Below are 53345 nucleotides of genomic sequence, written 5' to 3'. Positions count from 1 at the left end.
TTCGGATTTGTTCCCAGTGTCCTAGAGCCTACTTGTATTTTTCACAATTTAGATTTTGTCAATCTGAGCAATAATAAAAAGTTATAAAGCTAAAAACAGCCCAAACTGTTGTAAGAATGAAGATATATGCTCCTTAAACTGTCATTAAGGCTCATCGGATAGAAAGCACAGATTACACTGATTATTCTGCACAGCAGATGACATGCAGATCAATTCATGGTGCTCTGGGATTATAAAAAATAAAGATTTGAATCCCTTTAAATACCACCACTGTTATGTCCTATAACGTACTAAAACAATTAAAAATACTAAGAGTAATTTTACTTATTTGACATTTATAGAAAACTGTGGCATTTTTGGCCCTTAATAATTCAGGTGGGCAATTTTTCAACTGTCAAAATTTGTGGTTTAAATCCAAAAACACCAAAAACGCCGTTCGTTCTTCTTTCTTATCTGGGTGAATCAGACTAGAAGTTGATTCATGTAACGCTCTGAAACGCCTTCCACACGGCGTCTTCAACATTAGGGATGAGCTTTACTATTGTGCTACATACAGTACTGACCACTTACGACGGACACGAAGGTAAAATACAACTCGGCTAGTAGTGTGCGTCTTTATAAAAACTAAATTTAACGAGTTAATCTAGAAATCGTGTTTGCTGTTTACACTTTAGTGTGTGAAAAAAATAATAATAATAATAATAAAACAATAACCAGAGAGACCGGGGGCCACACACACACACACACACACACCAAAACAAACAGAAAATAAAACAAAAATTCTCTTTTACACAAGAGGTTTAACTCCCTAAGCTAGCTTAAAGATAAACACTGACACTAACTAGAGTGACATGCCTATGGTACACAAAAATCACATCAGCTCTAACTTCCTCATTTCCCCCCAATACAGAAACACACACACAAAAAAATATATATATATTTATAGGTTACACTGATGGCTCTTGAGCACTACCCTGCTGCAGACAGCAGTCATCTACGCTATCAAAACATGCAGCTCGTGGTGAGAGTATACAGTACGATTCAGTCGCTTTTTGTTGGTGGTAAACAGTTGTGAAGAAAACCCAGAGTTTGCAGCTTTATTACTATTATCGCCAGGAGAGAATGACTTTCATCATGGCTCTGTATGTTCCATTTAAGCCTCTCGCGCTCGATTGATGAAGACCCGCTCGTTACTAAAGATAACATTTTTTAAAAAATCATCACGTCGTACGGAAACATCTGGTTATTGCACGCTAGCGCTGAAATTGCGAATGTCCATGCAGAATGACAAGAGAACGCACTACGATCCAGTCAGTGGAGGAGGTCACTGGAAGACTAAATTACATCGCCTGGGAGACGTACGACTACGAGGTGGGGGGTTATGACGCCATCAGACGGTACAGAAAGTTCTGCGGTTGACGACCGGCGGAGCGCTTCGGTGGGAATTCTTGTGTCGGCGGGTAAAAATATTACATCCATGTCAAACATTCAACGATTTTGTTAAAAAAACACAAAAGAAGATGTTTGATGTGAGAGAGTTTGTGTGAAGATCTACCTCACACTAAAGACACTACAGACTGCACACGAGAGACGGCGGCAAGATGGATTAAAGGGGACAGGTGGGGGGGTGAGGAGGGGCCCTGCTGTGATTGGACATTGGCGTTTGGCGGACAGTAGAGGGTCCTCTCGCCGGCTTACGGGGACTGAGAACCTGACCTGTAGCTCTTAAAGGTGCCCAGCAGACTCTGAACACCTTTCTTAACTCGGCGGGCCACGGAGTCAGCGGGAGGGGTGGGCAGGCAGGAGGCCAGGCTGGGGGGGCGGGCATCCAAACACTTCTGGTAGCGAAGCTGAAAAGCAAACAAACAAACAAAAAAAACTCCAGAGGGTTAGTGGTGTTAAATAGGGATGTTTTCATACCTGATAGAACGGTAGACTCGGTTCGATTGGGGAGCAAAGTTGCAACGTTTCAGCTGGTGCAGTTTGCTTTCACACTGCAATGTGTCAAACAAACCAAAAACTATGAAAAACCTGTTCCCCCAATCTCCTGGGGTGGCGCTGCACCAACAACTACTGAAGGAAACGACACAAAAACCTCTGAAGAAGACGCCGAGCGCAACTTCTTTCTGCACAGTTTTCTGTAAACAAAACTGAAGTGTCAGATTTTAGCGGTTGTTGGATTTCTCTTTTGTCTTTGGCTAAAGACCATGAGCCATTTCTAGCTAGCACTAGACTAGGCTTGTTTGTTTTGGCTCCATTTATTCAAACTGCCTTGCGCTACAGTCTGCTTCCTGCTTTTAGAGCAGCTTACGGTCTGCTTGGCGTTCACATATGCGTTCAAACTGCACCAGAGTTCACTTGACCCAAACAGAGAACTAGATTTTCAGGTGCATCAGAGTTTGATTACGCAGTCACACCTTCCCAAGCGAACCGGACAACAACTATAGTTCGATTAAAGAGGGCTATAAAACTAACTTTAGCAATGAACATTCAATGTATCAGCCTTGCTGCAATATGGAGGTGTGCACTCTTCTCAAATCTTACATAGTGAGTTCCAGCTATTCTTTTATTCTTTCAAGGCCCAAATATCCGTAGGAAGTAGAACTGGTCCTTTCCTACAGACTCTCATTCTTGCGTGACCAGTTTATTGACTAAAACTAGAACTAAACTCTGCATGTGCAATTCAGTCCGATCCAATTTTTATGAACCGTTCCATCTGCAACATGTTTGCCATGGCATTCCTTCTTCTGAGACTCACCATGCAAGCAGCCTGAACGGCCTCGCTCAGACTGGCAGCGTTGGGCTCACACCAGAACATGTGGCAGGTGAACTCCTGCGGGCCTTCGGCCATGATGAAAGCAAAGGTGCGGACGTCCTTCCCCACGCCCATGAACGACAGGAAGCGCACCCTGCACTCCGACAGGACCTCGTCATCCTGGGGGGGAGAGGCGTCGGCAGGACGAAATCATTCAGTCACATCACCAGGAATTAAATCGCTAATACAAGATGTCTACCCAATTAGGCCTGTCGAGATGAGACATTCTGCCGGATGATAAGTTTTTATTGAGATAAATGATAATATTGTTTTCAAGTAATATATTGATGATGGGATAATAATGCTAATTTGTCCTCTCAAGACTAATGGACTGGTATTTTAAATATCCAGAATAAAATGACATCCAAGAACAATAAATAAAACTGAAATAAAAACCATTTACAACAAAAACCATAAATAAAATGGATTATTATGTTTTTGTAAAGAAAACTGCCCTTCAGAACATATTAATGATCAGAGAGGAAGTTGTGGAGCTCATTTTAATTTACAATGCGATTTATTGATTTATTGTGACAGGCTTAAATACTTAAAAAAAAAAACAAAAAAAACACATCAATTTTGAAACATACAGCAGACAAATATTACGATCAATAAATTAAATCTGTTGTGGTATTAAGCAATTAACCAAATGACAAATTGAAATGAGCTCTAATACAGAGTTGGTTTCTCTTACTTATTGTTTTTATTCTGGATTTTTAAAGTGTCTTCCAGTTCCAGCATTAAGAGCATTTCTTACTAAATTAAAAGCTTAACTTAATTCTTATGTCAATATCGATCTATTACTTGAAAATGATTTCAAGACAACAATATTATTTATCTCAACAATTACTGGGACAATTTATCATCCAGTAAAACGTGTTACCGTGACAGGCCTGGTTGCCATGGTGAAGTTTGCACCTGTTTTGAGAGTATAGTGAGGGTGGCTGGTGCCACGTTGACAGAAACAGGAGTCCAGTCGTTTTTATCCCTGCCAGCCATCGCAAACTCCAACGCTTCATTCAGTATCTCCATTCCTGTCAGAAACGCACAAAGAAATATTCAGTCAAATTCGATAAAAATTGTATTAATAATGCGGATGAAATCTCTGACTTTGCTCACCGACTGGTCTGGCCACTGGTATACAACCAAGGTAATAAACATGGAAGCGCTGGAAGAGCTCGTTTTTTGGAGCAGGAAACTCTGTTGAGGCAGAAAATATTTTTATTACTCGATTGTCTGGATTAATAATAGGCCTGTCACAATAGCAAATTTTGCTGAGCGATTAATTGTCTCAAAAATTATTGCGATAAACGATAATATTGTTTGAAGACCTTTTTACACTGATTTAATGGAAATAACGTAATAATGCAGGTGATTTCCTGCCAAAGATAAATACACTTTATTTTCAAAAGAATATTTAACACTGGAACTGATAAAAAAAAATAAACAAAACAACCAAAAAACAAAAATAAAATGGATTCTCAGTCTCCATTAACAAAAAATGTACTTGAATAAAAACTAAACAACATAAAGCCAAAGTGGAAATAAATACTGCATTCAACCAAAAGAGTGCAGATTATGAAGTCTGTATATTATGTTGCCCTTCAGTAATAATTAGATTTAAATAGAGAAGATGGGCACATCGACTACCTGATGCAATAGTTCACACTACATGATTTTTTTGCCCCGATTTTCCCCTTACAACAATCTTAGAACGTTGGCAGTTCTTAGATTGTTGTTTACGATTTCATAACCGATCATCCTGTAGTGTGTGGTGTGTTATGGTAGATCGTTGTTGCCCTCCAATCCAAATCAGGGGTTTTCCCCGACTGGGTGCTTTAAAGCAGCCTGTTGAATGTGACAGGTAGCCAATCAGAAAGCACGGATTCTCCTCCTGCTTTCTGAGGGAAAATTACAGAGGGGAATCCCAAACAGCTGCAACCCGAAGTCCAGCGGACATTGGAGGTGATATGTGGAAACAACATTAATGTTTATTCAACATTTTGTGCAAAGTATACAGAAATGACAAGGGGAGGAGTTGGAGTGAAATTGCTACCACAGTTGATAAACCCGGTAACTTTTCAGCTGTTCTTCGTTAACGTGACGTAAATAGGTTACAATGATTTTCATTCGGTCAGGACTTTACTCTGACACTAGCCACATGCATTGCAGGTAGATTGTAGTAAAGCATTGATTAATGCCTGAGTTTAAAATTAGTTAACTGAACTTGTAGCCATTATTTTGTGCCCATTGTTGGACACCACACGGCAGGACCGAACCCGATCGAACCGTTATACCTAGGATTTCTGTCGGCTAATGTGTGGTCTGTCAGGTTTTGAAAATGGGCCGACAGCTCTAAGATCGTGTCGTGTGCGCTGGGCTTTACACTAAGGAAATGAGGAAGGGGGGGTCAGTGGAGAGCACCGGAGTTGAGCCTTTTTTTCGTTCAGTGTCATTAACAGAAAGAGAAAAAGACCGGAAGAGATGATAATGCCGATAATTAAAATGAAGTCAGTAGTTTTAATTTATCGTATGATTAATTGATTTATCGCGACAGGCCTAGTTAATAAAACAGAAAAATGTTCAAATGTTGAAATGTTTCCATTTTACCTTCAACAGGGATGCCAAACGGTTTACTTGGGTCAGAGTTGAGTCTGCGCACGCCTGGCTTGTTTGCCTTTCTCTCCGTCATGATCTAAAGAGAAATAGTAACATCGTATATTATTTTCAGGGGGAAAATAACCTGAATACGTTAAAATGAAATCGGAGGAAAAACCGACCTTTGAGCACATCTCGTGCAGGCTGGTGGCGATGTTCTTGGCGGGCGAATCGCAGCGGAAAACGTGACACTTCAGCACCTGGGTGAGGTTGTCCCGAGCAACATAAGCAAAATCCCTACAGGGGAAAACCAAAAGCACATTTTTCCCCCCTGTTTTTAGTTCTACTTTTATTAACGTAAAACATGCAGAATCACATATAATACATTTTCCAAAGAGTAATTGTTAAAATATACCTTTCCCTGTTAAGGATGGATAGAGCAGCATGAAAGACAAAAAAAAAACAACAACAAACAAACAAGACAGCTGTTAGAATCCAGATGGCAGAAAGGATTAGTGGGATATTTCAGTTGAAGTTGTAGAAAACATCCAGCAGAGGGCAGCAGAAGCCACATATACAGAGTTCCTTGTTTTTAATGACTAGCTAAATGGAGACAAACCAACATAACAGAATCCGCCAGTCAGGAAGATCACCTGCACTTCAACTGAGTATATTACATTTTATATTACTTAATATAAATATCCAATATTAATATTTCATATTAACCAATTGTTGGCTTTTTTTTTTTATAGATGCTAATTTTGTTTTTCTGATGAAATTTTTAAAAATAATTGTTAATAATTGTACTGCACGTTTTAACATTATATAATTTATAAATAATCAATTTCCACTATTTAGTTTAGCTAAAATGAAATAGATACTATATCGATGAGATAACTATTAAATATAGGTTTTGTTACATGGACTGTACATGTACTCTAAAAATGTTAATATTTTTAAAGTACAAAAATCCACACTGGCGTTAGCAGGTTTTCTGGGGGAAACCCTGAATCCATTAAATACGACATCAGAAACTAAAATATGACATGTCAGAGCGGAAAACTACACGCCGCTTTCATGCCAGGTCTGACCTTCCGTTGTCTCTGCCGACGCCCCACACACGGATGCTTCCGATTGGCTGAGAGTGAAGCAGAGTCTGGCCCAGAGGGTCGATCAGGTTCATGGTGTCGTTCTCCAGGACCATCAGCATGTCCTTACCCTGCAGGGGGCGCACACGCTCAGCATGAGGAACAACACGCAACATTTGAATTTTTTTCATTATAGAGCGTAAAGGAATTCAACTTGTCATGTTGATGATTATAGTCTATAGATAATGAAAACCACAAATGAAGTCCTAGAAAATCAGCAACTTGTATATTTAGAAAAATGCACTCCGAAAGTTGAGTGGAAGGAAAAAGTGCAGAAGCAAAAGGGATAACGTCAGACTTAATAGGATTGTTAAGCAAAGCCCATTCAAGAATTTGTGGGAGCTTCACAAGAACAGGCTGGACTCGGCGCATGAATCCTCAACATTTTCAAGGAGTGCAAGTTCTCGCGCGGGGCGTGTTGCTGTGGCGACAGAGGAGTCAGGTGACGACTCTCACCTCCCCCCAGATCCCAGCGGTGTCGTGGAGGTTGTGTTTGTGGTAGGAGAGCTGCCGGATGCAGTTGTTGACGGCCACGCTGCTCTTTCCGGGCGCCAGGTCCTCCTCGGACATCTCCACCCAGCCCAGAGAGCGCACGGCGAAACACTGACAGCGACAGAGACAACATGATGAACTCATACGCTCGGGCGCCTGGGGATTCTTAAATTCAGTTTCTGATTAAAGACTGTGGAACAGCGAACCTCTACATGTTTATGCGGCTTTAAATGTCAGCTAAGAACTCGTCTCTTTTCTCCAGTCTATGACTGATTCTGTATCAGAGGCTAAATAGTCATTTGAAATCCTAACTGTGGTTTATTTACTTTTGTTACTGTTTTACTATTTTTCACCATTTCATGATTATGTATTTTAACAATGGATCAACTGATGTTTTAAAATGTGCCATAAAAAATCCCAAAAACCTGATCTTGACATTTTTTCTCTTGCTCATAATCATGGTTTTGCTTTTTTTTAGGCCCCAGATTAAAGAGATCTAGCTGGCAAGAAAAGTTAAAAAAACTAATTAATGATAATAATCCCCTTCAGGCCAGAATAACTTCTGTTCCTTTTTTATGCATCTACAAAGAAGCAAAGCATTTGCCACATTTGTCCTAAGGGTTTTTCCCCAAACTGATTCCTGATTCACCTTGGTTTCTAGATCTGTGCACCGTGGAGCGATCTTTTCCTCCTCCTCTGACTGGGAGCAGTTGTAGCTGCAAAAACAAAAGAATAAAGAATACATTTAAAAGAAGGTTAAGACTGGCAGCATTTAGACCGTAAATATAAAATCCTGCTGCTTACTTTAAGTTGATAGATGCATAGCGTAGAGTTGCTCCTTCAAACTCTTTCAGACTCTGGTCAGATGCAGCTTCTCCCTCCTCCTGAGGACAAACATGGCAGTTTATGTTAGTAAGTTTTGCCAAAGAGCGTAAATGACGATGACAACTCGACACAACGCTACAGCTCACAGAGGAGGATTAGGGCCACGGAAAAAAAGAACGACTGTTTCTCAGAATTCTGACTTTAATCTTCTGAGATCAAGTCAGCATTCTGTGACGGCACACACTACTGACAGAAGAAAAGAAGAGGAGGACATTTCTGACAAAAACTCAGAAAATTTGGCTAGAATTCTCCAAAATGTTCTAAAAAATGTTTTGTTTTTTTAATTTCCGACTTTCAAACATCACATTTAAGCTAGAAAGAAATGGGGTATTTTTTGTGAAAAAAAAACAAAAAACATTTTCAACGTTTGAATCTTCCAAGATTGTTTTCTAGAAAATTTCTGAGATATTTTGGTGGAAATTTACTATTATTTTATTTTCAACAAGGCATTAAAGCCAGAATTGGTTTTTCCCCCCCCAGTGAACCTAAATCCTCTTCCGTATAATTTCATAGGAAGACCATAAGAGGCAGATAGTGACCCAGTTAAATGGCATCGTTTCCAACATACAGCCTTTCACTAGCTCCAGTATCTGTATGGACAATGACAGATCACTGTAGAATTAAACACCATTTACAGGCAGAGAGGTGGAACATGAAATAACACCAAGTATCTATCAATCCCTCCAGGAAGTTCAAATCACAAATTCATTCATCAATTGCAAATTTTGTGCAAACTTGCAACTTTCACCCCCAAATCTGACCAATTGCATGAACGTTTTCCATATTTCCTTCTTTTCCGACCAATCGCTGCAATTCGGCGGAATTTTGACCAATCCTGAGCCTCCATCTAGCTTAAGTTCCTGTTTCATGACGTCTCTTGAAAACCAGCCAAAAGGCAAGCAAACAGTGTGAGTGGGGTAAAGCTGCTGCATTCAGATAATGTTAGCTAAATAGTGAATCCATGCCAGTTTATCATGTTAAGCTCGTTGACAAGAATACTAATGCTGTTGTTACATACTGCACATCCCTTACTATGCCAGGAATAACCTCAATCCTCTTTCATTTATGGACAAAAATTGTTACTTTTCACATATTTAAAAGAAATCATTTTTCCCGCAATAGAACAAGCAAAGAATCAGGGAGGAAACCAGGTTTTGACAAAAATAAAAAATAAATTGCAACTTTGATTACAACTCTTTGAAGAAAGGTGCCACAAAGTGAGTCATTTTAGTCATCAGCAATCCCAAAAAACACTGCAAACATCCTGGTACTGAGGGACTGAACTCCACATCTGCTTCCACAGCAATTAAAAAGTGAAAAAATATAAACACATAAGATGCTGTTTCTCCAGGAAATAAAGTAGTTAAGAGTAGTGAGTGTGACATTATCTAACCTTCCACAGTTCCCCTTCATCGCCACCATCATCTGTGCTGGAAAGCTGAGCCCAGGTTTCCTACAGAACAGAGTTTTTTCTATGAAATGTCTGATTCCGTTTCTGAGCCACCCGTCACTAAGCCAGGCGTTCAGCTGCCCTCACCTCCGGCTCCTCGCAGGGCGTGGTCTCCAGAGACATGGTGGAGGACATCATGGAGTCGCCGACCTTCCCCAGAGGTGACGGAGGCTCCCACTGGGTGGTGCCTGTGGGAATATGCCAGTAATACGTGCCTGACGTGTCGCGCACTCTCATCCACCCGGAAGGCAGGTCCGTGTCCGTCTCAAACGCGCTGGAGTCCCAGAAAGATTCTATGGTTTCAACAAAATAAATACAAATAGAAATATGAACAAAACAAACAAAAAAAGGGGCCTGGGGTTAAGAAGGCTCAGAACCAACAGGAACCTATTAAAATCTTTCAACACATTTTTGAATAAATATGACAAGAAAAATAACAAAAAAACTTTGGATGAACCAGTAAGGAAGAAGATTCCAATGAGCAGTTTATGATGTAGATCTTAGTTTATAACGATTTCTTCACATTAAGTGCTAAATGCAAATATTTTTGAGACCAATTAAACCGTGGGGTGATGACATCATTTCCTGGTCAGTACAGAGCCATGGTTCTGCTTGGGTGGCGTTGACTCAGAATAACATCACGTAGGAAGAAAGCCTGTCCTGTCAGTGCTAGTGTGTTCAACAGATTCAGGCTTCGTTCACAAAGCAGGACAATGTAACCAAATCGGAGGTTTTATCCTTTTGCTCATATGCAAAATATATCCGAGTTATCTACTGCAGTCTGAATGGCTCAGTTCCGATCTTTTCACCTCAAGAAAAATAAAAAATTAAAATCTGAATTGTGCCGCTTCCATATATTTCATATGTAGTACGAAATCGGAGACAAATCCAACGGTTTTCTGTGTTTTATCAGTCTTTCGCCTCATTAATGTGACGTGTGTTGGAATTCTGTATCGGAAAAATCCAGACGCAGGACATCTGTCTGTAAATAATTACTCTGGACTTCTTAAAGGAGCCAATGTCAGAAAAGCACTACACAGTCCCACCACTCATCAAAGCACCAACTACACATCCATCTTCTCTACAGAAGTTGCAGTAAATGCACCACAAAGGGCCGCTGCTATCAGCTGTCTTGTTCTGATTTTGTGACGATACTGTTGGCTCTCGTTTGAAATCGATCCACTATCACTTCTGCGAACAATGCGCTGATGTGTGACGGCTACGTTCTGCTTCTGTGCATGTGGCTCACTCTGGAAACCCAAACCGTTCATAGGCAAGTCTGATTGCAGTTGGGTTTAGTTAGTAGCATAAGAAAAAAAACAAACAAAAACAAATCCGATTTCAGCAAAAGAAAAGAAAAGACCTGCTGTGTGAACATAGCATCATCAATGCTTCGGATTACCTCTGTTCCCATTTGGAGAATTGTCAGAGTTGTCCTGAGGCAGCGAAGGCCAGCTGGGGTCTTCGTCACTCGGGGTGCCGTTCATGTTGGAGAAGAGGAGGCAGGCGTTTCTCCCCACGCCGCTGCCTTCCTTGTGAGACTCAACATCACTCCGCTCTGCGAGTTTCTCTCCTCCGCCGCCATCTGAAGCCTCCTCCTGCCCCTCGCAGTCGTTGTTTTTCTCCTTGTCGTCCTCCTCCCGCTCCTTCTCTTTCTCCTCTTCAGACCCCAGCGCGTGGATGACCAGCGGCTCGTTGAGGATGTTCTTGGACTCCTCCTGGCTGAGGCCGGGCGTCATGGCCGCTTTGGGGGACTTGGTCTGCTCCTCGTTTCCCTGCTGCTCTTCCTGAGTGGTGTTCTGCAGAGGGAAGTCGTCCTTGTTGCCATTCTGGTTGATGTTGCAGTTGTGGTCCTGGTCCTGCTGGTTCTCAGTGACTTTGCGCAGCTGGTTCTGGCCCTCTTTGACCCGCTTGGCGTTGTTGCAGTGGCTGCCTTCGTTCAGCTTGTTCTTCAGCTCTTCGTCCTGTTTTTGTTTGTTTACGACGTACGAGCCGTCGTCGTCGTGACCGCCCATGGTGGCTTCCCTTCCTAATGGTCTGCGGGGAAACGACGCAGAGATTTCATTTACTGACAGACATCAGGGTTTGTTCTGCAGGGAATTGATGGTGGCGCACCGCAACGGCAAAATAAAAGCTGCCACGCCTTCAGAATTAAGTATTATATATATATATTTATATATATATATGCTAAAACAATGTAAAGCATATGAGGTATATACACAGCTCTGGAAAAAATGAAGAGCCCACTGCACTGAATCTCACTGAAAACCTCCTGGTTATTCCTCCAAATATTGATTTCTGAACTCTTCCTGAGTTCAAACATTAGCATCGATGTTCCTAAATGAATATGAACTTGTTTTCTTTGCATTATTTGAGGTCTGAAAGCACTGTGTCTTTTTCATGATTTTGACCTTTTCTCATTTTTTTGCAAATAAATACTAACATTTTTGCTTGAAATTTTGGAGACATGTCAGTAGTTCATAGAATAAAAGAACAATGTTCATTTTACTCTTAACACAGATTAATAAAAAGTCAAATCAGAGAAACTGATCATTTTGTGGTGGTCTCTTAATTTTTCCAGAACTGTATATAGCCTAAAAGTAAGTCGAGAATCTCTTGGATTAAGAAAATGTTTTAGCTACAGTTTTCCCTCCGCGCCACAATATTTTTATTTTTAAGCCATTATGAGGCACGGTGGCGAAACCTTAAACAAGTTGCTCAACATGCAGTTGCTAGGTAACTAAAGAGTGAGTTGGTTTGTTGATGCCGCCCACCTTTCTGAGCCAGGAAAGACTGAGCAGCTACAGCCTTTCCTTTGCCTACATCCCCCAGAATGCTGTGCGGTTCTGGATTGGAGTTCAGTGAAACTATTGAACACTCTTTCAGACATTATCTGTTGCTATTGATCATGTGTCTATCACCATACATTTTATTATTGATTTATTGTGCAGCCCTATGTTAGCTATGCTTATTGCCAAAGACTGTAAAAACTGCAATGAATTATTTTATTTCTGGCACATGAAAAATTATTATATCTGTGCAGTAGTACTTAAATCTTGCACCGAACAGCAATTTTTCTTATTCACTGAATTTGTTTGTGTGTGCAGACAGTTTACAGATCTATGGGCATAGACTGTGACATACAGATAATAGATCTAATATCAAATCTACAGTGAGCTTGTTTAGGAAGCAGTTTCCTTATTCAGAGATGAACGTTGAGGCTGTAAATCTGCTGGTCAGAGACGCAACGACAACTACAGACACACAGAAGGTTTGTGCTCCATGATCTGTGTACCATCACAGTTTCTCACACAGCTAATCCCACCCACATCAGGGAGAAAGGACAGAGTCAAAACAAAACAGATACAAGCAGCGTCTGATTGGTTTAGGTCATCTGATTGGTACCTCACAATGGAAAAATAAGTAAACTGAGGGCCAAACATCAAGAGACATCAAAAGGAGGGTGTGTAATCTATCAAATATATTTTCTCACATAGTTTCATTTTACGTAACTAGGACAGCTGTGCTACTAATTGACAATAAGAAAGTTAGCTGTTGAAAATATTTTATGCAGTTCTGTCTTTAGATGTATTTTTTTTTTTAAAAAACTAAGTAATTCTGTATTATTGTCTTTCAAATGTTTATCTTTATTTCAAACATAAATATATTTTTAAGGCGTTTTTTTTCTTTTTTTAGCTCTAGTTGCCTTTATTAGAAAGTGCCAAAGGCAGGAAAGTAGGTAAAGAAAGAGAGGCCGGGAATCGAACCTGCGATAGCCGTCGAGGACTAAAGCCTCCTCATGTAGCTTGTGCTTAGCTGCTGCTCCACCGCAACACCAACCAAACAGACAATATGTTTAGTTCTTGTCCATTTCCATTTTGATCTGAATACCTTTACTTTACACTGGGACACTTGGTGTGTAAAATATTTCTTATGCTATGCATAAAATATTGCATAGCATAGCATAGCTCCACCTCCACTTTCTCTCATCTCTTGCCTGGAATGTAATTCCGAGAAATGGAAGAAAACTCCCACTTCTCACTTCATTTACAAAACAATCTTAATATTTGTGTCCTGGAAAGCCACAAATGTCAGTATTCAAACAGGTGTCGTTAATACTACTGTTTACTTTTGTTCACTTTTAAGAAATATGAAGTTTAAAGTTTGCTATATTCAATTTATGTATCCAAAAATTCCATAGTCTTTTCTTTTTAACTGCATGCTTGTTCTTCTAACATTTATAAAATCTCCTGATTAACTTTTGAATAAATGACAAGGGCTTTACAAACATAAACAAATTCATTTGAACATTACTAACACCTGATTAAAGTGCACTCGGAAAACAGGCCTTGCGGTCTTTGTGCAGGCCGGATGAAGGAATCCTGATAAAGGATTTTCTATCCTTTATATAACCGTGTTGTGATTATTATATACGAACCCTGCCACAGTCACTGTTAAAATAGTACAACTGGGAGCGTCTCAATTTTTGCTTTGAAGTCTGAGTCTTGTTGATATATTAGGGTTGGCGTTGACTGTGGTTACTTTCACTGCTGGCGTGGCTAGTCAAATCACAAACGTACTTCAGCAGCTTCACCTTCCATTTGCCAAGACGACCCTTTATGGAAGACAATACGACCGAAGTAGTCAGTGACAATCCACGAAAACTCATTTTACATTCAATCTTTATGCCCTGAATGCTATATTTAGAATATATTCATGCTACTCCGATGCAAGCAACTCAGCTGGAAGTAACGGGCATCATCCGCCATCATCGCCGTTTTCTTTGCTAGGCAAATGCTAGCTTCCCATTTAGCTAGCTGGCTAACGTTCGCAGAAATACGCTATTAAAATGGCTGCGGCTGGACTCATTAGTCAAACCCGGTTTTAAGAACGTCAACTTACCGACTCCACCAAACCCTCCTGCTATCGCAATGTGGTAAACCGTGCGAGTTAACTACATATTGCCATTGGTCGTGATGGCTCGCTCGGATTCTGGGTGTTTTCAGCCTGTGGGCACTGCTAGTGATGGAGGACGAAGCTGCGTCACGGATAATCGTCACGGCCCGAGCCCACCGCCGCCCCTCGGTTCCCAGAGAGGAGGAGGGAAGTTAGGGAAAAGGCGACGCTGCTGTTCGCTGCTTTTGGACATGACATCCGCTGAATCTGTTCTCAGTGCGATAAATCTGCCATGCATAGTTTTCCGGGAAAACATGAACATTGGACACATACAGCACATGAGGGAGAAATATTAATGTGTGAACGTTATCAAATATATTGTAAACACTCAAGTTTTGTTTTGTCTTCAGGTTTCTTATCCTTGTTCTTCAAAATGTTCCCCATCTCTATCAAAAATCTGTTTCCATCCACCCATTCGAGTGTCTTTCTGTTTTGGACTCCCGTTTTTCAGATCTGTTAAACTTTGACACTTAAGTTTTTATTTTTTAAATTCCCAGTTACGAAATGGGCAAAAAGGCTGAGAAAATGTAAGCATTGAAAGTGAAAAAAATGTGTTGGAATCTTGTAGCTATCAAGGTGTAGTCTACTGCAGTAAAAAAAATTAAACCTCAACTTGGCTGTTTTTTTATTACATTTTTTACTTCATGTTAGGCAATTATTAACTCTAATTATGGAGCGATTGAAAATTTCCACTCTTCTAGAACGCTTCATAGAAAAAGGCCTTGTGAGATGATTATACATTTCTAGCACACATAATCTGCATCATGTTTTTGTGCTCTGTCAGGGTAACCTCAATCATAAATGACACATTCCATTTGTTGATACATCTCATTTTTAATATACTTATATATAAATACATACATTTGTCTTACTCGTTCTTGATTTTGGCTTCAACCACGTGATTCGGTGCAGGAAGCAAGCAGGCAGAGGCACGGGAACGATGCAGGTAAAGGCAACAACCCATGAATTTAGGAAAAACTAGCTCCAGATAAACAAACACCTACAAGTCTCAGTAATTCCACATAGAAAGACAAACTCTGCCCTTTAACATCCCTGTGGTAGCAGTACTTTCTAAAGACAGTCAGGAAAATTCTAGTGTTTGTGACGCCAACAAACGGCGTCACAAACACGGCAAGTGTTGGCATTTTAGGAGAGTAAAAATATTTCTGTATTCAAAAAAAAAAACAACTTGAAATAAGCTGTTGGCATGTTGTCATTGACTGACTGCTTTTTGCTTAACTGTTCAGATAAAATTGAGGGATAGGTACTGAGATTACATGAATATAATAAAATTTAAACCCAACACAAACAATCAAGTTAAAAGCTGATCTCATAATTTAAAAACTGTGACTCATTATTAAACGTCTTCTCCCAGTGTTGGCAAAGAGGTTCGTCTGCTGAGCTTTAAACCGTTTGTCGTCAAGAAGCACCGGCCGACAGAGGTGATTTGTGTTCATGAACGCACCACACTGCCTACACTGAAACGCAACCTTTCAGGTTCAACCAGCTGAAATGTTTCAATACTAACCTCTGACATTTGGCATGCTTGTTCATTGCATATAGTTTCTTGACACCGCAAAAACAACCGACATTCAACTTCTCCCCTCATATGTGATGTTTTGGGTTAATCCGTTATTTCTTTAATCAGAAGCGTTGGTGATAAAAGAAAGCCTTTAAATCCACCCGTCTGACGGATCACCATGCTGATCTCCACAGGTTATTTAGTGACGAGGAAAAGATTGGACTCGATCCGCATGATTACAGTTTAGAAGATGCAAAGACATACGAGGCAAACACAGTAACATAATTATTACACTGGGAAAAAAAATACAAAAGAAGGGATTCCTGCTCCAGTCATCTCAGAAAGCGGAGGCTACAGTGGAGAGGAGTGTAGCGGTAAGAGTTTAAGGCAATACTGGTAAGCACCAAAACACCGTTTCTAGACTCAGAGTCTCATCCGGTTTTAAGGTTATCCAGGGACTGAAACTGTTTGACGAAGGAGAGCGGTAGCAGTTTTTTTTTTTTTTTTTTTTTTCACTTGTCCTGCATTTTATCCAAAATTGGCACAATCATGTCAAATTTGGGCCTTTTAGCCGGGTCTTCGTTCATGCAGATCTTCATGAGTTTGCATATGTGTGGAGAGATGCCAGGAGGGATGGTGGGCCTCAAACCTTCCAAGGCGATCTGAGGTTTAACAAAACATAAAAGGTGTTTATGTTGCATTAATCAATAATAAAAAAAAAAGGTTGATTTCTGACTGCTGCTGACCTTCATGCCGATCTCCATGTTGGACAAATCAGCGAATGGAACTTCTCTGGTCACCAGCTCCCACAGCAGGATGGCGAAGCTCCACATGTCAGCAGAACGACGGTTAATCTCTTCGGGCTTCTTCTGCAGGGCTGGCAACCGCAAAGAAAACAAAAACAAACAAACATACAAAAACAGTCAAAGTTAACTCATAATATTTCATTTACTAATAATGGATATTAAAGTGAATCTATTAGGATATACATAAAAGCCAGGAAGGTGTTTGAGATTTTTGCGTTTGTAAATCAAAAGATAATTGTGGTGTTTTCTTAATTTGTAGTTGTGCTTAGTTAGTGTTGTATTTTTCAATGTGCAGTTGTGTTTAGATTTGCACTTTAGGGCCACCGTAGTTGTATGACATGATGCATTTCCATGTCTGCTGTAAACATGCCCTGCTTGTTGTCACTATTCTCTAATAGCTTTATGTCTGCAAGTTGCTCATATTTCTCTGTATCTGAACGGGGAAATCAGCTCCAGATGACATTAGGCTCTGAGTCAGAGTGTAGCTTCCTGCGTCCATCGTTTCCCCCTGGTCTGGTGTGGCTTCGGCTGTCGGTTTGGATTGGTCTCGTTAGAAGTGATGCCTACCCTCAGGGGCGACCCATGCAGGCGAGTACATCCTGCCGGGACACTGGAAGGAGAACTTGACATCGGCCATGCTGATCCTCGCCGTCAAGTCTTCATCTATCTGCAAGGAAATGGAAGAAAATAAACCAAATAGCTCTGTGATAGGATGCTGCAACCTACAAGAGGCTATAAACCTTTGATAGAAAACATTATTATTACCATTAGGGCTGATGCTTATGATTATTTTAGTCATAGATTATTCTATGGAATATTCTGCCGATAGGGAGAAAAAAAATAAAATCGACACATTCTGCAGATTTATGCAATATTAGACATTCACATGAAAATGCTGATTAATAAATGATTCAATTTTTTAAATTATATTAAATAATAAAATAAATATTTGATTGATCATTTACAGCAAAAGATGCAGCAAAGGTAGTTCTAACATCAATACGGTGCATGGGTAGTCTGTTGACTCTTCATTTCTATTAACCGATTATTAGTGATAGTAAAAGTTGCTGTAATAGAAGATTTATTTACAGAATTTGAAGCAGGTGAAGCTAAAACTGCTACTTGAGGAGTTCTGGGTGAACATAGTGACGGACAAAGAAGGATTTTCATCTTAAATGTAAAATGTTTATATTTTTTGTAAAGTTTTGGAGTAGAGACTCTAAAATATGCTATTTGCTGACTTAATAACACACTCAGTAATTAAACCAGTTAAAGATGAACTGGTTAGTAAATTAGTTGATGATTACCTTAATAATCATTAAGGTGAATCACTTCCGCGCTACTCACCATGATACTTTTGCTGTTGAGGTGATGACGAGGGATCATGGGCTCCAGTGTGTGTAAGAAGGCCATTCCGGATGCAATGTCCAGAGCAAACTTGACCGCCTGCGTCTGGTCCACCACGAAGTCTGGGAGCAGGAGGAGGAACGAGAAATTAAAGCTTTGGACGCCGTCGCTGTCTTTAGTCAAGTAGCAGAATGACAGGAAAAGGGCGGGTTGAAAACAAAAGGGACGACAACATAATGACAACGAAAGTAGATGCAAAACTCCTGCAAATGACTTACAGTGCTTTGCAAAATATCCCTACCGCCTAAAACATTTACCTTTTTTTCCAGGTTGCAAGGGATTTTACGTGACAGACCAAATACCTCATAATGGTGAAGGATAATTACAGCTTATTACAGCTAGAAACTAGTGATCAGAGCCAGAATGTGGGTGGAGTGATGAACTCAGACCTGAACCTTCAGACACACAAAGGCAGTAACAAAGTCGGTCTTCTATCACCTAGAGAACATTTCCAGGATTAAAGGACTGAAGTCCCAGCCAAATCAAGACAAAAATCTATGTGTTTATCTTTAGTTGCATTGATTAACAGAAATCTACTTTTCAAACAGAAAAGTAGTGGTAAACAAATATTTTTGCTCTTGGTTATGTATGCACATGCTTTTCTCTGTTTCTCTGCCCCACTGATTGCTTGTTCTCTTGTCTTTTAAAACCTGTTTGAAATAAATAAATAAAATGAATGCAATCGTATCTTCACAGCTCTGCCTTAAGGAAAAAAAAAAAGAAGAGGAAAAACTACAATCAATCCACAATGCTCCTACTCATGTTCTCAATAAAATTAGGAAGATGGAGCACATCACCCCACTAAACTTTGGTAGTTTATAAATCACTGAATGGCTCCAAAACACGTCACAGATCTGCTGTTGTTGTATCAACCCTCCAAACCTCTCAGGTCTGCAGGTTCTGCTCCGAGTCCCCAGAACCAGAACCAAACATGGAGAAGCAGCATTCAGCTTCTATTAACCACTAATCTGGAACCAACTTCCAGAAAACTGCAAAACAGCCGAAACACTGAGTTCTTCTAAACCACCACTAAAAACACACCTGTTTAAAGTTGCCTTTTGATTCATAATTACTGGAATATTGATCAACATATTTGCTTGACGATCTTGATGATGACATTTGACAAAATGTAATGTTTCATAAAAGCTGACTGTATTGTGTTTTTGTGGTATAAAGCACTTTGAACTGCCTTGTTGATAAAACCTGACTTTAATATGCAATTTTTTCCATTTACGTCCAAAAGATGCATAACTTTATTCCGCTCTGTCCCTTCAACGTGTGGTCAAATGAGTGGTTGTAAATAGAGTTCATAGTGGAAATGTGAGCCACTGTAGAGTGAATACACGTATGGAACCTGATCAGAGTGGAAATACTCACTGGTGCCTTCATGGAGCACTTTGTAGAGGGAGCCACAAGGCATCCAGTGTGTAATGATGATGGGGTGAGGGGCGGGAGGAGACGGACATGCTCCCAACATAGGCAGGACGTTTGGGTGGGAAAAAATCCTGGGTGAAGCCAGGGTTGGGTGGGGGTGAGGGGAGACAGACACGGGGTGAACGGACAAACATTTTCACATCAATATTTCTTCGAAAATGAAATCGGACACATGAGTGAGCACAGAGAAGAAATGACAGAAGTCGAAAAAATTTTTTAGCGCAGTAGAAACCTGAGTTTGGGATATTCCTCGTTAAAGTCTCTGCTCTTCCTCGGAGTCCAGTCGCGAATCTTTAGCACCTTAACAGCGATTTCGTTACCTTGCCAACGCCCCTGCCACAGCTGGGCGCGAGAAACAAACGGAGAGAAACATGTGGGTTTAAATATCGTCATCGGCGGAGCGAGACATAAATAAAGCGGGAGTGAAAGACACGATGATGTGAAACACCTCTCCAGAATGGTTTTCATTTCTTTTTTCGGTGAAGGAAAGCTGTCTGTGGTCGATGCCCGCCAGCTTGTTTAAAGTACCGTTGCCTAAAAACACAAGATGAGAATTTTTTTTTTTATAGAAGTGATAGCACAGACAAAAAAAAAAAAAGTCACTAAAGTTAAAATGTAGGAAGAAAAAAAAGCCACAGTGTACTTAAAAAAAAAAAAAAAAAAAGGAAGATGGAGGCTGAAGTGGAACGCGTCTTCCTTCATTCAGCACTTTTGCCAATTTAAAGGGTGGAGGAAGCTGGTCAGCTAATAATTGGGTTGTGTGTTCCTGGGACTCACGCGGTCGGGTTCGGGTGGTGCCTTTCCAGAACGAGTCCTTGAAGGGTATTTTAGCTAGGCTCTGCCCCATTTTCTCTGCCTTTTCTGGAAGGAGCAGAAGCAGAAATGTCATCTTAAACCAAGAAATCTATCTTTTTAAAGCTTGTGACAATCCAACAAGTGTCATCACCTCTGAGGAGTTCCCTCAGCTCAGGTTTCGCTTTATCCATAGGCGTTTCTCCATATTTGTTACAGATGCTCACCAGAGCGCTGCTATTCACAAGATCCTGAGCAAAAAAAAAACAACAAAAAACCAACACATTATGGTGAGCAACATTTTTAAAGCCATTTTTGATTCATCACCACTAGGGGGAGCACCTACATCAGCCACTTGGTTTTGTCCCCAGAAGCAGGCGTAATGCAGAGGTGTGTTGCCGTGCTCGTTGACTGCATTGGTGTCCGCTTTGCACTGGATCAGCTGAAAGAAGAAGAAACAACAGATTATAACCGAAGGCAGGCGACTCAGATCATGTTTGGGCTTTATACAAACATGAACCTGTAGGGCGCCAAGGGGGAATAAAAAGAAGACAGGGAAGGTTGTTGTTTTTTTTGCCTGTGGACACATACCAACAGTATTGAAACAGATCTAATATTAAACTCTTGGGATGCTTAGCAGCTATTCTAAAAGGAGACGCCTTCAATGATGCCACTTGAATCATAAACCAGCAAAGATATTTACTAAGTGGGGATTTTAATCCCTCTCTGTGGTGCAGGAACTTGGCAGATGCAAGAAAGGAATGAAGTTATACGATATCATCCGTATAACTTCGGATTATATGGAGTTATAATCCGATATAACGCTCTAAAAAACAGTAAAGTAGTTTTTTATATGCATCTTAGAAGGTTGTGATAAAACGATTCAAATAAATTTGCTAGTTTTTCCTGTACTAGAAATTTAACTGTTAGCCAGTCATGTTGTTATAGATGCACCAAAAAATTGACAGTTTACCAGAATTAAACTATTTGTTTTTAATAGACCCTCTTTGAGTGGTTGCTGGTTAGAAACGCCACAATCCTTTTTGTTTTCTAATGCCTGAACACATTATATGAGGTGTTACGTTGCCCTGACAACAACATTCTTTTATGTTGGACTTTGTTATGTAGAATTTAAATGTAATAATTTATCTACAAGGAAAGATGTTAAGAAATGAGAGAAAGGGGTAAACTTTAAAAAGATAGCAGTAAGGAAGAGCGACATTAAGTGAAAGTTTTCTTCATTTCTTTTTTTTTTTTACGCGGGTTGTTCATTCCCAGTCATAGATTATTAAGGATTAGGAAATGCTGGTAAATCTGTTAATCTCAGGATTTTCTTTTCTTGATTATAAAGAGACTGAGGTTTCTGTAATGCTATCCAAGATCATCTCTAATACAGGATGCTAAAGCTAATTTAAAAAGTCAACTCTGTAATCATTTTGCATTTGTTTTAAAAATAATAAACTGTTGACAGAATCTGCCCTCTGTCACACAGCAGTCTAGAAAAGCTAGAAGATAATAAATATTTTTCAAACAGGACTGGAGGGAACAGCTGAGGTGGGTTTATAGCGATCGGCTGGGGATGCGAATGCAAGACCTGCACTCTCATGTTATAAATATCTGGTTCCTAAAGCTGGAGTATGCAACTTTCATATATATAAAAAAAAAATTTATTCTAATTTGTTCAAACTGTAACTATGTAGTGACAGATAAGACATAATCTGAAGAAAAAAGAAAAAAAAAGTCACGTTCCTCTGCCTCCTTGTTGTTCTACTGCCATCTGCAGAAACACACTACTCCTGGTCAGAAACAACCAATCAGAGGCAGGAGGAGGGTCTTACAGCTGTCAATCACACCTGTGTACATGCTTCAGCTGTGCTAATGGCAGAGCAACAACTTAACGTTACAGAAAAACCATTTAGGTAGTTGGTGGCTAACTAGCTTTAGCATTCATGGCAGACTAAGGTTTGTAGCCTAGCAGAGAACAAGGGAGTAGGGTAAACAGCGCGTACACAGGCAAGATTTTTCACAGATTATCTGTCTCATATTATATTGTCAGGCCACAGAGAAGTTTGAATAAAAGTTCTTAAGTTAAATGTGTAGATTTTTCACTAAAGTGCATTATAATTTGGATTATTTTACCAACTGTGTGGTGGCTGTGCCGCCTTAGCAGTAGCTTACCAGTGTCCTCTAGAACCAGATGAAAACTACAGCCTTATACTAAAACATGCTTGTTCTAGCTGCAGTGTGGTAATAAGTTCTTCAACAACACTGTTGTGGTTTCAGCTGTTAATGGATGCGGCACAAGAATAGGCAAGCGCCACTGAATTTATGACTGTTTAGATTACATCATTTAGGATTTCACAATATCCTGGGTTGAAGCAGCAAGACTTGTTCAGACAGTGCTTCATCTCAGGTTTGGTTTTGAGAAACTCTTGTTAGTCATAATGCTCGTTCAAGCATCTAGTTCTTACATCAAATTTAGCCAGACTTCAGGATATGACTAACTGAGTTCACTACGCCTTTTAAATCTCTGTGCTAAAGAGAATATGACCATATTCAGAAATGTTTGACCAGATATGTAATCATAAAAGTATCTCTTTGTGTTTACATGAACCCCCACCTTCCCCACGATGTCCCGATGACCATGACTGGCGGCCAGGTGCAGGGGTGTGTCGTCTCCACGGTTCATGACGTTGATGCGCGCTCCTCTCATGATGAGCATGTCCACCACGTTTGAGCGTCCTTCCCTGCATGCCCAGTGGAGGGGACTGAAACCATGGTCGTCTCTGCAACAACAGACGGACAAACGGCTGAAGTAACTCCACAGGGGGGATAGCTGTTAGTCGTGAACTCCACAAATCTGGTCCTAATGGAAGCGTGGGGGAAAAGGGAGCCATTACTGAGCCGAGTGTAAACTGGGTCAATGCAAGAGTCAAGAAAGCAGCTCCATCTTGAATGTGCAAATATTTCAGATGTGTGAGGCTGGTAAAGACCTAAAAACACACAGCTTTATTAGCATCAAAAATAGGAACAAAAATAATACTTAAGAATACCAATGCAGGGCGTGCCTGCATTGGTATTCTGCAATCCCCAATGCGTAGGGGATTGCATTGGTATCCCCAATGGTGGCATAGGGGATAGCGCGACCCATGTTTGGAGGCCTTGAGTCCTCGACGCGGCCGTCGTTGGTTCGACTCCCGGACCCAACGATATTTGCCGCATGTCTTCCCCCCTCTCCTTCCCCCTTTCCTGTCAGCCTGCTTTCATATAAGGGACACTAGAGCCCACAAAAAGACACCCTGGAAGGGAAAAAAAAGAAAAAAGAATACCAATGCAGAGGACATTTTTTATATTTTGTGTGAAAAATGTGTATCCTTTTCTTTTTACAACTATGAACTAAAATGTGTAGCTGATATGAAAAAAACACTCAAAACCTGAAGAGCTTTGAAAACTTTACAAGGCATAGCAGCAGGGTTTCTACAGGTTTCACCAACTCAGATTTAAAGAGCTTTTAAGACCATTATGAATTAAATCTAAGACCTGTATCACGACAAAAATGTAGTAACTGCATATTGTTCTTATATTAAGTATGGAAAACTATTTCAGGAATATGTGGTAGTTCTTATGAGATCAAACCAAAATCTTGTTGCATTCTTACTTTAGCTGAAGATGTTAAGAGTTGATTTTCATTTTTTCCCTTTTTGTCATCACATCTCCATCTTTGGTTTTCTATTCTTATTCGGTTCCATGCTTTACTCCTTCTCAAAACCTTCTCAGTTGTATACATAACATAAAATGATTCAATAGGGTTTTACCACCACGTTTAAAATCAACAAAACCTCTAAGCAAAATGAACGTAGCATCGTGCAGGTTGGCAAGTCAGCCAATAGTGAAGACGAACAGGTGATAAATCTGCACTCACCTATGATATACGCAAAAAAGCTAGCTAGCTATCAAGGATATATGAGCAGCTTGTTAGCGCTAGCCTCAACCGCCTCAATCCACAGAACGTACCGTAGGATATACAAGACTAAGTTGCTCTGCTACAACAAAATTTAAAAGAGCTGCAATTAATGTACTTAAAGCCAACTTACATCATTTTTTCATAAATTTAAGACTTAAAGGATGTGCAGACACCCTGACTAAGCTCTAGAACTTGGTTCATCGGTAAAGCCTTTTGTTGATAGAAATAATACAACTTAGAACCTCCCTGACTTATGTTATTTTTGTAATATTTTTCTTACTTTATCCCTAGAAAAGTATCCCAGGTGATATATGACAGAAGAAAACCTGGATAAGAACTGTGGAACTCACCATTCCTGCTTGTCACACAGACATAGGCTGCAAAGAATCAAAGACAGCAGCCTTAATATGATACAGTCACCCCAGTGACAAACAGATACAGAGAGATTAGGAGACAACAGGGTGACTGAATGTCAATCAGAAAAAGCTAACTTTAAATGTTTATACAGTTATATGTCATCTTAAATGAGACATTTTAAGGCCTGATGAAACTTCCTGCATCAGTGATGCTAAAATCAGCTCCAGCTGCCAAGTGGAAGTTTGTAACTCCTCATTTCCTCTGGTCTCTCTGTCACGTCTTCCTTTCTCATGAAGTGTCCTCCCTATGCTCATTTGTCCTCCCTCTCATGTCCACTCACAGTTTTACGGAAAACCAAAAGAGCACAGATCAAAACTTTGACTCTTGGCATACTTTCCTGCTGCAGCTTGGGAACCAAAAACACAGCACAATGCTCCTGTTCAGAAAATGTATGCACATATCTTAAAGCCTTAAGTAGGCAGTCAGCAAAATAAAAGAATGTGAGAGCTGAAGGAATGTGAATCTTTCGCCCCCACTCCAAGCATCAGTTCGAGTTGAATTCAAACATCCTGCAGAGCCTCAAGGGACCCTCAGTCCCCCAACAGACCGCTATCTGTGCGACCCGCTGCAATTACACCAGGTCCACTCAGAGGGCAATTTCCTCTCAGACCAAAAGGCCAAGTCCAGAAGACTCATTAGATTTTGCTTGTGAAAAATACTCCCCACAGACTGAGGTCCAAGGTTTTATTAGGTTTCTGCCCCACGACCTGCTCTGCCAGGGGTCAGGAGGTAGAGTGGTGAAGTTAATGGTTGTGTTTTTCTAAAGCGGTTTGTACAAAACACGCTACACAATGTAATGGCATCAGGGCCACGACTTTAATGCGTTTGTTTCAATCAATTAATCACACCGACTTTATTGCGTTAAAAGTGTCTTTGTTGAGCTCATACGTCTGTCTACTCAATAATTCAGCAGTATAAAGGGGTTTTGTGAATTGAAAATGTTACTTATTTTGTTGATATATTGTTTGATTAAAATGTGATTAATTGAGACTAGTTGCAAATCCTACACGACTTGATGGTAGCAATTTAAACTGAGGTTGTTTTGTGGTGCTCCCTGGTTTTCTGGCACCAGTGAGCATCAGGGCTTCAGCTGGCTGAAAGAACACTGCTACACTTTTTCGTTTGCTTAAAGAAAAGAGATAAAATGGCTCTGGAAATATTTCCATTCAATAAAAAAAAAAGAAGTCAGTCATCTCAAACAAACTAAATGAGGACCATTCAACATTAATATTAGGGCAACGGCGTTTTAAATCTGTCAAGCTGCGACCATTGATTAAGTTAATTGGCTACCGGCTATAAGGCAACAGTTCAAATACAAGGAGCATAAATTGAACACTGCCCAAACATTTTCATTTTCAAATCTGCATATAAGCATTTAGAGATGTCCTTTTTTAAAATATAATTTACATATCGGGTTTTATTTTCTAAAAATATCCCTGAAGCTTCTGGAAACAGTGGCATGCAATCTAAAGACTACAAGAGAAGTGAATAAAAGATTCAGAAGATTAATGGTCGATAAAACTCAGGCTGTCAGTTTTTATTTACAATAAATTCGTAGCAATCCATTAATGTCTTTCCAACATTTGCTCAGTGTTCTCATTTGCAATCACAAAGTTTAATAGGGTGGCATAAAAAATGATTACATACAGAACAAATCAATTGAACTCAGAACAGAAGGAGACCGGCAGTAATTCAGGTATTTGGTAATATAAGTGGATTCCTACATGGGGTAAAATTAGAAACTATTGTTATTGTTTGGGTTCTAAGATTTTAATCCTGCTTGTTTCTGAACTTCTTGTTTCAAAATGCGAGGACCAGACTGACTTTCACAAAGCTTCTAAAATCTCACCCAGCCAAAGCAAATATAGACAACAGCTTAGAAAGTTGTGACTTTTATGGTCACGTCTAAGTCCAGCTCAGCCCTCGGGTTTCCCATATAGAATGGATTTACCCATAAAGCTGACTTTATCTGCTAAATCCAGAGGCAGTGGAGGGCCAGGGTCTCCCCCGCCTCGGCCCCCGCTGCGTCCTGACTGCAGCCATTTATTTCAGGCATTTCCACCTGCTAGCACAGCTCAGCCTGGCAGACTGAAGAGCCAGAGGAAAAGCGCCTGTCTGCACCCTATCTGTCTCTGCACCGTCACCGCTGCCAGATCGCATGTCAGGCCTCAGCTAAGGACCAAAAAAAGTTTCAATATGTCAAAAGCCACAATCACTAACAAGTATTTTGATATGATCTGCTTTTCTAACCTTTTTCTTGCAAATTATTTGGCTATGACTTAATCATATTTGTATGTTTTATAACATATGAGCAAAACACACACACACACACACACACATATTGCTCAAGACCTGCCTGAAGCACTTAGTCGGATTAGTTGCAATTATTCAAATAATCGTTAACCAAGTTAGAAATTGATCAACTTTTAACTGGTGTACAAAGACTCAAAAGAAAGGCCATTTGCTGAAAAAGCAACACTAATTAATGAACGCACATTATAGATACACACACGCACTTTGCATTTAAGATAAAAATGCCTTTGTCTGTAAATGTTTTACCAAAACCTCCTCAAGTGGCTTTAGCTAAACCTGCTTCGAAATCACTAAAAAAATTACATTTAGGCAATAAAATGTTTATTTTCTGAAAATAATATTGTGTATTTGCATTAACAATGTAACTAATATTGCATAAAAAGGTGGAAATGGTTAAATGAAAAATCTGCAGAGTGCAGCATTTTTTTATCTGATTAATTGACAGAATAATCCACCAAAATAATCGTTAGTTGCAGCTCCTTACAAAGTTTTGATCCTGCTTAGAATATGTTGAATGACTTTGGCATAAAAAAGCCTTTTTTCTTATCTTAAGATGTGAATGTACAACTAAAGTGGATAGAGTTAATCTAGTAGAAGCATTATATTATTATATTATCCTATAAAATATACCTGATAGAAAAACAGTCTACAGTTTCCATTTGCTGCTCTTCTGTTTGACAGATTAAACCCACTGCTGGATCAGTCAAAAATTATTTTTTATCATTCCCCCCCCCATGTCTTCCCTTTTCCATCCTGCTCTTCTGCTCTATTTCTGTCATCCAAAGAAAAAGGAACACAAACACTTACAATCTTCTTACATTTTTTTTGTCTCAATGTTTTCCTCTTCTGACTAAACCCAGACAGATTTACTCTGTCGACACAGCTGTGCATGTGGCTTGCTCCAGCTACCAAAATGTACAGAAGTTTACAAGATGCTGCAACTCTCTACCAAAGTATTCCTAGGATTCAAAGTGATTTTAATGCAATTTCAAAGACGGATTGTGTCCAGTTTTCTGAGAAACCATCTCTGACTTGTGGGAGAGAAATACCAGAACTTTTAAAAATGTTCAGGATTTGGCTTCATACACAAACAGAAAAATAGTCATTTTCTCCCAGGCCTGCCCACCACAACAGTCCCCTCCGCCCCCCACTGCGAGGCAGGGGAGGTAAACGGCTTCCTCGAGGCCCGTATTTTACTCCTTGTAAGGAGATTCAGCATTCCTCGATGACTCTTTGTCTGGGATCTGCATCAGATTAAAACACACCGACATCTAGGAGGAAACGCGGCGTTACAGCTGCTTACAGTCAGCTTTTACTAAAAACAGAAACAGGAATGTCAAAATAAAGTTAAACTTCTGAAAAAGCATAAGAAGACATTTGTTTCCTCAAATGGAGGAGGCATGGCGGTCGGAAAAGGGAACTCGATATGTAATTAGCTAATGGGCCGGTCACAAATAGAGAGGCATGTTGACACAGGCTCAGTTCACTCAGACGGCTTTAAAAGAGACAGAAAGGCAAATAATGAGTAAGAAGAAAGAGAGAAAATATATATTTTTGCAAATATTCATCAGGTGAGGTCATAACTGTACAAATTCAACCCAGTACTCTTGAAGTGACAGTTTTATCTCTTCACCTGGGTCAAAGTCTGTAAAAAAAAAAAAAAAGATTTTAAAAAGTCTTTATAAGGATATTTTACCGTCCAATTATTAAATGCTTCATCCAACAAGACTTCATTGATTTTAAGTCGAGCAGAAAGTAGTCAGTCTTTCTCATGTTGATGTTTGAAGTATTTTTTAGATGCGTTTCCTTTGCTACGAATTATGAAGCCTTCACTAGAAACAGGAACACTGTTATTACATTTCAGGCTATAGAATGTCTTTTGTTATTTTATTTAGAAAAGATAATAAATTTGTTTATTTGCAACATTTAATGGATTTTTAAGATTTTATATATAAAAAAAGGCTTAAATGGTTAAATAAAGATTCTTTAGAATGTGCCAATTTTTATATGATTAATCAATTAATCATCAGAATAATTAATGATTTGAATAATAGTTGGCGGCAGCTCCAGTATGGATTAAGCCAGAAAGAAACATAAGGAGCAAAAGAGTTCATACTGAGCACATTTAAATGATCAATACTTGATACAGGAAAGAAAATATCCATATTATTCATATTACAGAATTTCTTTCATTTTGTTTTTTTTTTAAAGATATGAATGATCATCATGACCAACATTTGTTTCCTGTATTCTGCTGGTCCCATCAATGTGAATTCAGCTCAACTCTCTATATATAAATGCTTCCTGTACAACGGCTTGCTTCCTGTCTAAAACCAAGCTTGTGAGTTAATCTGGCACGTTTGGGCATAAACACGGAGCAGTAAGGAAATGAGTTGAGTTTAAGGACCAGATTCTCCGTTGGGACTGGGAAGGCAGGCTGTGTGCCAGCATCCACTACAAGAATGTGGAAAACTCCGAATGCTTCTTTGAGATTCTGATCTAGATTGCATACACCTGTTGTGACATGGCTCATCCAAAAAAAAAAAAAAAAAGATATTTAGACGACACTATTAGCATCTAATTTAATGTTAGAAAAATTCTACACATTTAATCTAAGCAATAAATCGTAGAAAAAGTAAAGAATCTCAAGTGAGGATAATATATTTCATTTTTAGCATTTCATTTTATGTTAACTCACCCCTGATTGAGGTCGTTCTCTGTGTTGTCCAGCCACAAGCGAACTGCTACTGCGTTGCCTTCCCGGCACTGTGTGAAGATATCATCCATTCCGCTTGGCGGACTCTTCTTCTTCTTCTACTGCTTCCTTTCAGGTAGAAAAACTGAGATTATAAAGCTAGACAACCTGAGGAGTTCAGGCGAGTGCCAGCAAGTGTTAGTCCCTCATCTGGGCCTCTTTCAGAAATGGTGGGCAGCACTAAGGAAACTGTAGAAAAAGAGAGATAAGAAGGGTAAAAATGATTTGGTGAATTCTGTGTGAAGCGTTTCATTTTGATGCACATAACGTCAAAATTGTAAAAGAAAGAAAACACAAATGCAGAGTAATATTAACCAGCTTTTTGATACAGAGCAATGTTGCACCATCCATTCATGTTACAATACAGGAGTGCAGCGATTCGTCGACATAGCCGACAACAGAAAATGTCAACAGAACATTTTATTTGTGACATAAATGCATTATACATATGTGAATGAGTTAATATCTAAAATACACCAATAAAAATTGGTATGCATTAGTCGTAGTTTCAGTGAGTTTTGCAGAGACGTGGTGCGCCACTTTTCAAATGTATTTTCAAACATCTTAAATACCAACTACAGTACTTAAACCGGAGATTAACATCATACCTTAAACCAATATCCTTTTAAAACAAAATATCCCATATGTGAAGCATTTTCTTTTTGGAAAACACAAGTCTCTGTTTAGTGTGAAATAGGTCAAATTTGGCTTCAGTCTTTTGTAGTTTCCATGTTTCCACTCATTCTAAAGGGGACATGCAGATGGACACACAAAAAAAACAACTGAAATCACTTATTTTGTTGGTTTTTTCACAAACAGAAAAAAGGTCAAAGAAGCTATAAACTGTAGTTCCCCAAATAACCAATCTATTTTAGGCTTAACTGACATTTTAGATCTTGAATAGCACAGGGTCGAAAAAATAGTAAGTGTTTTCCACTCTCACATTTATTTTAGAAATGTTTGTGAAAATGTGGCGGCATCAGGGTGAAAATGAATGTACAGGTTGCAGATTTGAGAAGACGGGGGGAAATTGTGAAGATTTAAAGATCCTCAAATGAAGCAGAGATAAGTTAAAGTAACTGACTAAAAAAAATTAATCTCGACAGATTAGTCAAGTAACCAGCTGATCCTTAGCTAGCAAAGTATAAAACCTGAAAATTAATCCTTGAACTTGAATATTAGGAACACTATGATTTTCCAAGTGCATTGAATTTGTTATCTGTGCAGCTATTTGGATCGGATGCTCTCTCACCGTCTATATTACCCACAATGCCAATTTCAGATAAAAGCATCCTAGATGCAAAAGCTCACAGGAGGGGCTGACAAACAGAAAACAGCAAAGTGGAAAAAAGGGTGAGTCTGTTCATACTGGAATAATCATCTCGATATTTACCAAGATTACTGCAATCTCACCACCCTATTTTCCTAGTGCAATACAGGGCCGATTATGGCAGACGGTTCCAAAGAAGCTGCAGCACTTTTATTTGCTTTTCTAGAAACAAACCAAAATTGGTCAAAACTGGAATCAGCTATTTTTTTATCCAAAAAAACCCACCAGAAAATACCTGACAGGTGTTAAATTCTATTTAGTATAGGACTAAGAAGATAAAAAAAAACTTTACTATTGCTTTTAGTAGAAAAACACCACAGTTGTTTCTCTTAAGGTGGACACCCATGCATGAATAAACACACACACACAAACAAGATAAAGTCACTAAAAATCCATTTAACTTTATAGATGCACATCTCTATGTAGAGCTGGTTGGAACTATGGCAACACGTATTGGACATTGAGGTTCACACATGTATGCTGATTTCTCGTGTTGTTTTAAGGGGAAATTGTAAAAAATGAATGCTTTTCAAAACATTAAGGGTACTATAAGAAAACCAAGGTGAAGGAACCTTTTCTGTCTTAACTTTTAAATTATTCTTGTGATTATAGTAAAAAGAAAATATGTAGGAGTAGAAATACAATTAGAAAGTTTGGACAGGGTTATAATCAAGTAGGGAGTGACCACTAATAGGGATGAAAGTGTTCAATCATGTTAATCACGGAGTAATGATGTAACAGGTAACACGCTATGCTTAGCTGCTGTGTTAATACAAACCCTCCTGACAGGTAATGCTGCTCTATTTCGTTTAAAAAGCTCTTTAAGACTATCACTTGGCATTGAGTTTGTGTGTGAATTAGTGAGTAAGTCTGTAAATAACACTCAAGCAATATGCTGTCACCGTTTTCAACTTAAAGTAGCTGCACTAGCCGCTCCGCCATCAAGCTAACACCCATGGGGAAAAGCTATAGGCTAGTCGGTTAAATCTCTGTAAAACACGACGGAACTAATCTATTGCTCCATACTGAACAGAAACAGTGCCACGGCTATGTTATATAATCAGGAAGCTTGAGAAAATGAGACGAAAGCAGGTTTTTGCTAGCAAGCTAACTAACTATTTCGACGCCATGGGCTGTTTCTCTCTAACGTGCCGCTGAATTGACTGATGTCTCAAAAGTGACTTTTTTTTATTGCTGAAGTACTTTTAAACTGATATTATAGGATAGACCTACCTGACAACTGCAGCTTATTGGGTGGTAACGCAGTCAAAAAAGAAGTTATTGGTAATACAGCCTGTGGTTATCTCTGGGTAAAAAGAGATAGGTCCACACCCTCAGCGCCCCCTAAGACGTTTATTGAACTGACGGAGGGTGTAGCGCCCACTACGGGCGAGAGAGAGAAAATCACCGCCTCAGGTCGTGTTTATTTTCTTCTCTTTTTCTCTTTGTTGTATCGTTTGTTCTTCGAACTGTATGACGCAAAACGTAACAAAGAATAGCATAATAATAATAATAATAATAATAATAATAATAATAATAATAATAATAATAAACTGACAAAAGCTGATGAATGTCCCAAACAACAAAGTTGAGCAAATTCGAGACTATACTAATTTCTTTGTCAATATAGCCATATTTCCAAAGATGAGGGTTTTTTTATGCCAATAGAACGCATTATTTTTGAATTATTACACTTTGTATAATTATAACATTACATTAAAATGTTATTTTATTATAATTATTATTATTATTATTATTATTATTATTATTATTATTATTATTATTATTATTATTATTATTATTATATTTTTTTTAGATTTCATGATTGTGTTTATTTATATTTCATAATTGTATATACATAGATATATTTTATAATAATATAAATATAATAATATAAAGATAAAAACTAGTTAGTAGTATATTAGAATTATGTATTAATATTAGTAAGAAATTACCAATAGTTATTAAGTGAGCGATGTGAGACAACAGGAAAAAAACTTCATATCCCAGACATGACTAGTCTTTTCACTACGTCATCGGCCCGCGTCCGTAGTTCTGTTTTTCTTCCTCGACGCACATGAAATAAACCAACGTGGTATTCCCTTCTTGACAAGAAACTTCCCTGCAGCTTCATGAAGGAAAACATTCTTCGTTCTCACGCATATTTGTTTTAGCCTGAATCCAATATTTTGTTTTGTTTTGAACCAAACACTCCCTGAACCGGAAGAGTCATAGAAGAGGTGGCATTCGCGAGGGATAGTTTGTAGGGTTTTTTTGGGGGTTTTTTCCTGACAGGAATTGAGGAAAAAAAATGTTTAATGAGGATGAGGACTGGAGCGACGAGCAAGAGGGACGAATCCTGAGCAAAGCTGTCTTTAAAAAGTCTCAAAAGGCGAACAACAGTATACAGCTAAAGGTAAATAATTCATAGTTTTAATAGCTTTTCTCCATTTCTTTCTCATTTTCTACTTGTAATAAATCTCCCGTCTTAAAACAACAACAACAAAAACCCTGCGTAATTATTCTCGCTGTCTCGGTTAGTCCAATGTTGGGAAGAAGAGCCTGCTGCGGACCCTGGAGACTCTGGGGTCGACACCAGACTGGAGGAGCAGCGACCATGAGCAGGACAGCGGCAGTGAGACGGAAGTCCCTTCATCACCCAGTAAAAGGAAGAAGAGGAAGAAACGGAGGAAACATGGAGAGCAGTCAGAGGAGACGCAGGAAGGTGGAGACGACCGTCAAACTGTCAAAGAGAAACAACTGAAGAAGAAGAAGAAGAGGGAAAACAAACCTGGTTAGTAACTCTTAGGATGTAGTCTGACAACGTCCACATTTATTGGGATTAAACTTTTATTGCAGTAGCATAATTTCACACAGATAAAATTAGAAAAAGTTAACTTAGTTAAAAAACAAATGTAAACAATCTTTAAAATAATCCCAAGGTCAAAAACTGAGATTGTTTTAAATGTTGTCATTGGGGAGCAAAATTTCTGTCCCTCATTTAAACTTTACGTCAAAGCGAATTAATTGTCCAAAATCACAAATAACTGCTGAACTTTAGATTTTTAGATAATTTAATAACAACAACAACAACTGATCTCTTAGTAATGTTCTGACTTTTTTTTAGGCAATAAATGTCTGATAATTGACACTGGTGTGCAGTTTTTTAAAATCAAAAGATTCATTTTTGTTAGTTGTTTGTTTGCGAGTTTTCTGCTGTAGTAAAAGAGCAGTTTGCATTAAGGCTCTTTACCAGGGTGTGTTCAAAATGTGGGCAGCTCTGTACATCTTTGTAAAGCTGTTAAAGAGAAAAACTCAACATATGAATAGTCCTTTCTACCCAAACTTTTACTCGAGCATCTATAAAATATTAAAATTTCTACATTCTGTACCATTCTTGAGTGAAGAAGTGATTAAATTGTTGTTTGTTTTTTCTGAAGTAGCCTCAAAAGCACTAAGGTCGCCTTCAGCGGAGACAGAAGTTGAAAAAGTTCCAGAACCTTCTCAAGAGAGTGTAAACAAACGGCAAGACCCAGAGAGGCTGAGCAGGCAGCAGTGGAGAAACAAGATGAAGAATAAGAAGAGATCCAAGAACAAGTTCCGCCAGAGCAAACCTGAGGACGATGCAGACGGAGCTCGAACCGCCGATAAACGGGAAGCAGCAGAAGACGTCAAAAAAGATCCACACAACGGCAACGGGGAAAACATCAGCCAGACGGCAAACCGGAAACAAAAGAAGGAGAAAGTGAAAAGGAAGAACACGGAGAGAGAGGCAGATGGATGCAGCGCGGCAAGAGGGGAAAACCAGCCGGAGGCGGAGAGGTTAAAAAGTGGATCTGAATTCTCTGCTGAGGGATTAAAACACGGAGCAGGTGTTCAGGTGGCGAGCACCAACCGACAGAAAGCTGAGCTGAGCAAGGAGCGGAGTCTGAAAAGACAGAAGCTGCAGAAGATCCTCCTCCGCCAGGAAAGGGTTGGCGCCGAGGGTCCAGTGGAGAGGACGGAGATGGAGGCAGCGGTTCCGGAGGCGGCGGCGGAGCAGAGCCGCTCCGACTCCCTCAGGTCCCGCATGGAGCAGCGCCTGGAGGCGGCGCGCTTCCGCTACATCAACGAGCGTCTGTACAGCACGGCGAGCGGCGAGGCCAGGCGCATGTTCCAGCAGGACCCAGAGGCATTCTGGGTGTACCACAGAGGATACACGGCACAGGTCCAGAGGTGGCCCGCCAACCCACTGGACGCCATCATCGCTTACATCCACAAGAGGTCAGAGCAATTCATCCATCCATCTACCACCCATTCACTCTTCCATCCATCCGTCCATCTGTCTGTTGCTTTGATTTTATTATACCAGTTTGTCCATGAACTGCACAGGAAAAATATGACTTTATAACCAAATTGCAACTTACCATCCCAACGTAAAGAGGCGCTGTTTTAAGTAAAAGGAAAAATCTAATTTCTTTCCCCCCCATTTAATCGGATCATAATACTGATTGGAGCATTTACTTGTATGTATGTTTATTTTTATATATATATAGTGTTCTTTCAAGAACATTTGCTGTAAATAAATAATTGCTGCCGACGTAGCACTGCTCTGCTCTGTGAAATTGATCCTTTTTTTTTTTACCCGCTGTGAGGAAACAGCCTTTATCAACATCTTGCTAGCAGAGGAGAAAGCTGTTTCAGAAAGAGGATTCTTGTTTAAAGAAAGCAGATTTTATTTTTTTATTTATTTATTTATTTCCTTTTGGTTATAATTTGCTGCAGGTCACCTTCCCTGGTAGTGGCAGACTTCGGATGCGGTGACTGTAAGATCGCGCGCAGCGTGAAGAACAAAGTGCACAGCTTCGACCTGGCTGCCGCCTGTGACCTCGTCACCGTCTGTGACATGGCCAAAGTGAGTCGGCCTGCTCGGCCGCCGGCCGTGTACGCGCTCTCTGTGTTTTCCGTGTGAGTAAACATGCAGCTCGTCCGTGCAGGTGCCTCTCGGTGACGACTCTGTGGACATCGCCGTGTTCTGTCTGTCCCTCATGGGGACCAACCTGGTCGAATTCCTGGCAGAAGCCAACCGCGTCTTGAAAATGAGGTAAACGAGGGAAGGTTGATTGTACACATGTCAGCTTTAGCCTTCCAGTCATATTTAAACCACTTGGATTTCTCCACATTTTGTCACCTTACAACTACGTAACGTGGCTTATGTAGTGCATCGTTTTTAATTTAAGAGCTTTTAAGTTTTTATTATCCAGGAAAATAAAAGTCTAACTTTTATTTGCATCCTGTTCTTTTGAGTCGATGCTACATAGAACCGAATTGTAAAGCTGCAAATTGCAGAATGTCTCTCTACCAGCTTTGCGTATAGAAACATGTGGAGTTTTCCCCCAGTGTTCATTGGATTTACCTCACACTCAGTCAAATTCACTGAAACAGTCGTCAAGGAATCCAGTCATCGATTAATCGTTACCTGGAGTGTACAAACTCAAAAATAAAGGCAGTTTGCTGAAAGAACAGCACAGTCAAAACAGTAAAGAATCCAAAACTATACAAAAAATTTATACATTTTGCATTCAAGATAAAAAAAAAAGAAAACCTTCACTTGTCTGTAAATAAAGCTCTGGAAAAAATGAAGAGCCCACTGCACTCTTGAAAACCTCCTGATTATTCCACCAAATATTGATTTCTCAACTCTTCCTGAGTTAAAACATTAGTATTGTTGTTTCTGAATGAATATGAACTTATTTTCTTTGGCTTGTGATTCATTTTACTCAAACATTTAAGCAGGAAAACTGATAGTGTTAAGTCTCTTAGTTTTTTTTTCCCAGAGCTGCGTGTTCTGCCCAGACATGCTCCAATGGCCGAGCTCCAGCTTCAAATTCTGTAAAAAGAAAAAAAAAAGTCCTATTTAGTATCTTTTGCTATCCAAAAAAATCATCAACAGATCAGCCCAACAGTGTACTGATGTTAGGTCAAGCTATAAGTCCTCAGCCTTCCACAGGTTGATGTTAGAAGGATTTTTTTGCCTCCTTTGCTACCAACGATCAAGCGTTCACTAAAGGAATGCTGTCCTATTGCATTTTAGGCAGTAAAACATTTCATTTCTAACTTAAAAGGGAGTCGAATGATAATTCTTATTAGTAGTGTCCTCTAATGTATTTCTAATATTCTATAATAATAAAAAAACCTTAAGTGGTTAATTTTTTTTTTTTTAACAATTAATCATTAGAATAATATCAGAAAAAAAAACCCTGAAGGCGAGACGTAGATGTTTGCAGTCGTATCTCTCACCTGCAAACTATTAATAAGCTGAACAGTTTCACATGAATCTATTTTGGGTTGTTTACATTTTTTTTTTAAATGTCCAATCGTTACAGGGGCGTCCTGAAAGTTGCAGAAGTAGCGAGCCGATTTGACAACGTGCAGAACTTCATCTCTGCACTAGCAGGCCTGGGTTTTAAGATGACATCCAAGGTGAGGACTCGAACATCTCAAATGTGATATTTTCCTGTGATTTAGGGAAATTATTTTTTTTTTAAATGAATGAGCTCAGACTTATGTGCCAAGACTTTATCATTTACTCAGGGCACACAGCGTGAGCTGGTGGCTGTCTGCAGCATTTTTTTTTTTTAAATATAATTTCTAGTTTGTGGCGCAGTGGGCAGAAAACCACGAGCTGGAAAGAACATTCTGTGAACTGGTTTATTATTGGCAACAAACAGATGGTTAAACACAGTGTGCTTAGATAACCTGCAAGTCATTCAGATCAAGATTTTGAGCATGTTAGCATCTCGAGTTTAGGTGAAGCTGTGGAAATAATTGTCTTGTCTTTTTTTCTTCTAGGACACAGAAAACAGTCATTTCTTCTCCTTCGAGTTTGTGAAGACAGGAAATGTTCCCCAAAACGTGAAGAAGTTCGGACTGCAGTTAAGGCCTTGTCTATACAAGAAAAGATGACGACAGTGGAGAAGTTGATGTGTAAAATGTTTATGTAAATCAGCAGGTCATTCGACTGCACCTCCGTTTCCTGTACTTGGCAGTGGGCGGACAGTTGGTTGCAGTTTTGATACAGAAACAGGAAATGACCCAAAACTCTCCATATTTAGTTTTCTTTTACTAATGTATTGGTAGAATTTGCTTCTATTTAATTTGATCAGGTCTTTGTAATGACCTGAAGAAACCCAAAAACGCAGGCTGGCATAAACTGAAGAAAATCCAAACCTTAATGTTCACCTAAAATGCTACAGCTTGTATTCAATCAAGATTGCAAAAGATTTCAGGTTATAGAAAGATTTGTAAACACAGAATAAATATCTGCCATTGTTGTTTCCTGGTTCAACCTGTTTAAATTAGGTCATTTGAAGCCATTTCATTCTATCCTTATTAGATATTTGCTGAAATGATCACTCAGATGGGTTCAGTTTTAAGTTTTGTAACACAATTCATGTAAATTCTGTTCTTTTTTTTTTTGTTTGAAAAGTTTTATTAGAAATAACTTTTGAAAGAATTTGTTTTTCATGTATTCTTTTAAATTGCCTTGATTTTTTGTCTTTCAAGTCATTTAGGAAAACTAAAGATTTATGTTATTTGGACGGATTCACCTGCAGAAACATTTTCTAGTACAGGATAGGGAAGCAATGCTCCAGCCTCGTATAAAGACTTGAAGCGGCAGTATTATGGATTTTCCAGGCACGTAGTGCTATTTTGTAGCAAGTAACCATGTTGTCTTTAGTTTTCTATGCATCAGACAAACTTAAAAGAAATTGCACCTGTCTTTTTAAGAAGCTCCCACTCTTTCCAACACGCCACCTTCAGGATGTCGTCATCACACCAGGACTGTCTGTGATTCTCCTAATTTAGGTGAACATGCAATGTGTGCATGAATATAGATTAAAAATAAAAAACTACAGGAACAAATTGTAATGAATTTTTTTTATTTTTTATTGTCATATATATAAAAAAATACAAAATACGTAAAATTCAATACAAAGTTCAAGTAAGGCTTAAAAAAAGTGCTAACTCACTGCTTTTTAAACAATTAATGCTACAAAATTCAGTTCCTTATCAAATGCTACATTTCCAAAAAAACACACAGTGCTGCAGTTGGATGTTAAATGCACAGTTTAAGCTAAATGAGATGTAAAGATCCTCCGACTTCTCCTCACACTGTACTCTTGGCGTCAAAGACTATGGCGAAGCTGGTCAGCTGAGCATACTCCTTACCGCCGTCCATCCCTGCCAGCGGCTTCCTGACCTCAGGTGAACCGGGCTCGTGCATGAGACTCGTCAAGGCTGAGACGGACTCCCGTTCCTTCGTTACAGAGGTTAAAAACAAAAACAGAATTTATGAGCTAAACGTTTCAGAGAATGTTAAAAACAAATGATAGGATGTTGAAATGTACCTTGTATGGTGTCTTCTTTCTTTTACTGCAAAATCAGAAAAAGGCAACTTAGAAAAAGTTTGTTTTCATCTAGTGGCAATTATACCACATCGCCACTAGATGGTGGTGTGGTATAATTGTGAGCTCAGAATCAGAATTACTTCATGGCAGTGCATGCAACATGAATTTTAGCAGATGGAAAATTGACCCAACTCTTTGCCACTGATCTCTGAGAAGCAGCTTCCTTCGTCTTTAATCATAGCCTGGAGAAGGACCTGCGCTGTCATGTTCTCCTGAGTCGGTGTGGAAGGTCAGGAGGCCTGAGGTAAACTCTAAATAACTTTTCTCTTGGGGAGTCATGTTTTGTTCTTGTTCACCGGGTGACTGACCTTCCAAAATTAGCCTGCCGGCATCATCCCACGGACAATGAGACAGCTCCAATCCAAATGTCGGAGCAGAAGTCACAAGCTTATTGAAACAAGTTGTAAATCTCTTTTATGTGACTTTATTTTCTTAATACGAGTCTCACCAAGTATAGAAACCTGAAGGTAGAAGCCACAAGCAGCTTTTACAACTATGACTTTAACAACTTTGGATGTCCCTCCAAAGTTGTTAAAGTTGTGACCCAACTTTTCCCAGCAGTAGCATAAAAAAAATCATGTCAAGACTGATGTACAAACCGCTTGAATGACATTACCTTCTGGTAACGGACCAGAAGTAAAATGACTTTAAGCTTCCTGAAACCTAGAGCAAAAAACTAGAAAATAAATCTGTTTTTGCACTGCGCCGAACAATTTCTACCTGCCTAGAGCAAGCGGGGACTGCGGTGGCAGAGGCACCTGTCTGCTTCTGCCACAGCTTTCCTGTTTGTGAATAACTACACTGGAGTGGTTGGCTGGTGAGTTGGGTTAACGATCCACACATCCTGTTTGTCTCACGTTGTACTGAAAGTACTGCGTTGGCAGCGCTGCCCTCATTTGAGCGTCACCTGCCGAGCCGCTGCCTGCGGGACTCACCAGCATACGCAGAGGATGACGGTGAAGACGATAAGGATCGCCGAGGCTGAAGAGATGCAGATCAGGACTATCAGCACTGCAACACAGAACCACGGCTATCAGACATCTCAACAAGGCCTCAAAACACTTAACACACGCCAGCATCCAGATAGCATAAGGGGTTCTTGACTAAATGTGTTCGGGAGCACCAACACTTACTGAGCTGTTCGCTCTCGCTCAGGACTTCCACTTGAAAGCTGACAGACGCTGTGTGATGATAAAAAGAAGCAAAGCAGGTGTACAGGCCTTTATTCTGCCCCGAAGGGTCAGACTGAAGGATCACTGCAGCCCCGTCCAGTTGAACAATTGAGCCATCACTCCTAAAACACAAACGAGGCTAAAATTTAGGCTCAAACATTTGCTAAGCACCTCTTATTGAATCGTTTTCAATGGCTAACAAAAGAGCTAGCAGAGAAGCAGCTCTCTTTGCCACTTAGGGGAGAACAAAAAACACCTGAGAAACTGCATTTTTTTTTTCATCTGTTATTTGTTTTTTTTTCCTTTGACATCAAGCCTACAACAAGAGAGAGTAAACAGTTGTGTACCATTGTATTATATTGAAATGCTATGTAGCTAGTTAGCAAAATACTCCATAGCAACATAGCTTATCTGGGCACCAGATTGTATGCATGCTCCAGTGGTAAATGCATAATTAGGTGAAGGTAGAGAGGTATTTTCATATGTCTTACAACAACATTGAGGAAAAAGTTGAACACACAAAGGTATGATTACCCATCCGTCATCACCATGGTGAAGGCTACCAAGAGGTCAATTTGAGCTTGTGTATGTCTATTGTCAATTGATAGCGACAATATAAGTCTTTTTAAAATCATTGTTTTTATCTTGGGAATTTCACCCACGTTTTTTTGTACAATGGTTGATTGTTGCAATGACAGTAAAGATTCTATTCTATCCTGATTTAGGTAGTAAGTGTTTACTGAGGTGGTACTTCTGAGTACGTTTAAGATCCTCTGCAGCAAAGGGATAAACCACCTTCGACAATCAAGGCTGTAATCCGGCACGTTTCCTTCAACTCCAAGCAGCACTTTCTGGTTGGGTCGATTCTCATAGACAGACACTCTGTAGACAACAGGCTGATCGACGTAGCGGCTCCGCAGGGTGCTCGTGTTGTTCAGGACTTTTACAGAGGAGATATCTGCAGAAACATGAGATGAACATCAAGCATCTTAAGAAAAACCTGTGCATTTGTGTTCTTATGACCCTCAGTCGCACTCACAGTATTTAGGGATGCGAATAGTCGTACTTTGTGTGACCCCGTTGTCTGATTGGTACACACAGGTCAGGTTGTGGCCCTCGTGAATGACCAGAGGAAACTGATAAGTCAGCTTTATGTGTCCTTTCTGTCTTGTGTGCCGTATTGCTTCACCTGTGGCTTTTTTAGGAAGGGCCCATGCGAGGTTTGAGCCAACACAATCCCCTTTGCAGTCGCACACTGCCAGCCAGTGAAGGGAGTCTTGCTGTCTCACCACAGACGCACTGAGCCGAGGGGGTTCTGAAAAAGAAAAGAGCGGTGGCAGGAAGGAGGTGAGCAGTAGTTTTGGGGCTTTATTTGTCAAGGGGAAAAAAAATCATCTGAGGAAAAAGTTGACATACTTTGCAGCGGAATGCGTATTGTTCTTTCTTCTGGACTCTCCAAACTGGCATGTTTCACGGTGCAAGTAAAATTCTGACCGGCATAAAGAGAGGTCAGAAAAAACACAGAGCTCCAGGTCGATACCAAACCCTCGGCCTGTAGTTCAGTTTCTGTTGAATAACTGATGATGTCGTTTTTGTTTCCCGTGTGCCAGGCTACAGCTGCAGCAGAGGCAACACTGACAACAGAGCAGTTCATCTTTGAGTATTTCTGACCACTTTCCCACTCAGAGCTGAGGCTGACGGTGATGTTTGGTCGAGCTGCGTGGGAAAAAAAAAAGAAGTTAAAAACAGGAAATGAGGTGTTTCCTCTGAGTAATTGATAGAATCCATGGTGCGACTGTGCAGCCAAATATGTGCTAAGTTGTATATTGACTGATTTGTAGAACATACCGCAAAGTGGGAGTGTTACACTTCTGTTCTGTGCTTCCTTAAATGCAGGGTGATTTATCACACACAACGCTGTGAGCTCCTGAGGCAAGCATGCAGGAAGGAGCAAAACAGAGTGGGTCCCGTTATAAAAAGTGGAATTGGACCAAAAGTCTTTAGAATCAGCCTCTGGTAGAATCCAAGAAACGCTGGCTGCAGGAACGGCACCGGCCGCTGCGCACTCAATCATCCTGAATCCACCTCCACTACGTGAATCGACCCTGATTGTGGGAGAAACTGAAAGAAAGAATGTGGCGAGAGAGGCTCCACATCAAAATTTCTTGAGCAATACCATGAAGGTATATTGAAGAAAACCATTTGAAGTCAAATGAATCTTCTTTTCTTTTTTTTTTACCCACCCAGAAGTGGAGGTTGAGCTTTAACTGTGAGGTTAAACTGCAGCATTGCTTTAAGGTGGAGGTAGGAGCAGTTGCATTCATACAGACCAGCATGCTGATGCTTCACCAGACTTTGAATTGTGAGGTTTCTACCAACCAGCTCCACGTCTTCAGGCAAGGGTCCATCGTCTCTACAGGGCAAATACACAAAGACAAAAACAATGAAGCCAAGGTGTCAATAGCCTAGAAAGTACCCCTGGGTCAGGACATCTTTGTTTGATCACATCAGGTTCATTGGCAGAGATGTTGTTGCTACTCTCTGTTTTTACCATTGAGAGTACTACAGCTCATGTATTTCTGTGTTTAGCTTTCATGCTCCTGAGCCAAAGCCTTTGAGTTCTCGTCCGTATTTACTACTTGCTATTAGGTACACTTTGCTTGTTTCGGGTTGGTCCACATTGTGTCTTCAGAGCTCCCTCAATTGTTCTTGGCTAGATCTGGTGACTTCAGAGGCTGTTGGTGTACAGCAAGCCCATTCATGGCATGGTTACATTGTCCTACAAAAGTAGCCGCCCGAAGTTGGCCACAAAAAGATGGCTATGTTCAGCGGCAGTACAAATACAAACAATCCTCAGTAGGTTGTAAGTGGCCCAAGGTACAACGGATAAAATCCTAATCAGGGTGGGTGCTTGTTTTCTTGTTTATGCCAGATTGTGACCGTACTATCTGACATTAAAATTCATTGGACCAGGAAATGATTTTTCTGTCCATTGTCCAATATGGGTAAGCATGCGAACTGTGGTCTAATAAATTTTGGTCCACATTGACATGAGAGCATCACGCAAGATACTTTTTCACTACATCCCAAAGAAGTCCTGTTGAATAATGGATTGCATTGGAATTCATTGAATTGATTTGTAGGGATATGCAGTTGTTGCACTTTTGCCTTGTAGCAAGAAGGCTCTGGGTTCAAATCCAGGCCGGGGTCTTTCTGCGTGGGGTTTGGATGTTCTCACTGTGCATGCGTGGGTTCTCTCTGGGTACTCCCATTTCCCACAGTCCCAATAAACGATTGTTGGGTTAATCGGCCTCTCCAAATGGCCCTTTAGAATGAATATGTGCATGAATTTTGTCCTGTGTGTTTCTGTGTTGCCCTGTGATGGACTGATAATCTGTCCATTAAGTACTCTGCCTTTCACCTAATCTCTACTGGAGATAGGCACCAACCCACAACCCCCCAATTATTTATTGGATAAATAACTGGATCAGATAATGGATAAATAACTGGATCTAAATTAAACCCGTTTGCCTTGTAAAATGGACTGACATGAATGGAACTAAATAACTAAATTGGGATGAACACACTGTTCAGTGTGTTCAGCCCAATTTTGTTGCATTTTCTTTGCTGTATTTGTTAATTTTGCGTTCAGTCGATTGTGTATATTTAAATTATGCACTATAGTTATTGTAAATTCTTCTCTTTTTTTCTTCTTGGTTATCTTTTAGGATGTCGTGAGAAATCGAGTAAACAACGAAATGAGTTTAAAAAAAACACCAGAATCTGGTTCCTACTGTCTGTCACTTGTGGTTTGATGCCACCAAATGTTTCACCACATCCTCTCCAGGATGTCTAGGTTGTTTCTGTTCAGGTGTGTGTATATGGAAAATATTAGTCAGTTATGCAACTTTTACCCGAAATCCAATATTTAATCACCACATTAAAATTAAAAGCTGTTACAGATATAATAAATTACAGGAAAAAACCCCCACCTTTCTAGAGTTTAATATTGTAGCAAAATTAGTCAAATTTAAATTTTTTTAAAAAGGTACTCTATGATGCATCAATGGAAATTCAGGGTTTGTAAATAAAGGCAAATGCTAAAAACACCACTACAAACTCTCATACACTGACCTCTGTTTGCTTGCGTCTAATTAACAAGCTGCTAGATCATTATATTGCTACAGTTTAACCTGAAGCTTACGCTGTATCATGAAATTTATGAAGCACCTCCGTATCACCAAATACCTCTTACTTTTTACAGATAATGCTGTAGCGTGGCACATTCCCTGTGACCTCCAGGCTGATAACAACGTCGCCGTCTCCCTCGTGAAGCTCTAAATATTCAGCCGCTTTCAAGTCTTCACTGCTGCTGCTTCTCAAAAGCTGAACTCCAGACAAGTCTGCAGATACAACAAAAGTGTTTTTCATTTCTGCTTCCCCACATTAGAAACAAAGCTTTCCTGATTCTGAGACTCTATACTCACACAAAGTGGGCAGGGTGACGCCTCTCGCCTCAGGGTGTGAGAACTTTGGGTGTTTAAACACACAGGTGACGTTGTGGCCCTCGTGCTCCGCCACAGGGAGCCGGACGGAGAGACTTCTCCCCTCTGAATTCTCGCCGTTCTCTCTTCGCACCTCTTCGTTCCCGTCCAAAGCCAGGGAAATGTCAGCGTCGGGTCTCCCTCCGGAAGAAACGCAAGAGACCACCCAGAAATCGTTTCCTCCTTCTTGTACCATCTCTGCTTTAATCGTCACGTTTGGCCTCGCTGAGAAGCAGGAAGACAAAGACAAAAAAAAGGGAAGAATGAGTTATTCTTTCTCCAAGGGTTCATGTTTTCTCCAGCAAATTAAAAAGTCAGAAAGGTTCTGCGATGTTTTTGTTGAATAGGAAGTTAGCGGCCCGGATGAGCAGCGAGTTAAGCAAACATGGGCTGAAAATGGAGTGGGGCCGAGCGGGTCCTGTTTGTGTTTTAGAGCAGACTTATGGGCTTATCACCTGTCCCATCTGCTGTCTTAAAGCTGCAGCTGAGCGCAGATGTCTGAAGCAGCTGCTGTCCAACCAAAGCAAAGCAGAACCACAGGATTTAATACCAGGAAATCACCAGGGCTGCAGTCTGTCATCAAACGTACTAAAAGTCGCTTCACGCAACACGCCGACATCCCTAATGAGCAGCAAAGGTGAGAAAACACTTCGTAATAGCTCAGGTGTTTGGGAGTTAACTCACTTCAGATCGAAAAACGTTTCATCCGTTAACACCTCCACCAAGCTACGTGTGATTTAACCACAGCAGTCAGAAAATGACCTCAGCACAAGTGTAAATTTATGGTAGACAAATGAGCTGCGTGGCCGGGCCAGCGCTTACCGTACGGCGCGCCACATCAACAGTCGCTGGAGCAATTTGGACGTACTGCATGGCTTAAAGCGTGGACTGAAAAGCCTCTATGCAAAACCCAATGTGCTGAAGGAAAACAAACACTGTATATGACCCTGAACACACCATCGCATGGGAACATGGTTGGGGCTAAACACAGAGAAATCTTGAAAGAAGGAACTCCTGTCCTGTCACTCCATCTTTAGGAAGTCATTTTCTATTAGCCCTTTGAAAACGTTTTTACCAGCGTTGCACTGAGAAGTAGCTCCTATAATGAGCTCAGTTAATGTGCAGTTCCATCAGGCGTTTGCTAATTGTTGTTGGCTAGTCTGAAGGAGCTGAGTGGGGGAATTGCAGGAGAGTGCTGTTTGTGAGACGGATGCTAGGAAACTCCGAGGAGGAGCTTAGTCATTGAAGGCGGAGCTTGGTCCCACCAGGCGTTTGCACAGCCGAATGCTTGCATGGGAGATTAATGACAACGACACTGAACACACAGCCAGAACTACAATGAAACGGTTTAGATTAGGGGTCTGCAGCCTTTACAATCCAAAGAGCCATTTTTGCTCAAGTAAAACTTGTTGAGGGGCGTGAATGTTATACGAGTAAAAAAAGAAAAAAAGAAAAGAGACAAATCGTTGTTTTGACAAATAACTTTAACAAACAACTATAATAGGAGCTTTTTGTCATTTGTAAAGAATCACCATTTTATTTCTATTTTGTGGTTTTAGAGTAAAGAAAAGACATTTTACCGTGGGATTTTTTTTTATAATATTGCGGGTAAAAACACTTTAATTTCTAATTTAATTATTAAAAATATAGTTCTAAAAAATATCACTGGTACTTTTAGTGATGTTCCATTGAGAAAATCTAGTTTAAGTACTGCATGAAAAACAAAACAAACAAACAAAAAAAACTGTTAAAACTGCTTTTGTTATTGGATCTATATTTAAAAACGTTTTTTTTTTGTCTGCATGGTGGAATAGTTGGTAGAACTGTTGCCTTGCGGCAAGAAGGTCCTGGGTTGAAATCCCAGTCTGGGGTCTTACTGCTATTTGGAAAAGATATTTGTCTATTTGGAAAAAGATAAACAATTCAGTAAACCGATAAACATCACTTTGATAAGTGCAATTTGAGAAGTTCTAAAACCTTTTAAGGGAAGTGAATAGTTTTGCACAGCATTGTGTTTTCATATTGAACAGCAAGGTCGCAGTTGGTTAAGCCGCAGTTTTCAGCTGCAATAGAAAAAAATGGGCAGGGCATCTGTTTATCGTTTCAATGTGATGTAAAATTACAGTGGTACAGATGCACATAACTTCCTTTTGTGTGTGTGTGTGAAGCGCAACTGTTTGTGAGATTACCACCAGCTTTGAGGACTCAAATATTTGACATTTTTGAGGGTTAGCAATACAGCTATGCACAACAGAGCGTGCCTTTAATCAGGCGTAACTTCCATGTTTTCTTCCTCTGATCTCTTTGTAATGGCTGCGAGAAGGTCTCACTTCCTATTTCGGCGAGGGCTGCTTTGGTGAAAATCACTGGTCGCCTAATGCCACATATTGCACCTGTCAAGCAGGCCCTCAGAATAAACATAAACATGAACATAATGATGGGCGTAAATAGGGCCAAGACGCCTGAAGCAGCTTTGTCTTTTGCACCTTCACTATTTAATTTATGACTTAATGTTTAAAATATAGAGCTAATAACAAATAGCTTTTTCCCCCTCAACAGATTAACACTAAAAGTACCACTGCTATTTTTCTAGAACTATTTTTCCTCGCATCATTAAAAATTATTTTCACAAAAAATAATCAAACATCTTTAATGTTGATGTTTCTAGATTTGTTCTAAAACCCTCCATAATGAGACTATACCAGGAAAGATGATTGCTAAAGAAGCTGATTGCTCACTGGCATGTTCATGGGAAGTTGAGTGGAAGGAAAACGTGAGTTAGAACAAGGTGCACCGGCAACTGGGACAGCAGCAACCTTGAGATGATTGTGGAGTAAAATCCTGACCCATTCTTTACCCATTACCTCAGACCCCCACAGACCATCACTGTAAACATATTTACTGGATCTAACAGCTCAAATTGATTCCAGCTATCGTAATAAATAAGCAAAACATACGACAGGTGTCCTTGAGCGCTCCTGATTTGCAGGCACCCCTCCACGTTTTGCTCTAAATCGGTCACCAAAGCTCTACACTGCACTATATCATTGTTTTTAAAGCAACTTTCCAGCTTTTTATCCTGTTCCCTTTGCTCAAATTCAGTGAAATACTGCAATCCCACATGAATGCGCCGCAGTGCGCTGCGTGATTTATGGTCTGTCAGTGTGTATGCGGAGCAGAGTGAAAGGGAACAGCAGGAGAAAGTTAAACTGTTGTAAGCTGCTGAGTCATGATGCTTGATTGCAAACTTCTGATGCAACGCCTCGCGGCCGCCGAGCTGCGAGGACGCAAATGTCGCTGACGAGGCGCGCGGCTTACCGTACGTTTCCACCCTCGCCGTGCTGCGTTCGGGGTTTGGGAGGGTCTCGTGTTTGACCACACAGGTCACACTCTGCTCGTCCTGGAGGCGGGTGGGGAAGCGGAGGACGCTGCTCAGCGTGGAGGTGCCGTTCGAGTGAGCCGCTTCGCGTTCGTTCACGGCGAAGGGGAAGTCTGAAGGAGGACGGCCACCAACCAGCCAGCTGATGCGGGGCGTTGGCCTGCCGCCAACAGCAGAGCACGACACCGACTGGTAGTGAGTGTCATTTATGGTCTCCGAGCTCACCGCCATCTGAACCTCAGGTTTAGCTGCGGGTATTTAGAGCAGGTTTAGCTTTAAAGCTACAGTACGTAACTTTTACACATTTTTTTTTTTTTTTTTTTTTACATATTAGTTAAAACTGATGTCCTGTCATAACAGTATGGTATGAAACAGATAATCTGACTGAAACAGGAAAAAAAGAGAAGCTTCTCCACCTGCTACCAGCCTTAATATATCCACCGCGCGCCCGGTATACAGAGGCTACAGTGTCTTTTCTCTGTCACTTACTTTCTAATTACCATTTCAAATAAAAGTCCCTAGAGTCGAAACACTCTATAAAAAAAACAACAAAAAAACTAAATGCACAGTCTTGCTCAAAAAAGTCCAATCAGCTAGTAGAAAGGTCTTAGCGCTGTCAGTCAAGCTAATGTATGTGCTGCTAGATGTGCTAATGGCAGAGAAACATCTTATACAGCTCCCTGGGACTGTAGGAAATTATAAAGAAACAAAAAAATGCACCAGTCCTGGTCAAAAGCGACCAATCAAAGCCAGAAGGGAAGTCTTAGCGCTGTCAATCGAGCTTGTGTACGAGCTGCTGAATGTTATAATGGCAGAGAAAAAAGCCTATGGGCTGGGTTCCTATGGAGCTTGTGGCGACAATCACTGTCTCTCCACCAGTCAAGCAAATGGCGAAATTTATGCACGTGAAATTCTGAGCCCGAACACGCAGACGTGCGACACAACAGAACAAAGTTGACAACGCTAAGACCCTCCTCCGGGCTCTGATTGGCTGTTTCTGACAGAGCAGCGTGTTTGTTCATGTGACAGCAGAACCATAAGGAGAAGGCAGAGAAACTTGAGTTTTTTCCACAGATTATCAGTATTATATACAGATTACTGTCAGAACATAATAGTAATCATTTTAGCAAACATGTCAAACATATTTTATAAAAGTTACATACTGCAGCTTTAGAAGATGCTACTTAAAGTTTGTCTCATTAGGGATTTTCTTCCACTTACCAAGCACAGTTACAAAGATGACGGAAAATGAATTCTCCTCCTCTTCCTCAAAATCACAAATATACTCTCCTTCTGCTTCCACGCTGGAGACCCTCATCCTGACCGTGAGGTTGGTGAGAGAGGCCGGTTCTGAGAAGTCATCTCGGGTAAACGGCTTCTCATTTGGTCGAGAAAATCCGGCCAGTCGCTTGAATTTACTCAGAGAGTTGAGCTTGCGCTTCCACTCGGCTTTCTGGATCCGACCCGCACCCAGATATTCACATCTCAGGTAGACGTCCTCCCCCAGGACTCCAGTGACATTGTGAGCAATGACAGTAGCCGGTTCTTCACCTGAACCTGAGACACAACGGAGCAACATGATCAGTCATAAGGAGAGGTCAGAAGTTCACTTGAACACACCTAGAAAATCAGAACTGTTGTTCTGATGAACTGAGGTTCACTTTGCCCCATGTAAGGCCTTTCAGATGTCTGTTTGATTCTCAGCAATGAAACTGCGATAGATGAGTCACACTGCTCATATTAAAGAGTTCTTTTGTTGTTTGGTCGTGATTAAAACGTTCCAAATTGCATGTCAATAAAAATGACAATACGAGGGCAGAAGGTAGCGATTTTGGTATGAACAAAGAAATATTTTCGTCATACATCATCTTAGCTTAATGTTGGTAACTGCCGAATACTATGGAAATTCAAATTCCCAATGAAAATATTCAGACGTTTTTTAAAGTTTGGCAAAAAAGTCACATCTGGTGACAAAATTGTAAACTGCAACAAGCTACACTTCAAGCTAGATCGTTTGCTCTGTGATTCTGCAGTCATGCCATGTGGTCTAAAGGGCCCCCACGTACTCGGACGTGTTTCACTATGCTGAGGTCCTTTGCGCGGACCCAATGCACACCTACGCGCAAAGGTACATTTTTACAGCCACATGTACCTGTTCTGTGTCACCCGGTACACTGAACAGTGTTCACATCAAACTGTTTTGTAGGCGACACAGAACTGACGAGGTCGAAAGTTGGCACAACCAGTTGCAAGGATGCGCATCAGCTAGACAGCCACCTTGTGCTGCACTAACAGGTGTGCAGCCTCTGCCCTGCTGGAGAAGAAATGGAGTTAGGCACCCAACCAGCTCATCAACACTGGATTGTGGCAAATGTAGGAATTTGTCACAAGAAATGTAGGCAACTGGTAAGATCCGCAGACAGTCCTCACAGAATACAATACATCCTGAAGCGGTGGTGAATGCTGCTGAAACTACCACCATCCATCAGCCAGTGCAAGAGGTGGTTACCATGGAGACTGAAAAGCAGTGAACAAACCTTATGACTGATTTGAGAGTCAAACTGATCTCTTAGGATGCTCTTCCACCAAAAAGGTTATTCAGCTACATGAAGTAAAAGTCAACTTCACCTATATTCTCTGGATGAAATAAATATAATTCAATTTCATTGTTTCTTTTTGATACGTGGATATATCATGACCATAAATCCTCCATCGATAGGTCTAAAAAGGTCTTCATGCTATACCAAAGGTTTGGTGTGGACTTTTAAAATCCTCTGTCCATGTGACTGGAAAATTAAATAATGAAATTAAAGTTTTTCTGCTTACAAACACCAAAACCTGACTGTCACTGGAAAAACCCCAACATGTTTCTTTCCTCTCCTGCAGACCAGTGATGAGTGTCATGTCAATACCCCAACAGAAATGCATCCAGCGTGTGAAGATGATCAAAGTACTATTAATATCTGCTCTAAGTTGGCTGGCAGTTCTTTCTCCAGCTGGCTGAGAGTCTGTAGAAGTTCAGCTTGTGTCTGTCAACACTCAAAGAGGCTGCAGACAAGAAATTGACTTTCTTGCACTCCGCGTTTGATGAATGCCGCCTGGTCTTTGCGGTGTGTATGTAACCGAGGAGTCCATTAAGTTAATGAAAACAATTCAGAAGTTATGATGTATCCAGACTTCAGACATGTCTTTTCCTGCACAAATCAGCCACAATTTAGGGGACGTTTCAAAGGAAAGACCCCTTAAAAGACACTTAGAGTGTTTCCTGCATAGCTGACTCAGTTCACTTCTCCACTTCCTCTGCCGACTTCATCAAAGGTGCGCTTAAGGACACCGTTTATTTGACCCGTCAGCAGAAGCCAAGAGCTTCTTCTCTGGGTTTATATTCACAATGAGGACAATGGCGACAGCTCGGTGCTGCACAGTGTCACGGCAAACCCAAAGAACGCATCCAGCTCTTTTGCAACTGAAATGCAGCTGAGCTCACTGTATATCACAGCAAATGGAAACAATGTGGAGGGCTTCCAAAGCCTTTGAGACGAGGAAAAATAAATAAATACGCTCCATCACTTCAGTAACGCCTTCTGGGTCCATTTGCCCTTGCAGGTTATTGCCAAAATAAATGTCAGCCAAGAATGGAAAAGCTGCGCCTTGAGGACACAAACAAGGTAATAACTGAGAAAAAGAGAGAGAGGAAAAAAAACATGCATTCATTTAGTGCATCATATTTCTTAAAGCCCGGGGGGTTATTTCTTTTTCTCACAAATTCAACAGTGACAATTCACAGCAAGTCTTCGTCCTGCAGGCTGGGGATGTGGTAAACAAATAAAGTCCTTCAGCGTAGGCATACAGAGCTCTTCCTCATGATTAAAACTTTCATCTCAGAAACTTTGTGACTTTGCAGAAGCCAAAAAAAAAAAAAAAGCACATGCCTATGGTCTCGGGTCGTAGAGGGTTTTCCCCTTACGCAGAGAAAAACTCACCTTAGCACTCCTCGTATATTAGTTTTAATGGGCTGTAAAGAAATTACTGAGGTTTTTAGGTGAAACAGCTGATCAATAACAATAAACTTCCCCACCCCCCTCGCTGGCAGAGTGACAATGCAGGCATGCCATCAGGAAAATATGGCAGAAATAGTTCCATGCACAGTTAATCATTTGATTTTTATAGGCTGCATGCCTTTATAATTTAACTGATCATTTTGGAAAAGTCAAAGCAGCCCCAGAATATAAATCCCACAGGTTAAATAAGACCTGAAGGTCCAGTAAAATAAGCCCATAAACACCCGACGGCCACAGATGGGCTGTAACCCTGCAGACTTACCCTGAATTTCCAAGGAATGTGCAACATTTTGGACGAGAGCCAGAATCAACAGCAATGAGCATCCCATGATGGTGTCATTTAACAACCCAGAGTTAGATGCACCAACTGTGTAGGAGGCACAGGGTGTATTTAAAGTGTGTGTTTCTGTGGTTCATGGTTATAGGTGCACACCCTTTACAGCTGATACCAAAGTGTGTGCGTGGTTCATTTACCCAACCACATGGGGTGTGTGTGCACACACATACACACACAAACAGCTGTGTGTAGAGCAACTTCTCCTTTTTTTGTTGTTTTCCTTTCTTAAACAGTGCTTCAGCAAAGCTTTGCATGTCTCGTGATTTTTTACGTCTCAGATGCCCAGTGTGTGTTTTTTATTTTTTAGCACGTCTACTT

The 53345-nt window shown here is 40.3% G+C and overlaps 4 protein-coding genes across 6 annotated transcripts; 1 reads left to right on the top strand and 3 right to left on the bottom strand.

Annotated features, from left to right (window-relative positions):
- Window positions 1-334: 334 nt before the first annotated feature.
- LOC102226021 (amyloid-beta A4 precursor protein-binding family B member 1) lies at window positions 335-14552 on the bottom strand. Its single transcript, XM_005813234.3, is given in 16 exon segments — window positions 335-1850; window positions 2759-2935; window positions 3734-3849; window positions 3935-4015; window positions 5426-5510; window positions 5596-5710; window positions 5829-5834; window positions 6505-6632; window positions 7018-7164; window positions 7703-7769; window positions 7858-7937; window positions 9332-9391; window positions 9476-9681; window positions 10791-11425; window positions 14291-14487; window positions 14490-14552. Coding segments are annotated over 16 exon segments (2304 nt in total). The 5' UTR covers window positions 14538-14552; the 3' UTR covers window positions 335-1694.
- Window positions 14553-15158: 606 nt separating this feature from the next.
- Window positions 15159-32583, bottom strand: ilk (integrin linked kinase). The gene is made up of 13 exons (XM_014474176.2): window positions 32318-32583; window positions 29698-29943; window positions 22926-23091; window positions 20652-20747; window positions 20460-20556; window positions 20291-20374; window positions 19962-20047; window positions 19746-19855; window positions 19457-19584; window positions 18020-18141; window positions 17240-17339; window positions 16613-16743; window positions 15159-16528 (listed from the first exon to the last, which is right to left on the bottom strand). Exons 2-13 carry the CDS (start codon window positions 29784-29786, stop codon window positions 16379-16381), a joined length of 1359 nt encoding a protein of 452 aa, XP_014329662.1. The 5' UTR covers window positions 29787-29943; window positions 32318-32583; the 3' UTR covers window positions 15159-16378.
- Window positions 32584-33004: 421 nt separating this feature from the next.
- rrp8 (ribosomal RNA processing 8) lies at window positions 33005-38978 on the top strand. 3 transcript variants are annotated; one of them, XM_023351421.1, is made up of 7 exons: window positions 33007-33500; window positions 33626-33878; window positions 34528-35347; window positions 35849-35978; window positions 36061-36167; window positions 37450-37546; window positions 37916-38978. In XM_023351421.1, the coding sequence occupies exons 1-7, from the start codon at window positions 33396-33398 to the stop codon at window positions 38027-38029; spliced, it is 1626 nt and encodes a 541-aa protein (XP_023207189.1). In that variant the 5' UTR covers window positions 33007-33395; the 3' UTR covers window positions 38030-38978. The 3 variants fall into 3 exon arrangements, with proteins under 3 accessions (XP_023207190.1, XP_023207189.1, XP_023207188.1); XM_023351420.1 differs by having other exon boundaries at window positions 33012-33500; window positions 34525-35347; XM_023351422.1 differs by lacking the exons at window positions 37450-37546; window positions 37916-38978 and having other exon boundaries at window positions 33005-33500; window positions 36061-36171.
- A 14-nt stretch (window positions 38979-38992) lies between these two features.
- On the bottom strand, window positions 38993-53080 carry LOC102227050. The gene is made up of 14 exons (XM_023351418.1): window positions 52953-53080; window positions 49851-50186; window positions 48569-48877; window positions 45194-45475; window positions 44962-45109; window positions 42950-43119; window positions 42555-42827; window positions 42123-42422; window positions 41746-42021; window positions 41502-41664; window positions 40668-40828; window positions 40470-40545; window positions 39475-39499; window positions 38993-39383 (listed from the first exon to the last, which is right to left on the bottom strand). The coding sequence occupies exons 1-14, from the start codon at window positions 53017-53019 to the stop codon at window positions 39234-39236; spliced, it is 2736 nt and encodes a 911-aa protein (XP_023207186.1). The 5' UTR covers window positions 53020-53080; the 3' UTR covers window positions 38993-39233.
- Between the last annotated feature and the right edge of the window lie 265 nt (window positions 53081-53345).

The sequence above is a fragment of the Xiphophorus maculatus genome, chromosome 18 (genome assembly GCF_002775205.1).
Source record: "Xiphophorus maculatus strain JP 163 A chromosome 18, X_maculatus-5.0-male, whole genome shotgun sequence".
NCBI classification, from domain to species: domain Eukaryota; kingdom Metazoa; phylum Chordata; class Actinopteri; order Cyprinodontiformes; family Poeciliidae; genus Xiphophorus; species Xiphophorus maculatus.
The sequence above is the reverse complement of the archived record's forward strand: the minus strand, read 5'-3'. Positions and strand labels throughout refer to the sequence as shown.

Excerpts from the sequence above, each read along its gene's own strand:
- ilk (XM_014474176.2), bottom strand. The coding sequence starts at position 29,786 with ATGGATGATATCTTCACACAGTGCCGGGAAGGCAACGCAGTAGCAGTT. Across the intron at positions 23,092-29,697 it reads GAGAACGACCTCAATCAGGG|AGACGACCATGGTTTCAGTC; the intron begins GTGAGTTAACAT and ends CTGTTGTTGCAG. Across the intron at positions 17,340-18,019 it reads TCAACAGCAAAAGTATCATG|ATAGATGAAGACTTGACGGC; the intron begins GTGAGTAGCGCG and ends ATTTCCTTGCAG.
- rrp8 (XM_023351420.1), top strand. The coding sequence starts at position 33,396 with ATGTTTAATGAGGATGAGGACTGGAGCGACGAGCAAGAGGGACGAATC. Across the intron at positions 33,501-33,625 it reads ACAACAGTATACAGCTAAAG|TCCAATGTTGGGAAGAAGAG; the intron begins GTAAATAATTCA and ends TGTCTCGGTTAG. Across the intron at positions 35,979-36,060 it reads CCGTCTGTGACATGGCCAAA|GTGCCTCTCGGTGACGACTC; the intron begins GTGAGTCGGCCT and ends TCGTCCGTGCAG.
- LOC102227050 (XM_023351418.1), bottom strand. The coding sequence starts at position 53,019 with ATGGGATGCTCATTGCTGTTGATTCTGGCTCTCGTCCAAAATGTTGCA. Across the intron at positions 48,878-49,850 it reads CATCTTTGTAACTGTGCTTG|CTAAACCTGAGGTTCAGATG; the intron begins GTAAGTGGAAGA and ends AAATACCCGCAG. Across the intron at positions 45,476-48,568 it reads GGCGAGGGTGGAAACGTACG|CGAGGCCAAACGTGACGATT; the intron begins GTAAGCCGCGCG and ends CCTGCTTCTCAG.